This window comes from Pinus tabuliformis, chromosome X (genome assembly GCF_031772625.1).
Source record: "Pinus tabuliformis cultivar Carrire ecotype Pingquan chromosome X, CPIR1, whole genome shotgun sequence".
NCBI lineage: Eukaryota > Viridiplantae > Streptophyta > Pinopsida > Pinales > Pinaceae > Pinus > Pinus tabuliformis.
The window spans coordinates 476,468,700-476,540,788 of NC_142308.1; the positions used below are offsets into that span (position 1 = coordinate 476,468,700).

Below are 72,089 nucleotides of genomic sequence, written 5' to 3' on the forward strand. Positions count from 1 at the left end.
TTCGACAATGTGACAACATATACGATAGGAGCAACAAGAAATCAATTCCCTCTGTGTGACTATCTCATAACAGGAAGTGACAAGTGCGACAATTGAGATAGACTTTAGGATGACCGTGACGACACTTGTGCAACAGTGCTCAAGACTTTGTGTATGAGTGCGATGGGTGTTTACATAGCTAGGAAAAATCGTATACATAAAGACCAACCTTCGAAACCACTAGAAATGGTTCGCAAACATGACATATCGGTCACACATGCCAAAAGACAGCAGTTGATCCAACAAGCAAAAGTGGGTCAGAGGACTTAGGTAAAGCTCATGAAATGAGCTTAAGTGTTTGCAAAAATCAAAGGGAAGACCAAGGAAGGCTCTGAAATTGGAGTGCAAGCCAAAATTTTGGAGGGTGTTGCAGACGCTACAACACTGTCTTACATGACATCAAAATATTGCAACCCTATTTTTAAAAGTGATATTTTTAATAAAGTGTATCTTACATCTAAATATTAAATTTGAATTTTTAATTTTGTATATGAGAAAATATAGGACTAAAGGAGAAATGTCAAAGCACCTTATAAACAATTTTATTCACTAAATAAAATTTTCATTTCTTTATAAAATTGATTTATAGAAAAATAAAGAAACAAGTTTAAAAAACTCATTTGCGTGTGCATTCCTCGCAGTTTATTCAGCGTGTATTCGTCATGATTTATTTAGCATGCATTCCTCATAGTCTATGTAGTGTGCATTATTTCATTCAATGTGCATTCAGCTAGTATGCCTTGACACAAGACAACGATGGCCTAAATTGAAACAATGACGTCCTCTTCCATGCAAATAATTGACACGCGGGGTTCCCAGGAGATCTTCACAGTAAAGAAATTCAAAGAGTGTGTCGATACATGGAGTGATACAAACAATTGTCCACTAGATATGCTAGATATCCCGAGAAGAGGAGAGGTTTATAAATTTATATTTGGACAATTCGTTTTCCAAAATGATGAGATAGATGATGCCATAGAAAATTATGATGATAAAGAAATGGAATTAAAAATATTTGGGAAGAGTATAAACCTAGACCCTGATCTAGTTGCAAGAGCAACAGAAATTCCACGCAAAGGGAGAGCAATATTTAACTCCAAGAAAGCCCATATTCTAGGAAAGATTGAAATGGCTAATAAAATATGTGAGAAAAAATTATATGTTTGAATGAATGGATTAAAAATGCAAGATTTTCCCCAAGGACCATGCAAATATTTGATTCAAGTTGTCCTCAGGACAATTATGAATCATCACAAGCTTGATATTTCCAGTGATTGCACGATGATAGTTACTCATTGGGTTCACAGCATGGCCATAAATATCCCTCATCTGTTGGCTAAAATATTAAATTATGCCCTACAAGAAAGTAAAATTAAGAAGGTTAGGTTCAGTTTCCCAGGAACACTGCAGAAAATTATTGATTTGTATTGAGGAGGTGTTGAAACAAGGGTTCTTAAAACTTACGTTAGGAAATCAAAACTAAATAAATCTATTGAGGAAGAACCACTTGGGAACAAAAAAAAATTTGATTCCTAGGAGCAAGAAGATCTTAGCTCATGGGGAACTTTTGGAGATAGTTCAAGGCTAGGTGGAACGTGCTCTTTTCCTGAATATTCCCCAAGCATATTATTGCAGTTAGATGAAATTTTGTTATGTTTTGCCTATTATTTTGAAATTATTTTATGTTTTACCTCTTGACTTTTGAAATGGTTTAATGATGTTATGGTGAAAATATTAAATTGAATTTATGGATCGACTACACACAAGAAAATTTTCATGCATAGATAGCATATTTTCCTAAATTAATAAATTTTTGAAACATATGGTTATTTTGCAGATTATATGATCTATATTAGAGGAATTGTATTATGTTACATTAACGAGTTGATGGGATAGGAAAGAGGATAAATTGTTGATAAATATAGTGTGTTTGGTTGTCAAGATAAATTATTGTTGTATATACATCCTCTTAGTACATATATATGTATGTATCCATATAGATGTGGAGAATTTCTAGAACTATTTACATAGTTTTGTATACTCTCTCTTTGGAACTAAGATAATTAATTAATGGTGGTTACGTAAAGGTTGTTAATAGATAATATAAACATGAGATAACAATACAACATGCAACTGAAAAGAAATTAAGAAATTGGACTTGAGATACATGTAAAGATTTTACTTTTAGCTATATTGCAGTTCCTTGTAAATTATATAGTTGAAGGGAATAATTATTGACGAAATTGTATCCTAGTAAGACTACCGAAATATCCTTATCATCTCCTTAAGGCAATGAATTGTCGATATTAAACATGTAATATCTAGTGATCCTTATAAACTAAATAGGCAACTCTTATGCTTGTAAGTCTAATTGTAATGAGGGTATATTACATTGCATCCTCGTATCTATGCACGTATGTAACTAGTCATATAGTTCCCTAAATCATGTAATTGAGAGTACAAAACCCCGACCTTGGGTAGGATTTAGTTATTCATAACTAAAGATAAAGTGAGATCATGGAATAAGCACATATATATGAATATTACTTGGCATAAATAAGATTGTAAAAGAGCACAGAGTTTTGAAAGATGAAGGGGTATAATGATGGAGGAACACATTCTTCACCAATAAAGAAATCGACAACAGGTGGAGTAATCATAAAAAAAAATAGCATCGTATGCATGATCCTTTCAATTAAGTTCAATAGATATATCAAGTTCTATAGTACCATAGAGAGTTATATAAGAATTCTAATATGGAGAATTGAAATGGAAGGCACTTATATACACACACACACACACACATACACTTCAACAATAACATTTAGAAAAACCAAAAATTTGGGTAAAGCTCCATAGGAAACTTTAGAAGAATATTGTGGCAAAGAATTCACAAAAAAATCTATACAATTTGTGCAAGAAAAGATATAACAGTCAACATGTTGAACAAAGTAAAAGGGAAGATCCTTTTTAAATAATCTAAAGGAATATATACATCCATGCATGTTATACGTATGGTGTTAAAACAAAGTTAAGAGAAGATTATTATAGAACAAGTAAATAAGACTCAAAATATTGTAAGCTATATTGGAAGCTTAAAACTGAGCCTCACTTGTGGTGGCCACAAGTCCTACAAGCAAAGTATCTACAAGAAAATGATAATCATTCTATGAATGGGACAGTTAGCCAAGGATCTCTGATCTGGAAACTGGTTGCTTTGATGTCCTCATTAATAAATGACCATCTTTTTTTGATTCCATGCAGTGTGAATGCAATCAACCTTTAGGAAGACTCACTTTTAGGCGCCTTCCGTTGTGCCAGGATGAGAACATTTGACCCTTGATGGAGCACTTGAGCTAGGCAGGTATAGTGACCCTTGCCCATTTTATGGATTGGGATGTTGCAAGCCTTTGGAAAGGCTAGAAGTTGGATGATGTCCTTGACATTCTAAAACCAACCGGAGAAATTATGAAAAGAAAACGTGTTAGATGTGCTCCACTCATCCAATCTGCAATTGATAAGCTGGGTTGGAAATCTTCCTTCTACTCTATTAGAGAAGGCTATAATAATCTTCTTTTCAATTCTGAGGTTCCTCTGAAATCCATTATATGCAACAATATCTAGAGGGTAGATGCAATTCCATAGGTAAACACCTTTTGTTGGCTCCTAAGGCATAAAAGAAATTTAGTCTCAGAAAATATTCGAAAGTGTGGTGTAGTTGGTCATTCAAGATGTCCACTTTGTGAGAAATTGGAGGAATCAATTCCTTGTCTTTTTCTTTCCTTTCCATACATAATGGCGGTGTGGGACACTGCCCTTAGTCCTCTATCCCTAGAACCCAATGGCCTCCAAATATCCAAAACAATAATCTCATTATGGCATAAATCCTTTATGGGCTCCCTTCAAACCAAATCCTCCCTCCAAGTTATATGAAATGCTCTCCCTAAATATCTTTGTTAAAGAGTCTATCTTTTTAGAAATAGTTCTATCTTCGAAAACATATTCATCTCTGCCAGAGCACTGATGCTAAAATTTCTCTCCTTTTATCTTGAATATAATCCTCCTACCACAGATTTTGCGACCTTGTTACTTTTCCTTTTATAATATTTGTTTTGATATGATGTTGATTGTGATGGTCTTGTCACTTTTGTTAAGCAATTGTTCATCTAGTCATCCCAATAGGTGGGTCTATTTTGGAATAAGTCTTTTATAATTTTAATTTAATCCCCAATAATAATAGGTTAATAGTAGGGATTTAACCTTAGTGGTATTCAAGGAATATTTTTAGCACTAGACATAGAGAGAGGCTTGAGATTTATTTCAAAAGTAGTAATGTTCTTTGTACTTTTCAATTATATATATATGATTTAGAGTGTGAAATGAATTATGATGCCCTGGGCATATGGTATTGAAAAGACATGATTTAAGCCAATGGTATTGTAGCAATGCTTATTTATAGGTTAAAAATATCCATGATAAATTTAGGGTGAATCCCCATGATTAAGAATCTCGTTGCATGTTTTTCTATATAAATCTACTCACATATTAATTCCTTCATAATTAATAATAATAATTTAAAAGAAGGTTGTAATTTAGTTTATTTTTATTATTTTCTTAATCATTGGAAATGTGATATAGTTATGACATAAGTGTCTTGATGCGTACCATAAATTGATGCCTATAGACTTTTATAGCTACTTAATTTATATTGTTCGGGTAGTAAATGGGGTGAATGATATTTCTAATTTAACTTGAAAACTTGACTTTGTAATTTACTATTTATAATGATTATAATATAAATGTTAAGATTTAGCGACTTTGTAATTTACTATTTATAATGATTATATATAAATGTTAAGATTTAGCGATAATCATTTATAGTAATTCCTTTATTTATCAATGATTATAAGTTATTCTTCACCTACACAATAGCACATCATAGATAGCCATTTTTAACATTTATACTTGTTGTTAGGCATTCATTTTTGTAATTTGACATAACTATGGTTTAAAAAGTGTCTAAATATGTTTTCTAATTTATTTTGAATGATTAAATTATATTTTTTTTAATAATAAAATTGTAATAATATTTTTTAAAATTTATCATTTAAATATAATAAAAACTAAAAAACTGTATAACAAAAATGTAAGAATAGATAATAAAAATATTCAAATCTCAATGACTTTTTAATAACCGTATTACATAGAGAAGTGAGATTGTTTAGAATTCCAAACTTCCATCTTTTTCTAAAACTATTCCAAGTTTTACAAGTCTCCATGTTCATATTCCATTTAAAGCATTCCAATTTCACCTATTTTCGAGTAACCACATTAAATTGAGAAAAAAAAATGCCAATTCTTAATGTACTTACATGATGTTGTGTTTGGGAAAATATTGACGAATATTAAGCACATTGGAGGAAGTTAATTGTTGACTTAATGATTTTATGACTTTCCATTCTTGCACGGAGCTTTGCACATCTTGAGAAATATTGCACTGTGGTTTACAGATGTGCCAGGTTGTTCATCTTGTTGTTTGATTATTCATTTTCCGATCATTTACATGAATAATAAACTAATAAAAAATAGAGTAAAAACTGAATCTTCACATGTATAGCCTTATAATTTAAATGTATTTGCATGATCTTGATATCAAATAAATATTAATATTAAGCTAATTAAATTGCTATATAAATATTAATATGTGGCTATGAGAAATTCTTTTGAAAACCATAAAAACGACTGAAAAGAATATAGCATGATGCCCCTCCGTCATTATTTTAATATACAATGTAATTTAGTAGTATACTTCAACAACCAAAAATAAAAATAAAGGAGACAAAAAATGTTGTATTCTTCAAATAAAAACCAACTAGAAAAAATATGTTGTATGCTTGAACTAAAACGACAACTCAAAATCAAAATCAAAATAAGGTTATAATTTAGTTAATCTTTATGAAGTGTGACATATATTATGAGGTAAGGGTCTTGGTGCCTACCATTAATTGATGCTTATATACTTTTATGAGCCATTTAATTTATGTTGTTGGGGAAGTAAATTGGATGAATGATATTTCTAATTTTAACTTGAAAACTTGAATTTCTAACCTACCATTTATAATAATTGTAATGTAAATATTAAAATTTAGTTATAATCATTTGTGGCAACAGCTTTATTTTTTAAAGACTATAAGTTATTCTCGACCTACACACAGCAGCACACCATCACAGTGATTTTTAACATTTATTCTTATTATTAGGAATTTAATTTTGCAACTTGACATAAGCTATAGTTTACGCGTGATTTGATTTGTTTTTGAATTTATTTTAAATACTTTTGTCTAAGATTAAATTATATACGTTTTTATAATAATTAAATTGTAACATTATATTTTGAAATTTATAACTTAAATATAATAGAAAGAAAAGAAATTTCTATAATAAAAATTGTAAACATCCATAAAATATATTACAATTTCAATTATTTTTTAATAACTATATTATATAGAAAATTAAAATTGTTTAGAATTCCAAAGTTGCAAAAGATTTTAAAACTATTCCAACTTTAACAAGTTTTCATATTAGCATTCCATTAAAATCATTCCAATTTTAGCAATTTTCACATAACCACATTAAAATGAGAATTACGTACATGATGTTGTATTTGGAAAAATATTGGCAAATATTAAAGAGCCAATCATTGACTTCATGATCTTCCATCCTTTTAACAGAGCTTTCCAGGTTCCTAGAAAGATTGATGCTAGGCTATTCCATCTGGCTATTAGTTAATTCATTTTCCTATCATAATAATAATAAATAAACTAATAAAAAGTAGGCAATCAATCAACCACTCAAAATATGTTGTATGCTTAAACAAAATTTGTAACCTACCAAAAGATTTTAAAACTATTCCAACGTTAACAAGTTTCCATATTGGCATTCCATTAAAACCATCCCAATTTTAATAATTTTCACATAACCACTCTCAGTGGACATTAACAATCATCATCATCATTAAAATGAGAAAATCGAAATATGTTGCAAGCTTAAACAAAATTTGTAACCTACCAAAAGATTTTAAAACTATTCCAACTTTAACAAGTTTTCATATTAGCATTCCATTAAAACCATTCCAATTTTAACAATTTTCGCATAACCACATTAAACTGAGAAAATCAAAATGTCATTTGTTAGTGTACATACATGATGTTGTATTTGGAAAAATATTGGCACGGCAAATCATTGAGTTGATGATCTTCCATCCTTGTACGGTGCTTTCCAGGTTCCAAGAAAGATTGATGCCACGCTGTTCCATCTAGATGTTAGTTAATTCATTTTCCCATCATAATAATAAAAAATAAACTAATAAAAGGTAGGCAATAAAAAATTGAAAGTCCACTTGTACAGCGTTATAATTTAAATGTGGTTGCTTGAACGCAACGTCAAAGAGGTTAAGTAAAGTATCACACTCCAATGTTAGATAAGTATAAGTATTAATATTGTGACTGCAATTTTTTTTGAAAAGCACCTTGGTCAAGAATGTAATATACAAAATCAGCCGCACAAAATATGTTGTTAAATAAATAACAAAAATAAAAAATCCGCGGCACAGAATATGTTGTTAAATAAATAACCAAAAACAAAAAATCAACCACACAAAATATGTTGTTAAAGCAAGCACGTGGACAAAATTGTAATGTACGAACAAAATATGTTGTTAAAGCAAGCACGTGGACAAAATTGTAATGTACGATGTAATTTAATTGTACACTTCACTAACCAAAAATAAGAATCAATCCACCCGTCAAAATATGCTGTATGATAAAAATCAAAACCCGATAAAAACAATGCCACAAAAATGCTCGCAGCCATGGACTGTATCTTAATGTTCTACATACAGGTCAAACTGATTCAAAGTGTTTGCATTTTCCATGGTTTTAAAAGGCACAAACTTTCTTTGAAACGGGGTAGCAAATTGCAATGTGGATAGCTTAAAAAGAAAAATGGGTGCGCATTGTTCGGACAGATCGAGGTCGCCTCCGACCGAGCTCGTAAGTGGCTTATCGCCGTACGAAATGTTGGGCAGAGATTTCTGAACGTGCAGGTACATAAAGAAATAAAGGAACAAAGATCTTCGTTCGTGTAAGTAACTTTATAATTCAAATGATGAGGTTAAATATCAAACTTGAACTGCTGGTAAGTCTCACCTAATTGTGTAGAAATCGTTTTCAAAACCATTGACAATGGTGTGACGACATCTGCCTCTGCTATACAGGAATACACCATGTAATTTACGTTATATATATATATATATGGTTTAACAAATAAAATTGCACCATGTAATGTAATTTATGCTTTAACAAATAAAATTGTTGACTGACTGTAAAAAAGAAAGAAAGAGCTGAAAAGATCCATCCAATAGAAACAAACAATGCAAGAATATCCGTGGTCACTCATCTTTATTGTCAAAAATTTAATGTGCAGGTCACCATTCTTCAAACTCAAAACCACCATCCATCTTCGTTCTATCGATCGCAATAACCAAACAGAGAAGATGGGTCAGAAAAAGTACCACTTATAATCGAAATGCATATAACCGGAGAGCTAAAGATTGAACGGCATTGCATGATAGTGCGTGCTCATGCAATCGAAATACATAATGGGAGACGTCATCGACGCATATATAGTGCCTAGTAACACTGACAAACAGAAACAGAACAGGAGGTACTGCAATTAGCAGGTAGACGGGGGAGGATTTAATTAGCCAGTGAAAGCTGGCACCCGTATGATGGGAACAGAACGAAGAGGATGAGCCATTTCGCAGGACAGCTTATACACTATACACCAAGGGCATTTTTGAGACATTTTTTTAAGATAAGAAATTTTTTGTCTCAAAAATTCATTTTTTATTTTAGTTATTTTAGGTTAAAAATTAATATCAATTGAATTAATATCAATTGATTTGTCTTAAATACAAAAATAGGTTGAGACAAAAATATTTTAAGACAAAACTTTATATTTAACAAAAAAATAGTTTAAGACAAATATTTTAAGACAAAAGTAGTTTGAGACAAAAATATTTTAATACAAAATTTTATATTTAAGACAAAAATATTTTGAGAAAAAACTTTATATTTAAGACAAAAGTAGTTTGAGACAAAAATTTAAAGACAAAACTTTATATTTAAGACAAAAATAGTTTAAGACAAAATTATTTTAAGACAAAAAAAGTTTAAGACAACTTTATATTTAAGACAAAAGCATTTTGAGACAAAAATATTTTAAGACGAAACTTTATATTTAATACAATGACCACTTTAGATCAAACCTATGTTTAATACGATATTTCACTTCCAATGAAAATGGAGGGCAGCGTTGAATTTCAGGGTGATCTGCGCGCGCGTTTTGAATTGGAGCTCCCGCACCCCTGCTTCCTCGGCCCCTGTGGCCCTCTGCAGGCCCCCTGCCTGGCAGCCCCTGCTACTGTGCTCTCAATGATTCCCAGCATCTTCGCAATCGGGCTCTGCCTCCCTCCTCTGGCCAGTGCTGCTGCTGGCACAGTGTCCGCGTCTAGGTTTTGCGATTGCAGAGGAGCGTAGCCGCCGCCATGAGTGCGCCTGGGGGTGGGGAACCTTCTCCCACCCCACCAATCTCTTCAGAAGAAGCATTCAGAAGATTTCTCTCACAGAAAGGGAAGAAACATTTGATTCTAGAAGTCCCGAAATTCATCCAAAAACTGGAGGAAATTCCTGAGATCGCTCTGCCAGAAGACCAACCGATAAAAATCGCCCTAGCCCTGGTTGACAGAAGGTTGGTAGGACAATTTATGGGATGCTGGCCCTCTACAAAAAAAAACAAATGACTGGATCCAACGCAACTGGAGGCCCAAGTTGGAAAACAATGTGATCTGCTATGTTGTCAGAAGAGGGTATTTCATTTTCTAGTTCACCTCCAAAGAAGATCGAGATTTGGTTTTCAGAAACGGTCTGTATTTAATGGGAAATCAGGGTCTGTATCTTAATAAGTGGATCCCCGACTTCGATCCCTCAATCGATACCCCTAAAGAGGTCCCAGTCTGGGTCTGGCTTCCCAATCTTCCGATCCATTGCTGGAGCTATCACACCTTGCAGAAGATTGGAAATGGTCTACGCCGTTTCATTGACAAAGCAAATAACAAGGGCCAATATACTTGCGCAAGAATCTGTGTGGAAGTCGATCTGGAAGCTGGACTGCCCGAAGCGGTAAAACTTATAGTCAAAGAATGGAATCACTATCAAAAATTGGATTACGAGAAACTACCTTTCAAATGCAGAACCTGTCACGAACATGGACACTTCAACGAAATTGCCCAAAATCTCCAACTCGGGACAAAGTGGATGAAGAAGGATGGAAAGAAATAAAAAAGGGCAAGGCAGTCCCAAAACCAACTGAGAATAAAAATTTAGGGCCATTGGTGAAGCCCCAGCCTAAACCAAAAGCCAAAGAAGTTCCAAAAGAGGGTTCTTCCTCTGGGGTAAAGATAGATGCCATTGGAACCCAAGAGGAACCAGAAGACCCATCGAAGAAAGTGAAAGAAGCAGAGGAAAAGTCAACTCTTCCTCCATCAGAGGATGAACAAGGGGAAAAAGAAAAAAAACGAGGAGCACATCAGTCTGGGCTCTAATTCTGAGGGAGATTCAGAAGATGGAGTCTCAGATTCAGATAGCTCGCAAGTCACTCCTATCAAGTCGGCCAGGGGTCGAAAGTCCAAGAAGAAACAGAGAGAGGAACAAACTTATCTGGATGTTCTCCAAGGCTCTCAGAAAACTCTCAAAGGAATGATGAATACCAGATCTAGGTGCAAGCATGGTTAGGCTCCAAAAGGAGCCACAACCTTCCAAGCCAGTAAATAATGAAATACATCTCCTAGAATTGCAGAGGGTTAGGCAGCAGGTTGAAAGAAGAAGCTCTGAAAGACATTGTAAGGATGTACTCGCCTGAAATCCTTCTCATCCAGGAGAAAAAATTGGAGGACCTTCTACTCCTCCAAGCAAGCAAAGCATTCTGGCATAAAGGCCAAGGGATAGCAGTCAGTGCTAGAGGCGCCTCTGGAGGGATTGCCTCCTTTTGGGACAGCTCCAAATATGATCTGATTCACGGAGAATGTTGCCCCCATTGGCTACTCACTAAGCTCCTCCATAAAGAATCTGGCCACCAAGTAAGTATGTTCAATCTTTATGCTCCGGTCTTACCATCTGAGAAAAAATTTGTTGGGACTCGCTCCAGTCCTATCTTTTCTTGCACAAACCAGAAAATATTATTATTGCAGGTGATCTGAATGTTACGCTAGCTGTAGAAGAGAAAAAGGGGGGCTCGTTGGTCAGGGACCCAGCTAGAGAATGGGTTGAAGACCTCATTTTAGATTGGGAATTGGACGATATCAAGCCCACATTTGGGAAATTCACTTGGTCAAACAAAAGGATAGGCCCTGGCCACATTGCTGCTCGTCTGGACAGATTTCTAGTCCAATCCTCCTTCTTGACTTGTGGTCTAATGGCCACCTCTAAAATTCTGCCGAACTACACCTCTGACCATAAACCCATTCTGCTTGAGCTCTCCTTGGATGGAAATCTTGGCCCCATTCCCTTTAGATTCAGTTCTCTATGGATTCATCAAGAAGGATTCCAGGAGGTGGTCTCTGAGGCCTAGAACCGGCAAGTTCATGAAGGATCCCCTTTCTTTGTGTGGGAAGAAAAAAAGAGGAGACTTAAAAGGGAGCTCAAGGAGTGGGCTAAAAGGTTGAAAACACCCATCGCCAAAAGAAAGGAGATGCATGACAGTTTAGCAGGCCATCAATTAACAATGGAGAATTCCGATGTAACTCAAATCCTTCTTCAAAAAGAAGTAGAGCTGCAAAAAGATCTCCATAGAGCAAGTAGGGATGAAGAAGAGTTCTGGAGACAGAAGTCCAGAAATATTTGGTTACAGGCTGGAGACAAAAATACAAGCTACTTCCATAAGCAAGCTGAAGCACGCAAGCACTTCAAAACAGTAAATGAAATTCACTATCAAAACTCTGTGGTTAAAGATTCTGAATGCATAAAGCGAGCAGCCCACTCCTTTTTCAAAGATCTTTACTCTACCTCGAAAGACCCTCCTATCGATTCTCAAGCCTATCCGATTGATCTTATTCCTCACTGTGTTCAAGATTCTGACAATATTATGCTGACTGCTCCAATCAGTATGAATGAGATTAAAGAAGCTTTGGATTACATGGATCCGGATAAAGCCTCGGGCCCTGATGGGTTCACTGCAAGGTTCTACCTGACTTGCTGGCCTACAATTAAAAAAGACCTTCTGAGAATGATCTGTAAATCTCAGACCTGCACCAAGATTGGAGGCAGTACCAACTCGGCCTTCCTTGCCTTGATTCCGAAAGACAAAGGCACCACCGATTTCAGCAGATTCAAGCCCATCTCTTTGTGTAATACAAGTTATAAGTTGATTACAAAAATAATAGCCAACCGTATTAAGAAAATTATGCCGGTCATCATCCCTGAAAACCAAGGAGGATTCATAAAAGGGAGAAAGATTCTTGACAATATTGTGCTAGTGCAAGAAGCAATTCATTCAAGCTGCCATCGAAAAGAGAAAGGCATGGTGATTAACGCAGATTTGACAAATGCCTTTGACAGGTTGAGACATGATTCCCTGTTTTCTGTGATGGAGAAATTTGGCTTCTCAAAAGTTCTCATAGCTTGGGTGAAAGCCTACATTGCCTCCCCTTGGATAGCGCCTCTGGTTAATGGTCGTTCAACAGAATTTTTCCAGGCCTCAAGGGGGCTAAGACAAGGTTTCCCTTTGTCCCCGCTTCTTTACACCATTCAAGCTTCGGTGCTTAGCTTCCAGCTAGATTACTGTCAATAGATCCAAACTCTGCCAGGCCTGAGAATGGCTCACAATGTTAAAGACATAAATCATGCCCAGTTTGCTGATGATACATTATTGCTTGGAGGAGTTAGCATAAATTCTGCTAGAACCTTCAAGAAGGAGCTAGACATTTATAGGGAGGTTTCGGGCAGCATGATTAACTATCTAAAAAGCACGATCTATGGCTGGAATTGCTCGATCAAAGATTTGACAGACATAACAAGGCTATTAGAAATGAAAAGAACCCTGACCTGGGAGTCATTTAAGTATCTTGGGATCCCAATCTTCAAATCAAATCCTAAGGTAGCTCACTGGATGCCCCTGCTAAACAAGCTAAAACTCAGAATACAAGCTTGGGGAGCCTCATGGTTGAATAATGCTGGGAAGGTAATCCTTATGAAATCTGTTCTCATAAGTCTCCCAGTTTATCAGAACTCCATTCTACTAGCCCCTAAAACCTTTATTAGTAAAGTGGATGGTCTCCTGAGAAGATTTCTGTGGGAGGGAGGGAAAAATAATGAAAGAAGGCTCCATTTAGTTAATTGGGACACTATTAAGAAGCCATTCTTGGAAGGAGGTCTCCAAATGCGGGATCTGGCAGCCCAAAATCTTGCTCTGGGCTCCAAGCTCCTTTGGAACATTATTTCTGGGAATCCTAGTTGGAGCAAGAGAGTTCTGTGGAAAAAATATTTTCATGGGCAGCATTTGAGGTGCTTGGACCAGCCTCCTAGAATTTCCAAAGGATCACCAGTTTTCAAACTCTATCTCACAGCTTTGAAACTTTTTAGTCATAAGCTTTATTGGATCCCAGGTAATGGGAAAAAAATAAAAATTTGGGAACATTCGATTCTTGGATATCATCCCTTGAATCAGATGGCAGAATTGGACAATATCAAAGCTTGGCTTCAGGCCAACAATCTGGAAACCCTTTGGGACATCTCCAATTGGAAAAATGATGCAGAAAGTCTATGGGATGGTTGGAATTTGGGGGAGGTCCCTCATTGGCTAGATGGTGAAGCCAATTTATTGTTGGATTTGCTCCAAGGAAAATCTCCCTTAAAGGCCTCTTCTAAGGACAAAAGAGGGTGGGGTTCTCTTTCAGGCTCTTACTCAGTAGCAGAAGGTTACAAAAGTATGATGGTTGTCCCTAGCGTCCCCCCAGAGCCAACTCAATGGAAATTTATTTGGTCTTTTCCTGCTCTCCCCAAAATTGACTTCTTTTGCTGGACTCTGGTGCATAAAAGTATCCTCACTAGAGATAACCTGAGGAAGCATGGAATGGAAGGTCCCTCCAGGTGCCCTCTTTGTACACCAGATGAAGAAACGGCTAACCACCTGTTCTTATTGTGCCCCTTTGCTCAAGAAGTTTGGAAGGGTGTCCTGATGTTAGGGCCTAACAAAATATAGCTTCCAGGAAATATTCAGGACCTGCTAAGAAACTGGGCCAAGTTATCCCCGTTCTATCTCTCCAAAAAAAGCCTTCTCAAGACTGGCTGGATGTGGATCCCCAAATTCACATGTTGGAAACTGTGGTTGGAGAGGAACAACAGAATATTTAGGGAGGAGAGTTGTAACCCGGTCAGAATTATCACTAAGATCAAAGCTCTGTTGGGGGAGGCCTTAGAAACCAAACCCACCATAAGAAATGGCATGATTCTGGATAGTGAGGAAGATCAATGGTTAAAAGAGCTTGTTCCAAATCATCAGAATAGATCCATTCCTCCTGCTAAAGCCCCTTCTCATTGGGAAATTCATCTGGAAGAACAAGAATTCATCAAATGGAGATCTGCTTTGGATGATCACTGCCTATTCTTTGATGGGGCCTCTAAAGGTAACCCAGGAAAGGCAGGTGGTGGGGGAGTTATCTTAAGCCCAGGTGGCTCAACTGAGCTGTGCTTTGCTTGGGGTCTAGGGCATGAAACAAACAACAGAGCAAAGGCTCTTGCTCTGTGGCAGGGTCTAAATCTGGCTATCAAGAGGAATCTCCTCTCCATCTCAGTCTTTGGAGACTCCAGACTAATTATACAGGCTATGAACTCTCAAAAGATCCCTTCTCAGGTGGAGTTAGCCCCTATCCTCAAAAAAATTAGAATACTGTTGCCCAAGTTCCACAAAATCGCCTTCTATCATGTTCTGAGGAAGTTAAACTCATAGGTGGACTTGGCAGCCAACCTAGGCTCTCTCAGGAGCAGGAGATCTCTGTTAGTAAATGATGTTGAATCGGACTATAGCATTCCTTAATTTTGGAGTTGTCTGGGCCTCTGTTCCTTTGAGCATTTCACTGATTCAGATTCTCCAGACTTCAGGATTGAACCATTTTGAGCTGGCTACTGTTAGGAAATGCGGACTCATCCACAAGGGAAAATTCAGAATGCAACCGTGGCATTTTCGATCTCTGTTCGTCGTTGGAACTCACTGTTGCGTCTGGGTAGGTGTTGGGGAGTTCACGAGGGCCTCTTCAAGGCCAATTTACCACTCTTGGCATTCTTGAACACTATATAACACTCCGCCAGACATTTCAAAAAGAAAACGCAGTGATTCTTGGGATGATCCGGCACTCCGACGCGTTGGATCTCCTCTCTGCAAGCTAGGAAGCAGAGCTATGTCACGGAAAGCAAAAGCAGCGGAATTTCAAGGCACCATTCTGAAACCAAATCAAGTTCTTTTTCAAGCCTCTATCTGCATTCACAGTGTAACTCATTCAGCGGACTATTCAAAAGCAAAATCTTCTTTCCCCGCCGACTGTAACAAGGAAATACAGGGTTTCAGTGTTAAAGTCCTTGGCAGCTGATTTGCCGAATTTTAAATAAAAACTAACCGTTTATGTCAAAAAAAAGAAAATGGAGAGCGGAGCGCTTAGGGTTTGACGCTGCTCTGCAACTGGCAGACCTTCACAGACTGCGTCATTCTGCCATTAACCTTCAGCCATAAGGCAGCTACAGCACAATAAGGAACAACTATCGCGCAATGGAATCCCCTCAGGGGGAGGACATGATGCCTCCCCTCGCTGATATGGAAAACGGCCTGCGACAGACTGAAAATGTCAGGATGGACCATCCAGAAGATACAACAATAGAGAATGAAAATACGCCAACGAATAACAACACAAATGAAGAACCACGAGTGACGTCAAACACCTGCAAGCCGGTAGCAGTTGACAGACCCAAAATCGAGCTCCCAAGTCAGTGCATCAACACTCAGATCCAATTTATGAGGGATCATGCTTTGATAGGAAAGTTCATAGGCCTTTGGCCAATAGAGAAAGCTTTGCATGGCTGGATCGTAGCCAAATGGAAGCCAAAAGGGCATATAACACTGCAGTTAGGGCCTAAGGGATTTTTTACTGCCATTTTCAATTGTCTGGAGGACCGAAACAGGGTATTGGATGGAGGACCATAGTTCTTCAACGTAGTAGGGCTGTACCTAAGAGGATGGATCAAATGCTTTAACCTGGACAAAGAAGATCTAAGCTGGGCCCCAATGTGGTTGCACCTTTATTCTCTCCCCCTGGAGTATTGGGACGAAGACTCTTTGCGAGACATTGAGAATGGTTTAGGCGAATTCATCAAAGTGGCAGAGGAGACAAAGTTGAAGCGATACACCTCCTATGCGCGGATCTGTGTATACATGCACCTTAGCAAAGCTCTCCCGGACGCAATAAGCCTCCACCATGATGATTATGAATGGTTACAAACAATAGATTATGAGCATGTACCATTCTGCTATCGAAAATGCCACGCCATGGGCCATTTATTTTGAGAATGTCCCTCCAATATGAAATCCACGACCACCCCTTCAATGGAAAAATCTGACCCAGATGGGTTCACAAAAGTTCCCAATCGCAAAAAGACCCATAAAAAGCGCTCTACATCAGTCAAAAAACTTGTCACCAACACCTCCTTGCCTTCAACAAGCAACAGCTTTGAAATCCTGCTCCAGCTGAAGGTTCATATTTTAGATAATCAGAAACAACCTGAAGCCATTTCTAAGACTTCCACCCATTCTGCTCCATCAAGCTCAAAGAAAGCCCTCACTTCTAAGCAACCTGCGGATACCAAAATACCCTCTCCCAGTAACATGCAGAAAAGGACTACTCAAGGTATGGAGGTAGATAGCACTCAGATGCAGCGCACAATTGTAGATGATTCAGAGGCAGAGCAAGCAATAGTACATCACATGGAAGAGGAACTGGAGAGCTTCGACATCGGAGATCTAGATATACTAGGACTTGAATAGGCTTGTAAGAAAAAGGAATATGACAAAATTCCTGAGCGACAGCTATAGAACTTAGAAGTAATTCTCTCAAGAGCACAGAAGCAAAGATCATTAGGCATCCAAACTAGTAGTTAGTGGGATGGAAGAAATATATTCAAAGACAACAAGAAACGAGGACGAAAAACCGATCTTCAGAGAACCATCCGCATAGGGGAGATGCTGGTGGAATCTGGAAGATACTCCAAGCTCACCAAATACTATAATCCCCTTCCCAATCGTGAATCATGAAGATCATCTCATGGAACATCAGAGGGCTCAACATCCCGGGGAAGGGATGATTAATAAAGAACATGCTACAACAGGAAAAGCCTCAAATTCTCTTCTTGCAGGAGACCAAGTGTAATTCCACAACGTTGGATCAGATCCTTGCCAAAGCATGGCTAGGAAGCAAAGAAGTGGCGGTGGAAGCCATGGGAGCCTCAGGAGGGCTAGCCATCGTTTGGGATGATAGAGCTATAACACTTACCAACATACATGCCAGTAAGCACTTTATTCAGGCCAAGTTTCATTTAACAGGGACAAATGTTCATGGACACTTAACTAATGTCTACTTCCCCCAGGAGGCAACAAACAAAGTAGACACACTGAACACCCTAACTCAGATCAACTTAGAAAGATCCCACCCACTTTGGATCACAGGAGGGGACTTCAACATGATTACAAGATTGGAGGAAAAAAGAGGAGGACGGATCAAGCTGGACTGTGAAAGCACGCACTTCAAAAACTACATTCATAACAACAAGCTTATAGATATGGAATTCAACAATGGAGTTTATACTTGGAACAACAAGTGTGCAGATGCCCACCAAATTGCATCTCGGTTAGACAAATTCCTGATCTCTGATAATGTAATACATCTTGGCGGGGATCTCTTGGCCTCTATATTGCCACTCTCTGGCTCGGACCATTGGCCTATTAGGCTTCACTGGCAAAGACTGGGAGACAATGTTCGCAGGCCCTTTCGCTTTGAAGCCTTTTGGCTGAATCACCCCAATTTTCATAACCTGATAACAGAGACATGGAGAAATTTCACACCACCAGAAGGTGCAAAAATGTACAAGCTCCAATGTCGACCTTTTGATCGCGCGCGAGATTTTGAACCGGAGCTCCCGCGCCCCTACAACCTCGCCTCCTGCGGCCCTCCACAGGCCTCCCACCTGGTAGCCCCTGCTGCTGGGCCTCCAGTCTTCCTCCTCGGCACCCCTGCAGTTGGGCTCTGCCCTCCTCCTCTAGCCAGTGCTATGACTAGCTCCCTTCTGGCCTTTCCATGGCTGGGATTGACCCCTCCCAGATGCAAGACAATGAAGACTAGGCTGAGATCTTCGCCTCTCTCATTTATGAAAATGCTACCATCCGAAACAAACCCACAGCTTCAAAGTTCGTCAAGAAACTAGCTGACATCCTAGAAATCTCCCTTCCCCCTAGTCTCCCAAGGAAGGCAGTGATCTCTCTAGCAGAGAGAGGTCTGGTTGGACAATTTACTGGCCTGTGGCCCTCTCCCAGAGCTATACAGAAATGGGTGGAGCACAACAGGAACACGAACATCCAAGGAAAAATCGCAATAAGATTCTGTGGAAGGGGTTACTACACATTCCTCTTTGAAACCAAAGAAGACCGGAATCTCATCTTCATAAATGTTCCCTACTTCATGGATTCGAGAGGTCTCTATTTGAACAGATAGTCCCCTGACTTCGACCCATAAATGGATATACCTAATGCAGTCCCAGTTTGGGTTCGCTTGCCCCATCTCCCTCTTCATTGTTGGGGAGATGAATCAGTCAAAGCCATTGGGAATGCTGTCGGAAAATACATCGACAGATGCGAACCAAAGGACAACATGCACGCATGTGCAAGGATCTGTGTTGAAGTCGACTTAGGAAAGGGCCTTCCGGAAGCAATCAAGATCAAAGTGGACCAATGGACCCATATTCAACAGCTGGACTACGAACAAATCCCGTTCAAATGTAAGGTATGCCATGAATATGGTCATTTTGCTAATAGGTGTAGTAAACTAAAAGAAAATGAAATGAATGAAAATGCTGAAGCCAGTGAAGACACATGGGAACAAGTCAAAAAAAAGAAAGCAAACCCCAAACAGTCTGGCCCAAAACCAAAGCCTCCCCCAGAAATCCAAGCTGCATCCTTGTCCCCCCCTCCCATCTTGACTCAGCCATTACCCTCTACATCAAACCCCTTCGAATCTTTGGAGGAAGAAGACCCCTCATCCCCCCACTCTCCTCCTGATCCCCAGGAGCCCCCTCTCCCTGAAAGCCAACGCCAAGACACTATCGAATCCTCATTGCCTCTTACTATTTCCTCTTAGCCTCTTCTTGATCCTCCCCTCAACAGAATCACCAGAAGCTCATCTAAAGATCACGGGGGTTCTAGTGAACCCTCCAAGAAACCTGGCCCAGGCAGGAAATCTGCTAAGCAGCACAGGGATGAGAACACGCAAAAGGACATAGCAATGGGAACACAGACACCCATAGAAACTTATATCCTGAGGCAGCATGACAAAAATGCAATCAACAAGAACTAAGGGGGGCGAGCACCTCCCTGCATACCGCATATCCAATGATGAAAATATTATCTCAGAACATCAGGGGACTTGGGCACCCCTCTAAGATAGCAGCCCTATGGGATCTTATCATTTCTAAGAAGCGAGGAATTATTATGTTACAAGAAACAAAACAAAACCACAAGGAAATGAATAAAGTCATTGAGTAGCAGAGACAGTATAGAGGAAGCATTAGTGAGGCAAGAGGAGCCTCAGGAGGAATAGCAACAATTTGGAATCAAGGCATATAGAACTATATTTCGGAAACAATAAATCAACACTGGATCAAAACAACTCTGGAAAATAAAGCAGATCAGCAAGCCATTATCATCTAAAACATCTATGTGCCGAATGACTGTAGAGATCAGGATAGTTGTTGGCATGATCTAAAAGATAGTCTGGATGCAGAAGAGAACACTAACATTATTCTAGGAGGTGACTTTAATTTAATCCTCCATGCCAATGAGAAAGGGGAGGCAGTTTTATGCCTGATCCATATAGAATACAGTTGGAAAATATCATGCAGGAGCATGATCTTATGGATGTCCCTCCAAGAAACCATAGATACACCTAGAACAACCGCAGGATGGGTGCTAGTAACATCATGGAGCTGTTGGACAGAATTCTCATCAATATTACACTTCTCTCTACTTTCTCTGTCGGATATGCTAACATTCTAACGTGCTCTACCTCCGACCACTTCCCAATATCTCTAACGCTGAAAAATCATAGGCCACTTGGGCCCATTCCATTTAGATACAGTTCTCTCTGGAATGATATATCAGCAGTTGCAAGAATTTTTTATAGCTCTTGGATCCAACACGTGGAAGGCTCTCCTGGTTTCATTTGGGAAACAAAACTACAGAAAACAAAACAAGCCATCAAAGAATGGGCTAAAACAAAGTATCAAGAACCAGAGAAGGTAAAAAAAGAAATTAAGAACAATCTAGAGAGTATCCAAAGAGAAATAGAGGATAATGGCCTTTCCCAAGAGAACAAATAGCAGGAAAATGAACTCTACTTACAGCTATACCAAGTTAACAGAGAAGAGGAAACAAAATGGAGGCTCAAGTCGAGACAATTATGGTTACAAGGGGGTGACAAGAACTCAGTTTTTTTCACAAGCAAACGATAGCCAGAAAGATAAGGAATAATGTTAGCTCCATCCTAGATGCAAAAGGTGATAGACAAAGCACTCAGGAAGTCATTCGAAGAGCTGCTACAGATCACTATCGGGACCTGCTAACTGAAACAAAGGAAGCAGAGGATTATACAGATTTATTGCAGCATCTCCCAACAGGGATAAGCAGGGAAATGAATGACATTTTAAGCAAGGAGATAGTTGAGGAGGAAATCAGGAGATCAATATGGACTCTTCAACTTGATAAAGCCCCGAGACCGGATGCCTTTCCCATCTGCTTTTATTGAGCATTCTAGGGAATTATTAAAAAGGACTTGACAAAAATGCTTAATTGGATCCAACAAAAAGGAAAAATAGGAGGATATACCAATGCTACTCATCTAGCACTCATCCCCAAATAAACAGGCCATCTTCCTTTGCTCATTTCAGGCCCATATCACTCTGTAACTCCTCCTATAAAATCTTGACAAAAATCATTGCTACCCACCTAAAGCCTTTGCTCCCTTCTCTCATTTCCAAAAATCAAGGGGGATTCTTAGCCAACAGACAAATAACTGATTCCATTTTACTTGTGCAAGAAGCCATCCATTCGAGTCAAACCAGAAATGAGAAAGGGTTTATCCTCAAGCTTGATCTGGCCAATGCATTTGACAGAGTGAGACACTCCTTCCTCTTGGCAGCTTTGAAGAAGATGGGATTTGATGACCACTTTCTCAACCTCATTCGAGCCTGCATTTCAGGGCCATGGATCTCCCCTCTTGTAAATGGCAGACCTGGAGAAGTTTTCCAATCCTCCAGAGGCCTCCGACAAGGTTGCCCCCTCTCACCTTATCTCTTCATTCTAATGGCTGAATCCTTCAGCAGAGCATTGGACTTCAGCCGGAGGGTTGGCTTAATCACAGGAATAAAATTTGGGGATGGGGTCAAGAACATAAATCATTCACAATTTTCCGATGACACCCTGCTGATTGGAGGGGCCTCCACCACAATAGCCAAGCGCTTCAAATCTCTCCTTGACAAATACATGAGCTACTCTGGCGGAATGGTAAATAATTTGAAAAGCTGCATATATGGCTGGAACACAATAGTACAGGTGCTTCACAATATCGCCATCATCTTTGGAGTCACATGCAAGTATGATTGGACTCACTTCTCTTACTTGGGCATGCCTGTAAGTGCTGGACCTTTGAGAGCAGAAGTCTGGGACACAGTAGTCGACAAAATGAAAAGAAAAGTGCAACAATGGGGATCTATTTGGCTCAACCCAGCTGGTCGCCTCACTCTTCTTAAGTCAGGTATATCTTCTCTCCCCCTATATCATTTTTCTCTACTTCAAGCTCCAGCCTCCTTCCACAACAAAATGGAGATCGTCCTTCGCGAATTCCTATGGCAGGGGGGGGAATGATAAAAAGAAATTCAACTTGATTAATTGGAAGCAGGTGATCCAGCCCCAAGACCGAGGAGGTATTGGAATTAGATCTCCTAAATTTCTCAATTTAGCCTTTGGAGGCAAAATTGTCTGGAGACTCATTACTGGACTCCCAGCATGGTGGAAAAAAGTTCTGGAAATTAAATACCTCAATTTTCCTAGACAACAGCTTCTTGATCGAGATATTCCCAATAGAGAATCCTCCAAAATTTGGCGATTATGCAAGAGAGAAATTCCACTAATTGCTCAAAATACTTCAAAAATCCCCAAGGGAGGTGCAAGCATCAATATTGGAGTAGACAAAATCATGGGTCAGCAGCCAATAAATAGACATGGGGGAGTCCACCCTATCCTTTCCTTTTTTGAAAGAACAGGCATTCATTACCTGGACCAGATCTCCCAATGGGATCCTCACACCCTTCTTTGGTCAGGTTGGGCCTTCCCAGCCATACCCAATAGTCTTAATGCAAGTCTTCTGTCCTTCAATCCCTTTTGCACAGTATAGCCCCTATCAAAAAGAACGATCTTGATGTGTTTCGTTGGGACCCATCCGGATCCTCTTACACCATCCAAGCTGCTCACCATTATATTTGCAACATCAGCTACCCCATGCCAAGTTGGCACCACTGGAAGGTGGTTTGGAAATCTGAGGCAATTCCAAAAATCAAGTTTTTTCTCTGGACCCTCCTCAAAGGGGAAACCCTCACGGCCGAAAATTTGCAAAAGAGGGGAATTAATGGCCCCTTTCGTTGTCCTAACTGCTTAGCTGCTAAAGAATCAATGCATCATCTCTTTATTGAATGCCCCTTTGCCATCAACTGCTGGAGGAACTTGTCTCATAACAATCAAATCCCATGGAACACCCAAAACACCATAGGAGAAATTATTTACAAATGGAAAAAAGACTACCCCTAGCAGCACACGAAAAATAACACAGTGAAGAGAGTCTGGGACATTCTTCCCCACAATATGCTATGTAATATTTGGCTGGCACGAAATCGGAAGGTTTTTAAGGATAAGGACTTGACTGTTAGAAGCCTTTGCACCAAGGCAAGGAGTCTTGCCCTTGAGATCATCTCAGTTAAGAATCTGAGAAGTATAAATGTCAGTGAACTCAGCATAGAAGAACGCATTTTCATTGGACACCTGTTAGACAAAAACATTAGCAATCAGAAGGGCAACGCTGCTAGAAAGAGAAACAACAATGTTTCCCCTAACTAGAAGATTAGGCTAAAAGAGGAAGAATTTGCAGGTTGGCTTAAAAACAACAATAGGCATTATCTCTATTTTGATGGGGCCTCAAAGTCGAATCCTAGGGTAGCAGGGGCGAGAGGAGTTATTTTTAATGCTAATGGGGATAACATACTCTCATACGAGTGGGGTCTTGGCCACACTTCCAATAACAGAGCAGAAGCCCTGGCCCTTTACCAAGGTCTTATCCAACTTGGGAAGCTTGGTATACACACAGTCACGATATTGGGAGACTCGGTGATAGTCGTCAGTGCAATGGTTCAGAGCACGGATCTGCCCAATGCTCTCCTTCAGCAGATTATCAAATGGTGCCAAATTTTAGGACACACCATGAAAGATGTGCACTACTATCATGTTTTACGATCGCACAATAAAATTGTGGATAGTCAAGCCAACAAAGCTTGTGCCAGATCACTGGGATGCCTTATCTACAATGGCGTGGAATCATTTCAGCATATACCATAATGAAGAGATCTCCTGGATTTGAACAACATCTCAGCTCATCCAATATACCTTTGGTTTCTGTTGTTCCGTTTTCCCAAAGGAACAACAGAAAAAATGGAACAGCAGAAAAGGAACAAAAGAAAATACAGCAGAAAAGGAACAAAAGAAAAAATGGAACAGCAGAAAAGGAACAATAGAAAATACAGCAGAAAAGGAACAACAAAAAAAACGAAACAACAGAAAAGGAATAGCAGAAAAGGAACAACAGAAAAAATGGAACAACAGAAAAGGAATAGTAGAAAAAATGGAACAGTAGAAAAGGAACAACAGAAAAGAAAAATGCAGCTCCAACAAGTTCATCAAGCTTTGTTATTATGTATTTTCTTCTAGCTTATACTACATGCTACCTACATTATTTATTTTTCTGAGGTTTATACCCAACCACACCCTCCATCTAACATTCAAGACTTTGGGAGTGTCTTCTAGCTAGGCCGCTGCTAGGCTATGCCAGAAGACTAACCAAGTTTCCCTACTGGTCTTCCTCGTTAAGTTTTCCCGCAATTCTACTATCCTTTTTGTTTTTCTATTTCATTATCAGTCAAGATAGCTTAATTCCTACCAGAGTCATTATCAAGATCCTTTATTTGGTTTGTCATCATACAAAATGTGAGTTTAATTTATTTCATAGAGCATTAATAACAATCATAAAAGGAGATTTAGTTTCTGCAAATTTATATAATAAATATCTACACTTAGAGTTTCCTTTCAGTTATCCTCATAGAACACTAATTTGATTTGTATCTAGTTATAAGTTATACTTTTGAGCCATAGAATACTTATCTGAAGCCTTGCGAGTCTGCACAAACATTTTCTCCACCTTCTAGAAAGAAATGTGGTTTCCTCCCTACCACGAGATTAGTCACAGATGAAATCCCCCCTCCATGCTCTTCTCACAAGCATGATGTTCTAGGACAACCTAATGTCCTTGTCAACTCCCTCTCATCTTCCTTGTCACGTTTTCTAGGACTTGCGTATCCAACAAGAAATTTGGGATATGAATTCCATCAAGGTAGAAAATCAAGGGGTTTTCAAGTCATTTTTTTAGGGTTGCCACTAGCATAGTCTCACAATATGATCCACCCAGTCCCTAAATTGGGGTCTAGTGCTATTTCAATTAATTATTAGATGATCATGGTGGGCCATAATTCCAAGTTAAATGTTATGACTCTTCATAGGATATTATTAGAGATACTTGAGGAGACACCTCTTTGGCTAAATGGTTAAGGATTTTGACTTCAATATTGAACCATCAACAATATCCTCAACATTTTTCCCATCAACCATATCCTCAACATATCGAACCAACAACCAAGAAGATAACTGAGGTGAAGCATGGGCATCCTCTATCGCCCACGTTGTTCAGGATATATATAAATCTATGAATGCCTCTACACTCCACCAATTGTGCATCAATAAAATTTTGGGTTGCCCCACTATCCACCAAGATGGATACACATTGTCCCTGCAATGTGCCTCTCATTCCCAAAATTGCAAAATTGGGATTTTCCATGTCAAAATTTTAATTCGAGACTGACCATGCATTGGAAGGCAATTAACACATTATTAAGACATTAAAAATTAATAATTGACACAATACCAAATACAATACATGCATTGAATTCTATCTCACAAGGTATTTAGACGCTAATTGAGCAAGTTCACATGAAGAGAGAAAGGAAATATCATGATACATTGTTCAATTTGTAATCAAGAGAATTATCTTGGATAAGGGAGAAGTAACATTTAGTTTCTTTCTCATATACAAAGGAAAAATTACGAAGTAATGTAAAATGCCTTTCATGAAGCAATTTTGTTGTAAAGGGTGGGGATTTTCGTTAGAGGGTTATAGGTTTTGGAGGTATTAAAATAAGTATTTGGTAAAACTAGGGGATATGTACTAAACTAGGCATGAAGTAGTATTGACTATTTAGTAATAGAAAGAAAAGGGTATTCTAAATTGTGAACACACTAATGGTTGTTTATCTCACCACTTGAAAGGATGTTATGAGTTCAATGAACCACATGAGGGAGAAGATTATATGCTAGTAGTACTTTTTTGCAACGTTCCAAATCAGATGTGAATGGAGAGGACTTTGCAAAGGTTTTTTTGCAAGGGTCAAGGGTTTCTAGGCTTTGATAGTTGATCAAAATGGTGGAATGAGGACGAGTTATCCAATGCAATGTGATCAGAGGAGGTGGATTCAGTTGTATGTTTGGATGTCATGAAGATGCTAAAGGTTGCGAGGTTCGTTCTGGCAGGTGGAAAGGACAATGGCAATTGTTCTTTGCCAAGGAAGAGTAGATTAGACTCCTCTTCTTTGGCAAGAGATATACACAACAAGGGGTAACTAACAAATTCATTTGCACATTTTGAGATCATTGTCAATGACATTTATTGTGAATGGGTTGTCATGTTGGTTAGCTAGTGTTGGGGCATAATATGATGGAGACAATCAGGAAATCTACTTTCACTACAAAAAAGGGGCAAACAAGAAGTTAATTTTTTTTGCAAGGAAATTCTGAATAGATTATCATATTAGTTTAGTGGTTGTCATTTATTAATATGATCATGGTGGGTCATACTTTCTAAGCTAATTGCTATGACTCTTCATAGGATATTTTTAGAGATACTAGAGGAGAGACCTCTTTGGCTCAAGGGTTCAAGAAGGATTTTGACTTCAATATCAAACCATCAACTATATCTTCAACACTTGTGCCATCATGGAGGAGGGGAGACATTTCTCTTCAAAATTATTCCTCTACTTTGTAGATTTTTTGAAGTTGTTTGATGTTATCTTCAGGGAGGCATTGTTCCATGGATGAAATTTGCATTTCAAAGATTTTGTTTACTTTTATTATATGTCTACTAGTTTCTCTAGGAATTTTTTCTTCTTCCTTGTTCCCATTTAAAGTGGGCAAGTCTCCGCTTTAAAATGCCCTGATATTGTTTTGCAGTTACCCAAATCCACTTCCCTGTTGTGTTTGCTGAGGAAATTTTGACTTGGCCCAAATGATTTGTTTCCACAAAATATGAGATTTCCTTGCCATTTTTAACATTTACTATTGATTTGTTTTCCATTTTGGGATGAGGCCACTCACTAAATATCCTCAATGAAAATAACGCATGAACCTTGATGAAGCCCTAAAAGAACAATCCCTCGTTCATCCGTAAAAATCGTCAAATTTCGCTTTGAACAAAACAAAATATGCTCAATACTAAACTACCCACATAAATGGTATTGAGATTTAATAAAATTTACTCCAAGTCTAAGTTTTCGATTCCTTCTCGAGTCGGAAAAACCACTGGCGGTATCGAGTTGGTAAAAGAAAGTAGGATCTGTTATCCAAAATCCTAGCTTAGTGCGCTGAATCCCTAATGTGACTGATGCTTTTATTGATTGAGCTGATGTATCGATCCTTTGTCTCATGGCTAGCTGTGACAACTCGATTTATTGATTTAGTTGATCTAATCTCAGGGTTAACTGTGGCAGCCAAATTTGAATCCATGATCCATTTGCCGTTTATAGAAAAACCACGAGTTCACTAAAACCATCAAGAGAACATGGACAATTCTTCATGCTCTTCCACTCCAACATAATTATATTATCAACATTATAAAACATATAAAATATGTATCAATTTGTACCAGGCAAATCTACTTGAAAGGATCACAACCTATAAGCTCGACCATGAAGTCTTACTCCAATAACGTCAAGATAATTAAACAAGTGACCTTTTAATAGAAAAGATTTTTTAACAATGGGAACTCAACTAACTAGGTTGACCCTTAAGACTATGTATTTTTACCATTCACTTTGAAATTTGAGAAAAATAATTTTAAATTTATAAAATTACTAGCATTATAAATGAAATATTTATATCAAACTTTTTTTTTCTTTAAAATAAAACTTTTTATTAACTTAAAATTAAAAAATTTGTATTACCAAACTCCTCCCACAATCAGAAAAACAAACAAAAACAATATATCAGAAATAATAGTACTCAAGGTGTAAAGAAGCAATAAATGTAAAAGACACTCATACCGATGAGAACACACTTAACATAATATCAATGAATTTTATGGTTAAAGACTTACATAATTACATTAGCGTAAGTTTTAACATAGGTTATAGATAGAGCCACATTCTGTCGAGGGGGTCTTATGCCTCCCATCCTACCCTACCTTTTCAGTTTCAAGAACAAATCTCTTTCTTTCGGAGCATTCTGCGCACTCCAATAGTGAGCAGACTTCGGAGGGATCGAATCCCATTACCACACTCCAATAGCGCGCAGACTTCAGAGGGATCGAATCCCATTACCTCAGTTCAAGGTAAGAATTCTTTGAATCAAAATTATCCTCCACTTCCTTGTCGGAGCTTGATTCTATAATGTTGTTGGAAGTTGTTCAAAGAAGAAATTTTAAAGAATTTATGCTTGTATTGTGAAAGTTTATTTCTTTTCATGATCGACATGATTTTGTCCAGTTGATTGTGAATGTAATTAGGCTGATAGGCCTTCCTATGCATCAACTTCTTCGTCAACACTTTCATTCTCTTATTGACATCTGTCAAACCTCCCTGGATCATATATTCATGCACGTCTTTGTATTCAAAATGGCATCATATTACAAAATATAGAAATAACTAAAAATAGTTGCAGAAAATCTGTTGCACAGAAAGCCAGAGAAACCGGGCTTGCCAATGTCACTGTTGAATATGGTTGTGGCATCTGTGTGCGCCGAGGTCCTATAATCATGTCTTCGAGGTGGACGGGAAACAATGTATAAAGATGCATGGGGTTAGTTCTATATTTTCGGTTGTATGGAGGTTTAAACACTTGCTCATATAAATGTCAGACTCCACTGTACCAATTTAAACTTTTTTTTTCGTCAGATTTCTCTGCATTTACCTCATGGTCCATCATATTCTTTCCCGTATGCGTGAGACAAAGTCTCGGTTGGCTTAGTTGGAATTTGGTAGGAAGCCGCTGTGCTCTCATCTGGTCTACTATTTGTATGTATGAATTGGGCCGGAGCAGCAACAGATGCAATCTAAAAGGTCAATGCCATGGCTGGTTATGTGCAACCAAGTTTCGTATTGTTCCTGCTTTACCTGATCACAAATGCCTTACTAGGAGCTGTGTTGTCAGGGCCTGAGAATGAAATCGCCATTGCTCTCCCCAGCGAGGGAAATACCAGAAGATTATCGGTCTGCATTGAGAATAACAAGTATGTTTCTTGTCCGGTAAGCTGTTTCAAACCTGATCCAATGTGTGGTGTTGATGGCATTACATATTGGTGTGGGTGTGCAGATGCTCAGTGCCCCGGCGTAGAAGTGGCCGAGATCGGTTTCTGTGAAGTGGGCAATGGAGGAACTGGCCTTTTGTCTAGGCAGGCTCTTTTTCTGGTACATATAGTGTGGTTAATTTTGTTAGGGTTCATTGTCCTCATTGGAGTCCCTTGAATTAGTGACTGTTAGGGTTAGGGTTATTTGGGTTTCTATGATGTCTGGATCGCTATTCTGCTGGGCTTAAGATTCTGCGGAAGTGCTGACATCGGAAAAGAAAAACATCCGGCCATTATTGGGTTGGTAGTTGCAGTGCTCTTGTGTTCTATGTATCTTTTTCTTTATAGGGAAGTTTGGATGCTATTATGTCAATAAAAGGGTACTTTCTCATGTATTTTTTTTGCCAGCATTTTTTGTTGTTTTTGGGATGTATTTGTACCCACATCACCAGAGAGGTGAGCCATTGATTATTACATTTCAATAAAAAAAACCCTCTGAAGGGTTAAATGATTTTTTAAAATATGTTTGTTTGCATTTCAAACATTTGTTGTGGTTAATGAAGGAGGTTAATGAATGATCTCTCCTTTTTACCTGGTGACTTAGTATGATGCTACATGGGCATGTTTTGCTAGTAGAGGACATTATCTTCTTCATTGCAGCATTCCTATCTCCGCCAAGAGGGAAATTTGGGTTGTTTTTCGACAAACGTGTAGACAATCCTTGTATTATATCTGCCATTAAATCTACACACTAAACAACTATCCTCTTCATTGCACCATTCCTAACTCCGTAAAAAGGGAAATTTGGGTTGTTTTTCTACAAACATGTAGATAATCCTTGTATTTCTCTCCAATATCCGCCAATAAATTTACACACCAGAAAAGAAAATGGAAGCTATAAAATCCAAGGTGAGTTGTTCTTAGTGGGAGGTCGGCCAAACAACATAAGCAAGAGACATTCATCAATCCTTCTCTGGACAAGTATTTACATGTACAAAAAACAGAGCATCTCAAATTATATTCTTAATTAGTATTGGGTTTGGTTTCTTAGTTGATTTTAACAGGAAAGGATATCATTTGTATTAAAAAATGGCTGTGGCCAAGCCAAAAAGTAAGATAACAAAACAAAAATAATGGTATGACAATTGTCTTTCAAAAAGACTCGAAATTTAAAAATCGCCGTCTATTCTTACCTTTCTGGAGGTATAGCTGTAAAGCCAACAGGTACAATGTCTAGCATACTGAACTGGTAAAAAAACTACTTTGCAATAAATAATAAAAACCTGAACTTAAATGAAATCATGTCTGCTAAGGGCTTCTTGCTTGATCGCTGCTGGAAGATTGAATTCCAGAGCTGTATTTCTGATCTCCATGTCACGAGAAGTTTGCTGAACGGTTGCCTCATCTTTCACTACAATACAAACCAAGCCAATGGATGCCTTTGGAGGGATGACCCTAGAATGTGAAGTGTCTTCATTTAAGTGTGATCTTTTGGCTAGGCCTAGAGCCAGCTCATAGAGTGTCATACAGTTTCTTCCACCTTCTGTATTTGCTTACTTTGACATGTCAATTTCCCAGAAATATCTGCGTCACTTTTCTATCTGCACTTAGAATAATAGCCAGTCCGCTGTTGAAGTATGGAAGGGCTACTTGCATGTCTCAACTTGGTGATCATTTATTATCTGGGCTCTTCAAAGGTCTGAGGACTCGCAAAGAATATACAGACCCAAATGATTATGTCCCACCTTTCTTTTCTAGATCTCCCCAACATATATTGCACCACCTACTGGGAAGAGAACCTTCACTTAAATCAATTCAATTTTCCACAGGACAGCTTACCTGTTGAATTTTGGTAGTTCTCTTAACTCGATAATTGTTTGTTATGATTTTACACTTAGTTTGATATTTTATTTTATTTATTATGCAACATAAAACAATTATACAGAGAACTACAACAGAAAAACATGAAGAGACAACCACACAAGAAGTTACACGGGAAAACCCCACTCTAAGGGGAGAAACCCAGCAATCCTTTCCTTATGAAATCAAGTCAACAAGACATCAAGTCATATACAAACCAACCAGTAATGTAGCTAAGATAACCAACCTCCAAGTGCCAAGTCAACCCTTGAGCATACCAAGACAAAATGCTTCCAAATATGTCCACAAAAGAGGTCTACTTCAGTTCTCCAAAAGCCGAATTTTTCCTTCTGCCTTAGCCTCAAATTATGCCACCGAGCTTAGCATTATACTTCAGAATAAAAGCCTCAAACTTCACATGGTTCCACTTCTCATTATTTCGTAGAGTAATATGCCTAAGACTTCACACTTACTTCCATAGGAACGAGCCACAAAACCCCAGAAAATTATGCCTCAGGCTTTGTCTTCTACTTGACCTTCCAAGTCTCCTTGAGCAAGGGTAGATCAAAGATATGTTTTACTTCTGTTTTCGACCTCTGAGATCAGAAATATAGGTGTGTGAGATGTATCAAATGAGGAATGCGAGTGGGCTATATGTATAGTCTCCAAGCCATGCGAAAGGGTGCCACTTAAGCTGAGCCGACATGAGGGTTAGGAGGGCCGACTTGCCAACTTGGTAGGGTAAATGGCACTTAACAAAATTCAATTTTCTTCATTTGAAAGGGGCACGAAGAACATGCCCTTCTATATTTTTCTTTTGACCAATACAAAGCATGAAGAACATGCTTGTCAATAATAATTTTAATTATTCAAAAGTACATCAATAAAATAATATTATGAATACTGACCATAGCTACATTCTTCAACATTACCCAATCCAACTTTGAACTGCAAAATCTGAAAACACAGAGCCAAATGATGCTTAAGAGCAACCATGTCCCGCCACAGATGGAGGAACCAAATACCAGAGAAACCCAAAACCATGCCACAAAGAACACATGGATACAAGGTCAGTTGATCATTGACTAGTGATCGACTTCTCCAGAGATTGAGAATCCCACCGTCAGCCTTCCAATCCATCACTCGGAGTTGATAAACTTCACCATGCATCAGAGTTAATGACAGGTTACCAAATACCAGGAGGACTTTAGTGCCCATTCTTTCACCATAATGATGCTCCTCGACTTCTCTTGAATATGCATGTTTCCTTCATTCTTATGATATATTGTGTACTTTGAATGTTAAAGGAAGATGTGAAATAGTTGGAGCCCGCCCATTTATGCATAACTTTCCATTGTCTATCAAAGTTACTTCATTTTCCTGAAGGTCTAAACTTGGTAGAATTCTATTTTTTTGAAGCTCCTTGCTGGCACTTGAGCACTACGAATGAGTCTACCCAGACACATATCTCGAGGGCTTGATTGGTTTTGCATATGCTGAACTATAACCGTAGAGTCCCCAAGTACTGTAAGTCAATTTATTTCTCTTGGCTTGGGAATTTTCAACCCTTGAAACAATGGCACGCCTCTGCTTGATGTTTGGTGGATTCTCCTAAACCCCTTTCTTAAACTTAGTTCTTGATTTCCTCTGGGATCAAGGAGGATCCCTATTACACCTACCACCTCAGAGTTTGGTTTCTTAGATTTAGTTTTAGTTTTTTTTATATATATATATATATATATTTTTTTTTTTAAGTTTAGCCTTTATTCCTTTAGCTTCTATATTTTTTTTCTAAGGAAAACTTCTCATGATTCCCCCTCTTCCCTAGAATATCAAAATGGAGGGCAGCTCAACTGCCAACCACCACAGCAATTTATTCCTCTAGCATAAGCAATGCTCTAGTGTCATAGTATTATTGTCAATAACTTTTTGAGAAGAAATATGTGCCGTAACTTTCTGTATCTTTTCCTTCAAATTCAATCTCTTCAAACAGGCTTGGAATTTGAGGATCAGCTCCCTATATGGAATCGATTTCAATCCTGGCGGGCCCTTCAATCCCATGGGTAGATTCTGCAATGGCAGGACCGTCGTGGATTTCATTGGTAATATTTTTACAACCCTAGCTGAGCCATGCATATTAATCTCAAATACCTGCATTCATGCCTCATTCATGTTTTTTCTTTTTTCTGCAGGAGAGTATTTCAATTTGCCTCTGATACCAGCATACCTGGACCCCAATGCAACGGGAAACAGAATCCTCAATGGAGTTAACTATGCATCTGCTGCTGCCGGCATACTTCCTGGAATTGGTTTGGATTTTGTAAGTACTATCTCTCTGCAATATAATAATTTGATGCTCTGTCAGGCTGGGGCTTAGTGGTTGGAGGGACACTGGTATGTAATTAGCATCAAATTGGTTTAAGTAGAACAGTTTTCTTTATGTTTTGATTTGACTGGAAAAGATGGCTGGTGGTGTTGAGCTGAACTCGATTACAATTATAGAATATTTTGGAATTTGATGAAAATATGTTATATTTTAGAAATATTTTTTTTATAATTTTAAAATATTTTGAAATGTGTAAATTAAAATATATGTTTTTAATGAAATTTAACAGAAAAATTTTGAAATTTGTTAAAGATTTAATTTGTAAAAAATTGTTAACGATTTAAATGATTAAATTTTTCATTACATCAAAATTTGCAACACTAATAAACTTTTAAACCAATAACATTATTAGATTTCTGATTTCTGTGACATTCATTGGTAAAAGAAGAATTTTGTTTATCCACAATGGTTTTCATAATTTGTGTGACTTATCCCAAAATGGATCCACTTTGGAATTCGAAATGTGGACAAACTATGAAAATTGTTGTGGATAATCCAAATTCTTCTACTACCAATAACATTATCTATTTTGAGTTAGCTATTAATCTCATATATCAAGTGACCTGTAATTCATATATATGAGCATAGATCACAGAAGCCTCAATTCAACAATTTTTTTTTTTCTATCGTTGATATCTACATAAATTAGTTAATATTGATTTTCAAATAGTTTATTTAAATCTCTTTTTGAAAAGTATAAAATTTAAACATCTTGCTCACACATATTTTTTTTACTTCTAATTACTTTAGATCATATTCATTTATTTATTTATTATAGCTTACCTTATTTTTTTATTTAGCTCATAAAATTTTATTTTAATTTTAAAGAGACGTGTCCAATAATAAACAAATTTACACATTCCTTGTACTAGGCTTTAGAATGAGACTTTAGATTCAATGAACTTCTAAACTCAATAATCATTTCATTCCCAAAAATACTATAATGCAACCCCAAAAGATGATGTGATGATGAGCCCAACACCCAATCTACTGACACATAGCCAGCCCAAAAAAGCAGAAGCTAATGGAGAGCTGCTATTTACGTCCAACGTTATCTCTACCTGCTCTTTATATACTATTGTTTTAAACTATAAAACATGCTATAACTACTTAATTCTTCTAGCTCTGTAAACTATTCAAGTAAGTCTAGGCTAAGCGTTAGTTAAAGGTTCACTTTCCCGTGCCTATTTTTTTCGCCCTTCCGAGTATTCTTCCATCATATATTTGATGGCAAATCTGAAACTGCAATTCCACAAACTAAAAGTTGCAATTTCGTGCAATAAAGGTTTTGGATTCTTAGAGGTTTTGTGGCTCTGCTCATCAAAATTGTGAATCCAACAATCTATCATTCAGAATTTGCAAATCTATGATGGGCATGAAAGCAGGGCGTTTTAGTTGCCCGGTAGAAGGGGCATTCAAATATGTTTTATTATGTGTTATTTTTATTTAAAATTTTGATGAGTAAATTTAAACAATGGACTTTATTCTGTTAAATTTCAAAACATCTTTAAAATTTCAAATTATTTTATTATGTGATTCTTCTTTACTTGAACATCTCTCTGTATTATATGTACCTCATCATCAACTTTGCTCTTCTTGATTCATATATTCCATATCCTTATAGAACTTAAGCTGAATTCATAGGTTGTGTGCTTTTTGATTCATATATTCCCAAGCTGAATTCATAGGTTGTGTTTTTTTATTGTTTCTTACCAAAGCTTCCCTCTTGTATCAAGTCTGGAATTGTTGTTGCTGATAATGGACAAGGAAAATTTACCTATTCAATTGCTTATTTTCTAGTGCATTTTTGTCTTGATTAACTTATAATAAGATGGTTGTGGGAGATTGGAAATTTTTTAGGAAATTGAATTCTCCAAAATAATTTCTATGTTCAGCCCTATAAAATTTGAACTTATAACCTAATAAGAACTACACCCATGCAAGCCAATGAGAACTACACCCATGCAAGCCAATGAGAACTACACCCCATGCAAGCCAACTGATCTATCCTTGTAAATTATGTTTAAAATATCCTTTTAAATGACAACTTTTCTAATAATAAAGTATCTGCCAATATTGATTTCAATCCATGCCTTCCAATTAATATATTACCTATTTTTGGTTTTTCTTTCGTAATATGAGTGAAACTTGATTTTCAATTTTAGAATATTTTGGAAAGCTGACTAATATGAACAACTTCAAACGCAGTTAGGCCTTTTACTCACATTCCATTTCCCTAATAAACAATTAACATAAGAGAATTGCCCCCTTATGCTTCAAATACATGATAATAACCAAATAGTTTACAATGTTCACGGCCCTAGTTGTTGGATGTGAGTGTGATATTTAAATTTTGAACATGCATAGATGAACATTGATTTTTTTGGAATGGCGCAGATTGGTCGCAGGGACTTTGCAGGACAGTTAACATGGTTTGAAAGCACCACACTCCAACTGGGAGTGCTCATAGGAGAAGCTAATGCAACAAATCTCATCAAGAACGCCATTTACGTAGTCATCATTGGATCCAATGATTATATAAACAATTACCTATTACTTACTCCTCCCAACCTCATCAATACTTCGTCATCGGCTTTCCAACATCTGTTTCTATTTTGTGACTGAAAATTGGCTGTTTAAGACTCAAGTGCACAAGACGGGGGATTACAAACATCTAGCCAACTCAAAGCAATGAAATCCATAGCAAAGTCACAGACTACGGTGCTAATAGCTCGAAGTGAGGTCTGCCTTATTGATTAAGTTTATTAGTTTTCTGATACTTTTCTTGTTTTATGTACTGGCTCAAATCCAAATATATATCAGCCAAAGGTACCCACATCCACGCCCAATTACTAAGAGGTTTTATAGTTGTAAGATTGATTTCTGTTTATCTATTATGTAGTTTGGATAAAAATGATTAATAATTTTGATGGGGGTATTTCAGGACATTCAAGAGGTTCTCCCTAGCATTGATGATGGAGACCTCGGAAACCAATTGGCAGTTGCGGAATATGTTGGAGACATATACAAGTCCTATCAGAAGATTGAGGTATGTTTCTCTATCAATGATTGGAGATTTGTGTGAATGTGAAGGTAAATTTTTAATTTTCATTTAGTAATCATTGGTAGTCCCGTATGTCCAGAACATGAGCCGTGTACCTCTAGATTATATGAAAAGGCAGGATGAAATCAATGAGACAATGAGGGAAACCCTGATTGATTGGTTGATACAGGTACAAATTAGTTCCTATCCTAACTTCGTTTGCTGCCAATGTTGGATCTAGAAGAACTTTATGTGGGCAATTTCTTAGGCTTTACCTCGAAATATTAAATTTTACAGGTGCATCACAAATGTGAACTAATGCCAGAAACATTGTATCTCACTATAAACATTATGGATAGATACCTTTCTATTTATATTTCTAGGAAGTGGGAATTACAATTAGTGGGTATCGCTGCGATGTTTATAGCTTGCAAATTTCAAGATACCTGCACTCCTTAGGTAGGATGACTTACTGACATCCATAAGCATGACTGTAAGGAAACCTTTTGCATATATCTAATTGATAGAATACCTGGTTGGCTGTTGAATATTGACATAAGAAGAATCAATTCATATTTGGTTACAGGTCAATGAATTGATCTGCATCTCAGGATACCAATACACATCCAAAATGATAGTAGCCATGGTAATTATCTCTAGCTGATATCTTTCTGTTTCATTTAATTACAATAGATTTTAAAGATTCAGTGTGAGTGATACATTGATAATGATACTTGGCAGGAGCATACAATATTAAATCAATTGGAATTCAATCTTACCGTTCCCACTCCATATGTATTCCTTGTCAGGTTTCTCAAGGCAGCTGGTCCTGACAGAGTGGTAAAGTGATGAACTCCATTGTTTCTTTTGTATTGTCAGAATAATCTTCTGATGTATTGATCAAATTGACTTTCAAAATGCTTCTGGAAAATTGAGATTTTGGTTTAAATGTCTTTTCTTCATTATATTTCCTAATAATCCTCTCCTTTACTGTTAAAAATTAAAATGTATTATCGCATGGTTCAGATAGAAAATCTAACATTTTACTTGGTTGAGCTGTGTTTGCTTCATTACAAAATGATCAAATACAATCCATCAATCCTTGCTGCTGTTGCTGTCTACACTGCTCAATGCACTTTGAAGAAGGATCCATGTTGGAGTAAAACACTTGCTCTTCACACAGGCTACTCAAAAGAAGATCTTAAGTAAGTCTTATAGTTCTCAAGGCACCATGCTTTTAATGAGTTTAACCTTCCAAAAGATACTTACTCCTAAATATCTTAGGAATTTCCAGGAATTACGCAATCTGTAGATTATATATCCAAAACCTAGTGAACCTGCTACAACACTAATTTACTGGCAACCTGTCTGAAATTGTATCTAATTCTACATATGGGAAAGATTGACAAATGTGCACATCAAACTGTCTTGGGTGTGTGCACATTTAGTTAAACCTATATGTTGTTAAGGAATAACATTTGATTTACTTGTTCCAGGGAATGTGCAACCACTTAAGTGCAGGAAGAAATGAGCTGAGATATGTTCATGAGAAGTATTCAGATCCATGTCATGGCTATGTTTCTTTTTTATGCCTTGCCAACTTACCCAATGATGACAGTTGCACCACCAGCAATGACGCTGTCATTTGTATTAGTGATAACATCGACTCAAGTGCACAAGGAGGGGGATTAGAAAGACCTAGCCAACTAAAAGCCAGGAAACACATTGCACTATCATTGACTGCAATGCTAACATCTCAAAGTGAGGTATGTGTCACTCTCTTATACTTTTCTTGTTCTTGTTCAACAAATACACACAAATCAAGGAGTATCCATGTCCACTCCAAATTACTAGCAAGTTTTATAACCTTAAGATAGCTTTGTGTTTAGTCATGTTGGAAGTTGGATGAAAATGATTAGTTATCTTGATAGCCTCAAGTTAGTGTTGTTTTTATTTATGATGTAAGTCGGCTGAAAATGATTAATAATCTTGATGAATGTATTTCAGGATGCATTCAGGGATTCCCGTCAGGTGCTTCCTATCATTGATGATGGAAACATTGAAAACCAATTGGCAATTGTTGAATACATTGAAGATATATACAAATTCTACAGGACAATTGAGTTATGTTTCTCTGTCAATGATTGCAGTTTATTGTCAGGGTGAATGTAAAGTTTTATTTTCCTTAACTAAAATTTGGCATTCATGTATGCCCAGGACGTGAGTTGCGTACCTCCAAATTATATGAGAAACCAGGGTAAAATCAACGCAAAGATGAGGGCAGTCGTGATTGATTGGTTGGTGGAGGTACAACTTTGTTCCCATGCTAGTTCCAACTTCCATTTGCTGTCAAACTTAGATCTAAAAGACATTTATATGGTCTATCTCTTAGGCCTGACATCAAAATCTTAAAATTTTCATGTGCATCTGGAATTGGAATTAATGCCAGAGACGTTGTATCTCACTGTGAACATCATTGACAGATACCTTTCTATTTAGAGTATTGCAAGGAAGAATTTGCCATTACTTGCTATCGTTGCAATGTTTATAGCTAGCAAATATGAAGAAGTCTATCCTGCACAGGTAGGATGACTTGCTGACATCTGTAAGAAAGGATGTGTATATATCTAATTAAAAGAACACTTTGTTGGCTGTATAAAAGTACATGCACCAGCAATATCTACTCCTACAAAAGATTACGCTTTATGTTGGAATCAACACAAAAATTATATTATAATAGGTAACACAATATTGATAAGAGTTGGCTTATACTTGGCTACAGGTCAATGACTTCATCCGCATCTTCCCAAATGAATGCACGTCAGAACAGATAGTGGCCATGGTAATTAGCTCTAATTGATAATTCTTTGTCATTGATTGCAACATAGTCTCCAAACGTTCAGATTGACTGATCAATTGATAATAACTCTTTGCAAGAGTCTACGATATTAAAGCAATTGAACTTCAAGCTTACAGTTCCCACTCCATATGTATTCCTCCTGATACAAAGTGGTAAAGTTTTGAATGACACCACTTTTTATATTGTTGAAAGCAGCCTGTGTGGCATTGATCAAATCTACTTTCAAAAATGCCTCATAAAATCTAGCATTCATGTTTTAAATTACTTTTCTTCATTGTATTCCTAATAATACCCTGTTGTACTGACAAGTCGTACTATCTATTATTCAGATGGAAAATCTGGCATTCTTCTTGGTTGAACTGTGTTTGCTTCAGTACATAATGAGCAAGTATAGTCCATCAATGCTTGCTGCTGCTGCTGTCTACACTGCTCGATGCACTTTGAGGAAGGATCCATGTTGGAAAAAAACACTTACCCTTCATACAGGCTACTCTGAAGCAGACTTGAAGTAAGCCTTAAAATTTTTAAAGCATCATGCTTTTAGTGATTTTACCCTTCTAAAGAAATCCTACTCCTGGACATTTTAGATTTCTTCATCAATTACAGGCAGGCATTGTTGATCAGCTACGACCAGAACATTGTGTCTTGATCAACTATATGTTGGAACTCAGCTACTAACACCCTGTCTGAATTGAATCTTTATCTAATACTAACGTGCATACTAAGCATCTGGAGGTGTATGCACATTTTGTTAACTCTGTACATTGAGGTAATAACATTTATGTGCATTGTTCCAGGGAATGTGCGTATTTCATGATTGATTTTCACCTAAATGCAGGAGGAAATAAGTCGAGAGCTGTTCATAAGAAGTATTCAGATCCATTTTTTGGCTATGTTGCTTTTTTAAGCCCTGCCAAGTTATCTGCTGAAGACAATTGCAGTTCCAACAACTGATGAATATGTGCACCAGATTTACTTTTGGAGTCTAATTGAAGGTGGCCTATATGTTCTAAAATGAAGCTCTCTTACATATATTTTTTCCTGTTCAACCTGCAAACTAAATCTGTGGCCAAAAATTTATGTTACGCTCGTGATTCCTCTGTGCAGATATCAAGGGGCTAGCGCGGATTCTATGCCGATGAGTAATGGAAAAAAGACACACGTGAAACTATGCAAGAAGGAAGAAAACCTCGAGAATGGAAGGATTTTAAATGGGATCCATCCCAGTACCCTTTTGGAAGGAAAGATAGTAAGGACGAAAGGAGGGTCATTGACAAACAGCAACGAGAACCGCCAGAAAGCTCTCGAATACGTAAACTCCATTTTGGAACCATTCCATGAGAAGAGTGAAGATAGAAAGACTAGCCAAGAAAACCAGCCCTCAAGGCATTGCGTTGCAGAATGAGGAGATCTTCTCCTACAATGGGGCCAAAACAAGAGGCCTCGTGGGTATAGAGCAGAATACAGAAGCGTGGTTGAAGAATCTTCTATTCAGGCTAAGAAAATTATTTGGATCGATAGACATAATGGAATGCATGACCAGCGGACATTCAAAATGATTTATTTATTTATTTTTAAATAATTTTTTATATTGTCTCTAGAGAGACAATAGTTTGAATTATGGACATTTATTTTTTTTTAAATAATTTTTTATATTGTCTCTAAAGAGACAATAGTTTGAATTATGGACATTTATTTTTTTTAAATAATTTTTTATATTGTCTCTAGAGAGACAATAGTTTGAATTATGGACATTTATTTTTTTTAAAATAATTTTTTATATTGTCTCTAGAGAGACAATAGTTTGAATTATGGAATTGTCTCTAAAAAGACAAAAATGTAATTGTCTCTAAAGAGACAAATGAAGTTGTCTCTAGAGAGACAAATGAAATTGTCTCTAGAGAGACAAATCAAATTGTCTTTATAGAGACAATAATAATATGTGTTCTATATTGTCTTTATAGAGACAAATTTTTGAGACATTATATTTTGAGACACCCACTTAGAGACAATATTTAAGACAATATTTGAGTTTCTTTTTGTCTTAAGTTAAGACAATTGACTCAAATATTGTCTTAAATATTGTCTTAAAACCCCCCTACATGTAGTAGTGTTAAGAACCTCAAACAAATCAACTGGACGTTCGGCATGAGGAAGCCATTGAAAATGATGGAGCAACTTAGCCACCCAGAGGTTAACAGTGGCAAGGCCCAGAGCCTTCCCCGGGCACACACGACGACCAGCACCAAAAGGCGCAAGCCTCAGATCATTACCCCTTACATCCACGTCTTCCCCGCCTTCCGACACCACAAACCTCTCCGGACGGAACTCATGAGGTGATTCCCAAATGCTGGGGTCGTGAGTAATCGACCACATATTCACCATGGCAGTCGTGCCCGCCGGAACACACATTCCATCGCCCATGTTCACATCTTCAGTGGAGAGACGTGCCCATGATAGGAGCGGTCCAGGCGGATGCATTCGCAGCGCCTCCTTTACCACAGCCTGCACGTAGGGCAGGTTAGGGATATCTGAATCCTTCATGCTGTGCTCTCGCCCCACTACTGCGTCCAACTCTGCCTGAGCTTTCTTCTGGGCATCTAGATTCAGCACCAGTTCTGCCATTGTCCACTCTGTCAGCAGAGCCGTCATGTCTGTGCCGCGAAAAATCATCTCTTGCATGCATGCGTACATAAGGAAATTAGAAGCAAATGCAAGCAAACTCACCCCATTCATAAATTCCTTCCGGTGTGAAAAAACTAAACTAAAATACAGAGACAGAACAGATCAGATCAGATAAGAGTGTGAAAAAACTAAAATACAGAGATAGATAGATCAGAGTGTGAAAAAACTAAACCAAAATACAGAGAGATAGATCAGATCATAGTGTGAAAATTTAACTAAAATACAGAGATACATAGATTAGAGTGTGAAAATACGGATTGTACAGACCTAGAGAACATCGATCATATCCTCCTCATCTAGCTTATCTTCTCCATGCAACAACAACAGAACATCAACAAAATCGGATTGATTACCCGTTTCGCTGTTCCGCTCTGCATGTCGGTGCTCTTCGATGATATTTCTAACGAAAGCTCTCACACGCGACACCAGGCGGGCGCAACGAGCATGGATTCGAAGAGGGTCTAGCAGTCACAGCCATGGTAGATGATCCGCCCAGTTGAACGCTGCCAACAGCTGGAAACCCTCATCCACCATCTCCCGCAGCTCCTTCACTTCTTCACAAGTAGAAGTACATGACATATCGAAATAACGGCGGGCGTGGAGCCTAAGCTAAATGCCATAAGCTTCGTGGCACCATGAAGACGAGCCAGATATTTGAGCTTGCGGTGAGTGAGACCGATGCTCATGTCCATTACGTGGATGGTGGAGGTTTAATAGAGAGTTATGCTTCGCTTTTTTTTCTCCTAATTAATAAATTTAATAAAAACAATTTTATTATGTGCTCGCTTCTTCCCATAAATTGCCTATTTCTTTACCACTTTTCTCGCTCTTGATTTTGATTTTGCTGCATCAAGAACTTAGTTGGTCTAACCGCTCCACCTTTTGTTGCATCGAAAAAAAGAAAGTCAATTCAAATTTGTCCCATTGAAATTGAAGTCAAATTTGTTACATCTAAATTCAATTTGAATTGGCTGCACCAAATACTTTGTACTTTGTAAACATTGAATTCAAACCTTTTATGTTGCCACACTAAATGCCTCCATATTAAAGCTAAAATTCTAGTATCAATTTGGTCTCATATTTGAAATTTTTGTACACTTTTCACATAATATTTAAATATGTTTCTGATTACATATTTTGATATCAAATATAATTCTTTCAATAAATTATAATTCATATTTATATAAAGACATAAACTATGGTTTACCATAGCAAATGATATATTCAAAAGCCTTACCAGATATAAAATTAATTATTCAAATTATATATAATGATTAAACTCTAAATCAAAATAAAAATTATATTAATATAGTTTTATACTCCTATAATCCCACTTTTTAATATAGTTTTAAAATTAAAAAACATATGTTACTATATTACTGTATTACTAATATTTAAATATAAAATAAAGTAGGTCATGGAACAAGAAGGGGGTAGATATTGTATGGTTCCTAGTAAGTTAAAGTTACAGAGTATTCATGGAGCTTAGGATGCATGACAAACAACCACAATGAACTTTATGCCCTCGCCTAGGGGATTCAGATAGCCAAAGAAAATTAGGTAGCTTCTCCCTCTCCTTATTTAGCATATGTTGAAGGGCTCATATCCCAAGGAGAAAACATTATATACTATTGTGAAAAGAATTAGGAAAGCAGTGAAAGGGTTCTCTTCAATAGCATATCTCCATGTTCTCTGTGATCTCATTAAAAATGTGGGGTTATGTGCTAATGAAGGGTGTAAATTAAGATTGGGAGATTTAAAAATCAATGGCCTAATGAGGCCCTCTCCTATTCCTTAGAGCTAAATGGATTGGCATTGAACAATTATGAAGGATTACATTATCAATTATTTATAGTAGGACATGTAAATTATCTCTTTTGGTTTTTTGATTGGACACTTTTGTAAGTGATATACCTACAAAACCTCATTTTTGTTATCCAGTTTGGAGTCCCTCTATAAAAATTTGTAGCTTTGTTCAATAAGAGACCTCATATAGCTGCATACTACCTCTGATGTTTTTGGTAGGCATATTTGCATATAAATACAAAATCATCATTTTGGTTTTTATATATGTGTGTTTTTGTAACCATATAATAAAAATAAAAATAAAAAAGTTGATAATAATTTCATTTATTTTTTATATTGGTTCAAAATAATTTTATATAGAAATAATTAATATCAATTTAATTTTATATTAGAAAGAATTATATAACTTTAATATAATTTCAAAATAAATAAATAAATATATATATATATATATATAGATAAAGCTTCAAATTCCAATATATAAATTTCTCAAATGAAATTTTAAATTACTCTTTTTAAATATAAGTACAATAAAACCATAAAATATTATATTGCCAAAAATATAACTTAAGTTGTAATTTAAATATATCAATTTTTTAAATTAAAATATATTTTTTATATAATTCAAAATTTAAAGAAAAAAATCATCAACAAAAGTTTAAATATTTCCAATTATATATTTTCCTAGCTTTTTTTATTCTCGAGACCATTCTCTTCCATTGTAACAACCATTATCAACCTCGCTATGTCTCTTTTATACGTCATCCTTATTGTCCCATTCTACTTGTAATTTTGCATGAGAACTATTGTTTTGGGATATTTTTCTCGTAAAAATGACAATTGTGTTGTTACAGGGTTTGTGGTATGTTGAGATGTTGTTGGAGGACTGCACCTTCTAGATTTTCCTCGCCAAGGATAGGACAAGGACTCATTGAGAATTGTTGTTACACATGAAGACCTATTTTAGACGTGTTGAACTCCTTCAATTAGTTATGAACAACAGTTTGGAAAGCATCCAATCAAAATATAGTTCAACTGTTAAAGGAGATGTTTTTGGACAACGCAACTAAAACAATTAGCCGATTTTATATTGTTATTATTGTAATTTGGAAAAGATGTTACAACTTTGTCCTAACCTTGGAAATTTTTATCAAATTGTTAATGTGTATTCTCAAATTAGATCACATGAGAATTGAGGGATTATCGTGATGTTATCATTGCAATGTGAAATTATAAAGAGGTGTACTCTCTGCCCGCACGAGATAGCCATATAGAAACAGATAAACTTTGATAGAGCGGGAGAGCACCAACATTGTAATCCTGTATTTTTCATTAATGAAATCTCAATCATTGGTGTCGCCATACCTTTCTGCTGACTAGCTTGTGTGTTGTGTAGTGTTATTTTTATTATTAGCCTTGTTCATGCTTTAATTATTGCAGAATGTTAACCAATATATCTTGTAATAACATAGATCCTGGACCGGTCCGTTTGTTAGTGTGAAATTTATTTAATTCTCATCATAGTTTGATGGTTTGTTCATTTAATGTGAATGTGTTTCAACATTTTCTAAGAGAATGGTTTCTAGGAGAGCTCTTCTTTTCTGTATAAGAGTGAGGGTCTGACAAAGTGGTATTATTCCACATTGTTTGTTTATTTCTTGAGAGTGTGAACAAGGTTTGAGAGTGTAAGAGCTAGAGGGTTGAGTTGCTGAGAGTGTGATTACAAAGATTGAGTTTGAAATTCATTAGCATTAGCCATCATTTTCCCTTGCATATATTTTGTGTAAAATCCTTGCAATAGCAAAACCTACCCAGATTGACAATTAATTTGAAGAGTTGGAACTATTTCTCCGAATTAAAAGGACAATTGTCCCCCCAAGAGCAAGTTGAAGAAAAACCTATACACAACTTTCACAGAATGCAAGTTGAAGCAAAACATGGAATGTTGTATGAAATCTAAAGCAAAATTATTTAAGGGTCAGCATAAACATATAACACTTAAAAAGTGTGTAAACTAATTAAATAAACAGTATACAATTTGAATCAATCATAATGACCAATAGATTTAGTATGGGCATGCATTTTAGTGAAGGAAAGAAATTTTTCCATGTTCCATAAAAATTCACATCAAACCTTAATTTCAAGGCCAAATTGAATGGTCCAACTTTGAGAGTACTCTTTTACTCAAAATTAACATGAATTTTTCATGTAGAATTTTTTGTTGTGCAAGAATATGTCAAATTGGATCAATTTCGTAGGGTTAAATTCAAGATTTGTGTGCCTCAAGTAGATGCACACAAGGACATGTAGTTAATTGATTGTGAGATAAGGAACATTCCAACCTAAATATAAAACCATTTTATGCAACATAGCACAGTCATTTTCATAAAGGAAATGTTATACACTGAAATCCAAGTCCGTCGAAATAGCAATTGATCATATATGCCAATGATGACAATCGAAACAATTATGCACTCCCATGTTAAACCAATTACGCTCTTGATAAGGAAATTTGAAATGGGGCATAAATGGACAATTCCTAGCCTTAGGATATAGCCTTGCATCATGTGTGACAAATATCCTACATAACTATGTTTGCACTTATATACAACTTTCACATAAGCCAAGTCGAAGCAAAACTTAGAATGTTGTAACAATTAAAGTGCTTAAAATAATTAAATAAATAATATACAATTTGAATAAATGAAGCATGGACATGCAATTTAGTGGCGCAAGACAATTTTGGCATGCTTCACAGAATTGCACGCCCAACCTTCATTTCAAGGCCAAATTGGATGATTCAACTTGGAGAGTATTTGTTTACTCATAGCTAACATTAATACAATAATACTTTTTATTTTTCACATATATATATTTATGTTGTTCAAGAATACTCCAAATTGCATGCATTTCAAAGGGTAAAAGGCAGGGCTTCTATTCCTCAAATAAATGCACACAAAGAATGTTTGGGAACAAGGTGATGGACTAAGAAAAATAAACCTTGTATTTTAGTAGTTTAAACTTGTATTTTCTTGGTTGAAATGCTATAAGTAAGGTTGTGTGATCTTGTTTTAGGAGTAATTAGGTTTAAATGTTTCCAAGGGATAGATAAAGAGATAGAACCTATGGTTTGTAGGGTCTATTTTAGGGTTTTTCTATATTTTACATATTTTTTAGGTTTTTAAGTTTAAGGTTAGGTCAAGTGGCCTAGTTAGGGTCTGAAGATAAATAGTTAAGGAGAATGGATACAAATAGGACTAGTTTTTATTTCTTGTTTGGTAATGAAGTCTAAGTAAAGATATAACAATGCAAAAGTGTGTAAAATCATTAAATAAATAATCTGCAATTTGAATCAATTAGATTGGCCAATAAATGAAGAATGGGCATGCATTTTAGATGTGAGGCAAGGCAATGTTGGCTTGTTTCACAAAAATGCATGTCCAACCTTCATTTCAAAGCCAAATTGAATGATTCAACTTGGAGAGTATTTTTTTCCTCATACATAACATTAATACAATAAAACATTTTTAGTTTTTCATATATATGTTTGTGTTGTTCAAAAATACTCCAAATTGCATGGATTTCAAAGGGTAAAAGGCAAGGTTTTTGTGCCTCAAATAAATGCACACCAAGAATGTTTGGGAATAAGGTGATGGACTAAGAAAAATCAAACTTGAATTTTAATAGTTGAAACTTGTAATTTTGTGGTTAAAACCCCATAAAGTTGGATGACCTTATAATTTAAGTAGTAATTAGGTTTAAATGTTGCCAACGGATAGATAAAGAGATAGCACCTAGGGTTTGTAGGGCCTATTTTAAGGTTTTTCAATATTATACATATTTTTTAGGGGTTGAAGTTTAAGATTAGGTGAAGTGGCCTAGTTAGGATTTGAAGATAGCTAGGTAATGAGAATGGAGACAAGTGGGACTAGTTCTTATTTCTTGTTTGGAAATGAAGTCTAAGAAAAGACATAACAATGCAAAAGTGTGTAAAATAATTAAATAAAAAATCCACAATTTGAATCAATCAGATTAGCCAATAAATGAAGGCTGAATGAGCATTTTAGTGAAGCAAGGAAATTTTGGCATGTTTCACAAAAATGCACGCCCAACCTTCATTTCAAGGCCAAATTGAATGATTAAGCTTGGAGAGTTTTTTTTTGCTCATAGGTAAAATTAATAGAATTAAATATTTTTAACTTTTCACATATATGTTTGTGTTGTTAAAAAATACTCCAAATCGCATGGATTTCAAAGGGTAAAACGAAAGGTTTTTGTTCCTCAAGTAAATGCACGCCATAAATGTTTGGGAACAAGGTAATGGGCTAAGAAAAATCAAACTTCAATTTTAATAGTTGAAACTTGTAGATTCTTGGTTAAAACCCTATAAGTAAGGTTGGATGACCTTATAATTTAAGTATTAATTACGTTTAAATGTTTCCAAGGGATAGATAAAATGATAACACCTAGGGTTTGTAGGGTCTATTTTAGGGTTTTGCTATATTGTACATATTTTTTAAGGTTTTAAGATTAGGTCAAGTGACCCAGTTAGGACATCTACTATAAAAAGGTTTGGGTGCCATTTCAATGCAAAAAATACATTTACTATCATTTATGAATAACCGGTTGCATGATGGAAATTTGTCAATTCTACCCATGAGAAAGAAGTTGTGGCCATCTGTTGATGATACTGGACCCGCGAACATTCAGGGGATCTCCTCTGTATGGAGTCCCATCCGGTATGAAGACCCGATTGCCAAATACTTACAGATCTTCCTCGGCTCTACCTGTCAGCACGAGAGAGTGATGCAATGGTATCTTAGAAAAGTAAGCTGAGTGTTCATGGTGAGTTTGCAACGCAACTTTGTCTAGGTTCTCTTACTGCAAAAAGCGGGGAGAACAGTGAGCCTCTAAGTGAGAGGTAATAGTACCACCCAAGAAGAGACACACATGAACTGAAAATTCCTATCCAACATCCAATGGAATAGTCCACGACGGACGCGATAGTCATTAAAACCAATGAACAAGAGAAGATCCATCTATCATCCAGCGGAATAGTCCACAACGGATGTGATGGTCGTTATAACCGATAAGAAAGGAAATGTTTGTCTAATATCCCATTGGAATAGTCCATAAGGATCAAACAGCAGTGACAACCATTACAACACATTCCCAACAAGATAAGCACTAAAATAACCAAAATAGTTCAACTATCTTAGTACATGTGAAAGAAAACATGAAATACAAACGTTCACAGAATAGTCTTGCAAACATCCATAAGTCATCCATGAAAACGTGTTGGCCTGAAAAGGCTTCTATAATTAAGCAAAAGTTCCAAGACACATATTTACATTATACATCACTAGCCGTAGTAGTGGGACATTGGAACCACTCCTTTCTCCTCACATAACTAACTGATCTCTCTAATGCTTTGCAGGAGGAGCCAAGATGAAAATTGTTTTTCTCATACAATGAGGGGGTATATATAACCAAGGGGTGATGCTTACCCCTTGTGACTCTTTGACTACTCTCATGGTTATTCAACTTCTTTTGACTTTTTAACTTACATGACTCTTCATAGTCATGTGTGTCCATTGGACTTCCACTTTACAATATTTTTGATTTACAATAAACATGGCCAACAATGGTGATGTGGCATATGACAACTCATGGCACTACTAAGATGGACTGGCTTAATGATGTGATAATGTCATGCCATTATTGCTGCTGAGTGATAGATGTGTTCCTGGATGTGCATTCTCTTTTCCTCCATATACCTTGATGATGTGGGGTCTTCAATGATCTTCAGTCTTCGAAGATGGTGGCAAACTTATGCTCCTTTTGCTTGCCCTTGGTAGTTTCATTAGTCCATTCGGCTACAAGTGAGTCTTTGGGCATGCTTCCTATTTCTTTTCCTTATTCATCATCTCGCCACGTTTGGACAATGTACCTGTTCTTGTGATTCACTCATGACGGGATGACATAAATCCGAAAACTCCCTAATATTAGATGATGCATTGTTATCCATGAACTGGGCTCGAGATTGATGACAAGATGAGAGAGAAGGCCTAGTAACTGCACATTATGCAGTTCTAGGTGATAGGGAGTGAGCTTGATCATTGAGATTGCGTAGAGCGTAGCTCGAGCTTGGCTAAGGAACTTCTGAGCACAGTCCTTACTGGGGAGAAAATTTGGGCAGTGGCCACTAGGAGTAAGGATTGCGCAGTTAAGGGAGATAGTGGCTGATGTAGGATGGGACCCTGAGAGGTGGATATGCGCAGTTTTTTGAGGCAAGGAGTATTGGGAAGAAGAGAGCCCTGGAGGACAAATTTGCGCAGTTCTTAAGGTCAGTGAGCTTCGGCTGAGGGAGGACACTAAGGGACACCTCTCAGAAGTTTTGGAGGCCAAGGGAGGCTGGGGTATCTACGCATTATGGAGCTCCAACAAAAATGGATAAGATCTATAGGATTGAAAGTGCGAAGTGCATAGTTCAAGTCAGACTGGGAGGAACTACTACACAATTTTGGGGGTCAAGGGAGGTTGCTAGGCTCTGGAATTGCGTAGTGCAACTACCCAGAAGGACAGTGGTTGCACACTTGATAGTTCAAGGTAACAAGGTCACAACATTTAGTGTTGAGATTGTGCAATGTGCAATTTAGTCAGGGTCTGGTGCAGCTAGGTTGCCCAGTCGAGAAGATTTTTGGAAATGTGGCTAAGCGCAAGAGGAAGATAAATTTGTGATGAAATTGAACTTGAGATAACACACTAAGCATACTTGGACAATGTGACAAAATATACGATAGGAGCAACAAGAAATCAATTCCCTCTATGTGACTGTCTCATAACAAGAAGTGACAAGTGCGACAATTGAGATAGACTTTAGGATGAGCATGATGAGACTTGTGCGACAATGCTCAAGACTTTGTGTATGAGCGTGATGGGTGTTTACATAGCTAGGAAAAATCGTATAAACAAAGACCAACCTTCGAAAACACCAGAAATGGGTTGCAAACATGACATATCGGTCACACATGCCAAACGACGGCAGTTGATCCAACAAGCAAAAGGGGGTCAGAGGACTTTAGGAAAGCTCATGAAATGAGCTTAAGTGTTTGCAACAATCAAGGGGAAGACCAAGGAAGGCTCTGAAATTGGAGTGCAAGCCAAAATTTTGGAGGGTGTTGCAGACGCTACAACACCATCTTACATGACATCAAAATATTGCAACCCTATTTTTAAAAGTGATATTTTTAATAAAGTGTATCTTACATCTAAATATTAAATTTGAATTTTTAATTTTGCATATGAGAAAATATAGGAGTAAAGGAGGAATGTCAAAGCACCTTATAAACAATTTTATTCACTAAATAATATTTTCATTTCTTTATAAAATTGATTTATAGAAAAATAAAGAAAAAAGTTAAAAAAAACTCATTTGCGTGTGCATTCCTTGCAGTTTATTCAGCGTCTATTTGTCACGATTTATTTAGCATGCATTCCTCATAGTCTATGTAGTGTGCATTATTTCATTCAATGTGCATTAAGCTAGTATGCCTTGACAATAGACAACGATGACCTTAATTGAAACGATGACATCCTCTTCCATGCAAATAATTGACACGCGGGGTTCCCAGGAGATCTTCACAGTAAAGAAATTCAAAGAGTGTGTCGATACATGGAGTGATACAAACAATTGTCCACTAGATATGCTAGATATCCCGAGAAGAGGAGAGGTTTATAAATTTATATTTGGACAATTCGTTTTCCAAAACGATGAGATAGATGATGCCATAGAAAATTATGATGATAAAGCAACATTTGGAATTAAAAATATTTGGGAAGAGTATAAACATAGACCCTGATCTAGTTGCAAGAGCAACGCAAAGGGGGAGCAATATTTAACTCCAAGAAAGCCTATATTCTAGGAAAGATTGAAATGGCTAATAAAATATGTGAGAGAAAAGTATATGTTCGAATGAATGGATTAAAAATGCAAGATTTTCCCCAAGGACCATGCAAATATTTCATTCAAGTTGTCCTCAGGACAATTATGAATCATCACAAGCTTGATATTTCCGGTGATTGCACGACGATAGTTACTCATTGGGTTCACAGCATTGCCATAATTTTCCCTCATCTGTTGGCTAAAATATTAAATTATGCCCTACAAGAAAGTAAAATTAAGAAGGTTAGGTTCAATTTCCCGGGAACACTGCAGAAAACTATCGATTTGTATTGAGGAGGTGATGAAACAAGGGTTCCTAAAACTTACGTTAGGAAATCAAAACCAAATAAATCCATTGAGGAAGAACCACTTGGGAACAAAATATTTGTTGATTCCTATGAGCAAGAAGATCTTAGCTCAGGGGGAATTGTTGGAGACAGTTCAAGGCTGGGTGGAATGTGCTCTGTTCCTGAATATTCCCCAAGCATATTATTGCCGTTAGATGAAATTTTGTTATGTTTTGCCTATTATTTTGAGATTATTGTATGTTTTACCTATTGACTTTTGAAATGGTTTAATGATGTTATGGTGCAAATATTAAATTGAATTTATGGATCGACTGCATACAAGAAAATTTTCATGCATAGATAGCATATTTTCCTAAATTAATAAATTTTTGAAACATATGGTTATTTTGCAGATTATATGATCTAGATTAGAGGAATTGTATTATGTTACATTAACGAGTTGATGGGATAGGAAATAGGATAAATTGTTAATAAATATAGTGTGTTTGGTTGTCGAGATAAATTATTGTTGTATATACATCCTCTTAGTACATATATATGTATGTATCCATATAGATGTGGAGAATTTCTAGAACTATTTACACAGTTCTGTATACTCTCTCTTTGGCACTAAGATAATTAATTAATGGTGGTTACGTAAAGGTTGTTAATAGATAATATAAACAGGAGATAACAATACAACATGCAACTGAAAAGAAATTAAGAAATTGGACTTGAGATACATGTAAAGATTTTACTTTTAGCTATATTGCAGTTCCTTGTAAATTATATAGTTGAAGGGAATAATTATTGACGAAATTGTATCCTAGTAAGACTACCGAAATATCCTTATCATCTCCTTAAGGCAATGAATTGTCGATATGAAACATGTAATATCTAGGTGATCCTTGTAAACTAAATAGGCAACTCTTATGCTCGTAAGTCTAATTGTAATGAGGGTATATTACATTGCATCCTTGTATGTATGCACGTATGTAACTAGTCATATAGTTCCCTAAATCATGTAATTGAGAGTACAAAACCTCGACCTTGGGTAGGTTTTAGTTATTCATAACTAAACAAAAAGTGAAATCATGGAATATATAGAAATAATAGCAGAAGCACATATATATGAATATTACTTGGCATAAATAAGATTGTAAAAGAGCACAGAGTTTTGAAAGACGAAGGGGTATAATGATGGAGGAACCAATTCTTCACCAATAAAGAAATCGACAACAAGTCGAGTAATCATAAAAAAAAATAGCATGGTATGCATGATCCTTTCAATTAAGTTCAATAGATATATCAAGTTCTATAGTACCATAGAGAGTTATATAAGAAGTCTAATATGGAGAATTGAAATGGAAGGCACTTATATATATAGATGTATACGTATATGTATACGTATACATATACATATACATATACATATACATCTATATATATATATATATATATATATATATATATATATATATATATATATATATATATATATACTTCAACAATAACATTTAGAAAAATTAAAAATTTGGGTACAGTTCCATAAGAAACTTTAGAAGAATATTATGGCAGAAAATTCACAAAAAAATCTATACAATTTGTGCAAGAAAGGATATAACAGTCAACATGTTGAACAAAGTAAAAGGGAAGATCCTTTTTAAATAATCTAAAGGAATGTATACATCCATGCATGTTATACGTATGGTTTTAAAACAAAGTTAAGAGAAGATTATTATAGAACAAGTAAATAAGACCCACAATATTGTAAGGTGAAATGATGGTTCGTTAAGGCCTCCATGGCCGCACAAATAAATTAAAAAACATGTAGGGTTGAAAATTCAATAACCAGGTAAACCCTAATTTGGCTTATGGCTCTTAAGGCAAAATTGTAGCAGTACACCAGGTAGAATTTGGGAGTAATGTAGAAATTTTATACCAAACTATAAGAATCATGAAGTCAAGAAGTTATCCTCTAAATTTGCAAGTTGTTTGGTGGGAAGCTACTAGTTCATACGAAATCCATTACTGTAACCAAATGAATTGCTAAATTAGCAATGGAATCTTGGATGATCATTCAAGAGGTTAACCAAAAACGAAGAGATACAAATAGGTGCACAAATGAAGTAAAATTGTATCCTTGAGAAGTAGAGTTGTGACATGTCCTCCTCATCGATTGTGAGCACAAAGGAACTAGATGTTAATTGGAGTTTGAGAAAGAAATCTAAATCGAGACAAGATATGTCTTTGTAGCACAACCAAAACATAAAAATAAACTATGGTAAAGGAAAAACTCTTTACCTCAGTAGAAGTGAGACCATGCTAGTCTTGGAACTACAAAAGTATATAACAAAATTTGTCATCATGGGAATAATTGGGTGTTTTAAATGAGAACATAAGCCTATATTGAAATGAAACTTTAAAAAATAGTAAAACGACATTTTGAGCCTTAGCCATAAATTTCGCAAAACAAAGAACATGATTATTAGTCTTAATAACCAGTGCAATAACAAATCGAGAAAAACCCCAATTAGTAACGAAATTTTCTTAGAAAAATGGAGAGAATGATTTTCAGCTTAGCAACTGCCCCTTTAGAAATTATAATGCGAGAGAAGGGCCTTGTATCCATATTCTTCCACGAGACTACAAGAATCCCACTATGAACTATTAGACTGGAAAGAAAAAGGCCCATAACCTTCCTTAGAAGGGTCGAACCCTTTCATGCATACTTAGGGTTTGATAAAGCACCATATTTCATACCTCCTTCCATAGAAAGTATCGACAATGCTACGTGAATTTAGATCAAAGAATACTTTTACCCTTTACTTTATACCAAGTTGGCCTACCAATTCAACATGGCTAAGCAAACTAGGGTACTCTGGTATCTCGAAGGAATGCAATCTAAACTAGAAGAAACATTTTCAAATTACAATACTCGAATTTACGAAAATCAAAGCCCAGATAAATAAGAGAATCGGTACCTAAAAATTGTATAATTTATTCAATATTTCCTCTATAGTTATCTTAGTAAATTGAAGGAGCAATATAAACAATCGGTCAGCGCCACTATAAAAATGTGAAGGAGAGTAATAAATTATACACATAGGAAATAGATAAATGGAAATAACAACCTAAACCAGAACCAAGTCTTACATTACCTAAAGAAATACAAAAGGTAGAACAACGTAAGACCTGGAGTAACCTTTGAGGTGCATTTATAGAAATTTCAAGTAAAAATTGACCTTAAGCCATCACAGTCATACTAGGTGGTGCAACACAATGGTCACCAGAGGAAACCACATGAAACATTAAGACAACAAATTCAAAAGGGAGGGTTAGTCATTAACAAACCCTATTTTTGTCCATCATTGTATCTCAAAATTAGATCATGGTCGTAGAAATGCATGCGATTGGCTCTCCATGTGAAATTCACATGGTAAGCCCTAACATGAACTTTGTTTATTAGCCATGTGTATTAATAACCAAGAAAATAATAAAACCATCCCACACCCATAATCATTACGAATGATACCAAGGTGTAGAGTAGTTTCGAAGGAGATAATATTGTATAAGTGGATATCTAGCCTAAGCACCATGGTACTTGTTAAATTATATAACATATGAAAATTGGGTCAAGATTAGTATATGTGAAGAATCAATGGATACCAATACTCATGGATAAGACCCTTCAACTAGAAATTGGCTATATTCCTAAAAGGAAACAAATTCTTAGTCAATTGAAGTAAAAGACACAAGGAGTTAAAATGATCAATAACACATAGGCGTAATCATGTTAATGTCCTGTGAAACAAACCTGTCAGTGGTGAGTCTAAATACTCCAAATAATGATCAAGTGGAATCCACGTTTAACCCAATAATAATTCTTACAGAAAGTGACAAATCATTTGATTATGATGTATGTACAACAACGGGAATGTTAAAGAAATAACAGTGTATATTGGGAAGTGAAGAAATTTGTGATAAATATGTACGCACAATAATAATAATGTTAAGGAAAAGAAAAATAAAATTAGGTGAAATTGAGGTATGTTACATGTGGTATCATATTTGTAGGTTCAAATGTGAGGCATAAGAGTCAAACCATAGTTGCAGGTATTTTGCAAAAAATATCTAAAGGTATTTTGTAGAAAAAGTTAAATTAGTTTTGTCAAATGATCTATAGAACTTAAAGGCCTATGGTCCAACCCACAATTAACAAAGTTACTATGCAAAGAAAATAATACATTATTGATAAAATATCTACTAGATCTCCTGATAAAGGAGAGTAGATCTAAGTGTAGATAGGAGATAAATTGTCACCTACTACAATGCAATTGTTGGAAGAAGTAAAAGACTAAGGAACATAAGTATATCTTGAATAAAATAAATTGCTTGAAGATTGTGGTAAACAAGAGCAGGGGATGAGAGGTACACTACTCCATTTAAAAAATTATCCATAAGGATTTTAGCAAGTAATTAACTACGCATAATTGGGTGAGAGAAGTATACAAGGTGTTGGCTCATAATAACTTTGCCAAAAAGAGCAAAGTCTCTTGTGTTAATTTAATAACTGTACTAGGAAAATAGGGAAATCAAGTATTGATACATACACTTATTCGTGTCTAAAGAATATATATATATATATATATATATATATATATATATATATATATATATATAATGAATATATTGAAACACAACTAAGAGTAGTAATGGAGAGACACCCTTCGAACCAATTTATGCACAAGAATCATAATGTACATTAAACTTGAGGTTACTTAAATGTGAATTTCATTTCAAAATAATAATATTAATATCAATAATTCATAGAAAATGCATAACTCTTGAAAAATAATAAAATCATGCTCTAGAAGATCTCAAATAAAAATAAGAATAAAAAAGTCACTATGCAAGATTTTGATAAGAATTCCCAATCCAAACTTACTTGGACAATGTATAGCATTATGGATATTTTATCACACATGCAAACTTAAACACAATGAGCTCCTTGGAAAAATGCACATTGTTTCAACAATTATCAAAGATAATTATATTCTTATATAATAAATGGGTTAAATTGAAAATGATGTGTTAACATTCTCATTAAAGTAATTATATATATATATATATATAAATGTTTCCTTTTATTTTTCCTTTTTTGGGATGTTTTATTTATTTTATATTTAGTTTTAAATTACTAAAAAATGATGGATTTTTTTTTGTTACAAAAGTGATGGAGGGTATGATCATAGCTAATGGCTTCAGCTTGTGTGCCTGAGAATTCTATCATATCCCATCGTCAATATTTTCGCATAGGTAATCTCTGCTCTCAACATTCTCTTTTTAAGTTCTAGTTGCTCTAGTTACTTGTCAAGTTCTGGGTTTTGCAGGATCCTTGAGTTAGCTAGCCCATAAAACCCCCTTTGGGAAGGAGATCACAACATTTAATTCCCTAGTTTCCAATGGCCCAAAATTTCAAAATTTTAGTCCCTCCCGCTTGATGAAAAAGCTAGATGACATCCCAAAAGTGGAGATCAATGCCCCTCAAGCCCAAATATGAGCACTCCAACTTGCATATTGTGGCCTGATTAGTCAGTTCCGGGGACTATGGCCTTCACCCCACACTATTTGGACCTAGATTGAGAAGAATTGGAAGACCCTCATCTCAAGTGAAGTTGTTTCCTCCTTCCACAATAAGGGCTTGTTTACTTTTTATTTTGAGAACAAATTCGATCGAGATCTAATATTCAGAAGTGGACCATATTTTATGGGAGCCTAAGTTTTCTACCTTGATCATTGAAACCCTAATTTTAATCTGGAATGTGATATCCCTATCACAATATCTTTCTGGTTAAACTCCCCTACTTTCCTCCCCACTGCTGGAATGACGCTATGTTCAAACTGATTGGAAATTCATTAGGAAATTATGTTGACTATGTAGAACCCAGAGATGGACTCTTTCCCTATGCAAGAAGATGTGTGGAGGTAGATCAAGATGAAGGAAGTTCAGTGGCAATCAATTTTTGTATGGATAACTAGACTCATGCGTAGGAAGTGGACTATGATCAACTGCCTTTTAAATAAAAAGTATGGCATGAATATGAGTACATTTCCAAACAATTCCCAAAAATGCAAGTATATCAGGAACAACAAGAAGAAAAAAATGATCAATGGAAGCAATCCAAAAGGAAAAAATGATGAAATAAACAACAACCCAAATATGCATTGGCTCCTAAAAAAACTCCTCTCAAGGATGGATAGGGCCCACAGTCTTCAGGCTCCGAATCTGAATCCCATAATGTTCAATTTACGGATGATACTATTCTACTAGGGGCAACCTCTCTGTTGATTGCAAAAATATTTAAAATGGTATTGGATAGATTCCTCTCTACTTCTAGGGGTTTAACAAATGTTTTCAAAAGTCATATCTTCACATGGAATACATCTACACATAAGCATAGGAAAATTGCAAACCTTTTAGGATATAAAGTCATTGGAGGTTGGCAAGAGTTCAAATATATAGACATCCCAATATACCTCAAAAAATGTCCCCCAAATAATGGGAGCACATTCTAGACAAGATTAAAAATAAATTGGAGAGACAGGGAGCTTGTTGGCTCAATGTTGCAAGGAGAATGTTCATATTTAAAGAGGTCCTTTGAGTCATCCCCATATATCAATTATTTTCCGTTCTAGTTCCCAAATATGTTCTGCACCAAATGGGAGTTTACCTCAAATAAATTATGTAGGAAGGGGGCAAATCAGACACCAAAAATTTTGATTTAGTAAATTGGCTCTCTATCTGAGCTCTGAAGATGCATGATGGATTAGGTTTTTTGGATACCTCTTTGGTTAATATTGCGATGGGGGGAAAGCTATATTGGAAGCTTAAAACTGAGCCTGACTTGTGGTGGCCACAAGTCCTACAGGCAAAGTATCTACAAGCAAATGATAATCATCTTACGAATGGGACAGTAAGCCAAGGATCTCTAATCTAGAAACTGGTTGCTTTGATGTCCTCATTAATAAATGACCATCTTTTTTTGATTCCATGCAGTGTGAATAAAATCAACCTTTAGGAAGACTCACTTTTAGGCGCCTTCCGTTGTGCCAGGATGAGAACATTTGACCCTTGATGGAGCACTTGAGCTAGGCAAGTATAGTGACCCTTGCCCATTTTATGGATTGGGATGTTGCAAGCCTTTGGAAAGGCTAGAAGTTGGATGATGTCCTTGACATTCTAAAACCAACTGAAGAAATTATGAAAAGAAAACGTGTTAGATGTGCTCCGCTCATCCAATCTGCAATTGATAAGCTGGGTTGGAAATCTTCCTTCTACTCTATTAGAGAAGGCTATAATAATCTTCTTTTAATTTCTGAGGTTCCTCTGAAATCCATTATATACAACAATATCACGAGGGTAGATGCAATTCCATAGGTAGACACCTTTTGTTGGCTCCTAAGGCATAAAAGAAATTTAGCTTCAGAAAATATTCGAAAGTGTGGCATAGTTGGTCATTCAAGATGTCCACTTTGTGAGAAATTGGAGGAATCAATTCCTTGTCTTTTTCTTTCTTTTCCATACATAATGGCGGTGTGGGACACTACCCTTATTCCTCTTCCCCTAGAACTCAATGGCCTCCAAATATCCAACAACAAAAAAAATCTCATTATGGCATAAATCCTTTATGGGCTCCCTTCAAACCAAATCCTCCCTTGAAGTTATATGGAATGCTCTCCCTAAATATCTTTGTTAGAGAGTCTATCTTTTTAGAAATAGTTCTATCTTCAAAAGCATATTTATCTCTGCCAGAGCACTGATGCTAAAATTCTCTCCTTTTATCTTGAATATAATCCTCCTACCACAGATTTTGCGACCTTGCTACTTTTCCTTGTATAATATTTGTTTTAATATGATGTTGGTGGTGATGGTCTTGTCACTTTTGTTAAGCAATTGTTCATCTAGTCATCCCAATAGGTGGGTCTATTTTGGAATAAGTCTTTTATAATTTTAGTTTAATCCCCATTAATTAATAGGTTAATAGTAGGGATTTAACCTTAGTGGTATTCAAGGAATATTTTCAGCACTAGACATAGAGAGAGGCTTGAGATTTATTTCAAAAGTAGTAATGTTCTTTGTACTTTTCAATTATATATATATGATTTAGAGTGTGAAATGAATTATGATGCCGTGGGCATATGGTATTGAAAAGACATGATTTTGGCCAATGGTATTGTAGCAATGCTTATTTATAGGTTAAAAATATCCATGATAAATTTGGGGTGAATCTCCATGATTAAGAATCTCGTTGCATGTTTTTCTATAAATCTACTCACATATTAATTCCTTCATAATTAATAATAATAATTTAAAATAAGGTTGTAATTTAGTTGATTTTCATTATTTTCTTAATCATTGCAAATGTGATATAGTTATGAGGTAAGTGTCTTGATGCGTATCATAAATTGATGCCTATAGACTTTTATAGCTACTTAATTTATATTGTTTTGGTAGTAAATGGGGTGAATGATATTTCTAATTTAACTTGAAAACTTGACTTTGTAATTTACTATTTATAATGATTATAATATAAATGTTAAGATTTAGCGACTTCGTAATTTACTATTTATAATGATTATAATATAAATGTTAAGATTTAGCGATAATCATTTATAGTAATGCCTTTATTTATCAATGATTATAAGTTATTCTTCACCTACACAATAGCACATCATAGATAGCCATTTTTAACATTTATACTTGTTATTAGGAATTTATTTTTGTAATTTGACATAACTATGGTTTAAAAAGTGTCTAAATATGTTTTCTAATTTATTTTGAATGATTAAATTATATTTTTTTAATAATAAAATTGTAATAACATTTTTTAAAATGTATCATTTAAATATTATAAAAACTAAAAAACCGTATAACAAAAATGTAAGAATAGATAATAAAAATATTCCAATCTCAATCAATTTTCAATAACCATATTACATAGAGAAGTGAGATTGTTTAGAATTCCAAACTTCCATCTTTTTCTAAAACTGTTCCAAGTTTTACAAGTCTCCATGTTCATATTCCATTTAAAGCATTCCAATTTCAGCTATTTTCGAGTAACCACATTAAATTGAGAAAAAAAATGCCAATTCTTAATGTACTTACATGATGTTGTGTTTGGGAAAATATTGACGAATATGATTTTCCATTCTTGCATGGAGCTTTGCACATCCCGAGAAATATTGCACTGTGGTTTACAGATGTGCCAGGTTGTTCATCTTGTTGTTTGATTATTCATTTTCTGATCATTTACATGAATAATAAACTAATAAAAAATAGAGTAAAAACTGAATCTTCACATGTATATCCTTATAATTTAAATGTATTTGCATGATCTTGATATCAAATAAATATTAATATTAAGCTAAATAAATTGCTATATAAATATTAATATGTGGCTATGAGAAATTCTTTTGAAAACCTTTCAAACAACTGAAAAGAATATAGCATGCTGCTCCTCGGTCATTATTGTAATATACAATGTAATTTAGTAGTATACTTTAACAACCAAAAATAAAAATAAAGGAGACAAAAAATGTTGTATGCTTCAAATAAAAACTAACTAGAAAAAATATGTTGTATGCTTGAACTAAAACTACAAATCAAAATCAAAATAAGGTTATAATTTAGTTAATCTTTATGAAGTGTGACATATATTATGAGGTAAGGGTCTTGGTGCCTACCATTAATTGATGCTTATATACTTTTATGAGCCATTTAATTTATGTTGTTGGGGAAGTAAATTGGATGAATGATATTTCTAATTTTAACTTGAAAACTTGAATTTGTAACCTACCATTTATAATAATTGTGATGTAAATATTAAAATTTAGTTATAATCATTTGTGGCAACAACTTTATTTCTTAAAGACTATAAGTTATTCTTGACCTGAACACAGTAACACCCATCACAGTCATTTTTAACATTTATTCTTATTATTAGGCATTTAATTTTGCAATTTGACATAAGCTATAGTTTACGCGTGATTTGATTTGTTTTTTAATTTATTTTAAATACGTTTGTCTAAGATTAAATTATATACGTTTTTATAATAATAAAATTGTAACATTATATTTTGAAATTTATAACTTAAATATAATAGAAAGAAAAGAAATTTCTATAATAAAAATTGTAAACATCCACAATATATATTACAATTTCAATTATTTTTTAATAATTATATTATATAAAAAATTAAAATTGTTTAGAATTCCAAAGTTGCAAAAGATTTTAAAACTATTCCAACTTTAACAAGTTTTCATATTAGCATTCCATTAAAATCCTTCCAATTTTAGCAATTTTCACATAACCACATTAAAATGAGAATTACGTACATGATGTTGTATTTGGAAAAATATTGGCAAATATTAAAGAGCCAATCATTGACTTCATGATCTTCCATCCTTTTAACAAAGCTTTCTAGGTTCCTAGAAAGATTGATGCTAGGCTGTTCCATCTCGCGGTTAGTTAATTCATTTTCCTATCATAATAATAATAAATAAACTAATAAAAAGTAGGCAATCAATCAAACATTCAAAATATGTTGTATGCTTAAACAAAATTTGTAACCTACAAAAAGATTTTAAAACTATTCCAACTTTAACAGGTTTCCATATTAGCATTCCATTAAAACCATCCCAATTTTAGTAATTTTCACATAACCATTCTCAGTGGACATTAAGAATACTATTCCAACTTTAACAGGTTTCCATATTAGCATTCCATTAAAACCATCCCAATTTTAGTAATTTTCACATAACCACTCTCAGTGGACATTAAGAATCATGATCATCATTAAAATGAGAAAATCAAAATATGTTGTAAGCTTAAACAAAATTTGTAACCTACCAACAAATTTTAAAACTATTCCAACTTTAACAAGTTTTCATATTAGCATTCCATTAAAAACCATTCCAATTTTAAAAAATTTCGCATAACCACATTAAACTGAGAAAATAAAAATGTCATTTATTAATGTGCGTACATGATGTTGTATTTGGAAAAATATTGGCACGGCAAATCATTGACTTCATGATCTTCCATCCTTGTTCCGAGAAAGATTGATGCCACGCTGTTCCATCTGGATGTTAGTTAATTCATTTTCCCATCATAATAATAAAAAATAAACTAATAAAAAGTAGGCAATAAAAAATTGAAAGTCCACTTCTACAGCATTATTATTTAAATGTGGTTGCTTGAATGCAACGTCAAAGAGGTTAAGTAAAGTATCACACTCCAATGTTAGATAAGTATAAGTATTAATATTGTGACTGCAAATTTTTTTTGAAAAGCACCTTGGTCAAGAATGTAATGTACAATGTTGTATACTTGAACAACCAAAAATAAAAAATCAGCCACACAAAATATGTTGTTAAATAAATAACCAAAAAGAAAAAATCAGCCGCACAAAATATGTTGTTAAATAAATAACAAAAACAAAAAATCAACGACACAAAAATATGTTGTTAAAGCAAGCACGTGGACAAAATTGTAATGTACGATGTAATTTAATTGTACACTTCACTAACCAAAAATAAGAATCAATCCACCCGTCAAAATATGCTGTATGATAAAAATCAAAACCCGATAAAAACAATGCCACAAAAATGATCGCATCCATAGACTGTTCTACATACAGGTCAATCTGATTCAAAGTGTTTGCATTTTCCATGGTTTTGAAAAGCATAAACTTTCTTTGAAACGGGGTAGCTGCAATTTTAACTTGACTAATATTTGCAAATTGATAGCTTAAAAAGAAAAATGGGTGCGCATTGTTCGGACAGATCGAGGTCGCCTCCGACCGAGCTCGTAAGTGGCTTATCGCCGTACGAAATGTTGGGCAGAGATTTCTGAACGTGCAGTTACATAAAGAGACAAGGGAGCCACTCCCGTAGCGGTATTCCCTGCAAGGGTTTTTGCAATATTCATGAAGCGTTTGTTGAATAGACAGTATTACATTCTGCCCTATTACCACTGGAAATGTGCCCTTATGACCAGTCTGAGAAGTGAGTGCAACAAAAACACAAAAAATGACATTTTACAGAGGTGCCTTTATTAAGAATCCCATTACAATGGAAAGTGTTCTTCATGACGGTACTACAATTGGTGAATTCATGATCAAGGGCAACATAGTCATGAACGGATTTGTTGCATCGCGAATGGATCCTCCAACTGCGTCTTCACAAAGCCTTGCAGAGAAGAAATGATATGACAGTCAGCGATATGACAACCAAACCTTAGTAACTTGTAATATTGCGTTGTCATAAACAACTTATACTGTCACTACTACCAACAAATTGCTGCAATTTTATTGCTTCTGCTTCTATCAAACAGTCAATAATCAATATGATATGAACTATCACAACCACAAGTCCCAACACTAAGATCAATAAACAATACTTTTTCTCTGCCACAACAACACAATACAAACCCTCTCTGCAACATGGACCTTTACTCACTGCAACAACTATAGCATATTCTAATCAGTGTTTACTGCAACATACACACTCAATATAATCACCATATGTCCAACAATACTCTGCCATATCATGATTGTCCTTATTAACCTTATTCATCAAAATTAGATTACCAACAATACTTCCTATGTAGAAATTCTAGTAATTCATGCTCATAAGTTCACTCTATTACTGAGCATATTAAGAGATCATAGAACTGTTTGCTTTAGATTTATCAAAGAAGAAACTTGAACCAAGTCTCAAACGTATGCCAGATCACCCAAAAATGTGCCACAAAAAGGTTTTCGTAGATCAATGTAGTTATGTCCAAAAGGAGTCTTAAATAAAGAAAACAAAGTGCCTTAGAAATATTGTTTCAGGTGTACCCTTAGAAAAAATGTCCTTTATAGTATGTTCCAAGAAGAAAGAACCTTCAAAATCAAATTGAATTAGACCACATAACTGGAAATTAACCCAACATGATGGCCTTGCAAACCTCCACTGACAGTCTTAGATTGGGGCTTTAGTAGTTCTTGAATAGATCTATGTTTGACTTGAAAAAATTCAATGTGTGATTCCTTACAAAAATTCAGATTAGGGCTTGAAAATAAAAAAAATTAGTCCAACTCACATTAGGGCTCAAATTTCCTTAGGGAACCATGAATAGGGTGCTTTAGGACAACTAAACAGACTCAAATAAATATGTGTCAAAAGTGACTGAAATCAATCCATGAAAATGCTCCATAATATGTATTAGATATGCCTCAGAAATAACTTAAAAAATGAAACTGCCTCATAAATGTTCAGATCTAGGCCTGAAAAGAGACTTCAAGTCCTGCACATTAGATTAGATTTAAAGCCTCGTAAGGGTTGAATTTTTTCCATAGAGTTCTACAAACTTAAGGCTCATACTGCCTCCAATTTCTCCCATAGAAATATTAATATTGCCACGAAACTAGAATGCCATAGATACTTGGATTAGGCTCAAAATCACAACAGAGACAAGCCGTAAAATTATGCAAAAATAGGCCTCAAAATAATGTCACATAGGGCTGATATTAGGTCTCAAGCATGGCCTCAGAAAGGATTAAATAGGCCTCATAACAAATACGAAATATGCCTCACAACTAGAGCGAATTTATCCTCAGACGATTCTACCTTAGAAACCAAGGGAAAAATGCTTCAGATCAACTCGTTAGAGGTCAAACAACATGCATAAATTGAGATTCAAAATTTTGACAATCTCTCCTCAAAAATGTGAGATGTAACTCAAATATACTCCATAATCATTGCGCAAAACCATACCCAGAAGAGTTGCAAAGATGTGATGTGTTCAAGTGAAAATAATGGAGAGTTCATAGGCCCTATATATAATGCTTAAGTGGACACAAAAGAGCGGGGGTGACTTTCAGAAATTTTATAAGTATTTCTATTACCTGGCATGGATGCTGTAGAGGCAGAAGCAGTAGATGGATAGTCTAATATCCGAGTACTTGTAGATTCCTATGCTCCTCGTTCGAGATGTTATTGTTAGTGGTTGTTTCTTGGTTTCTTTTTCCTTTTTGCTTCTACTTTTAGGATGTCCATAATCAGAAGAGTCATGAGAACAAGTTCTAAGGAAACAATACTACCAGTTGAGTAAGTTCGCTTATGCTAATGGATTCCATGTTATGTGAAGCAGAGAGATGTATGTCAATATGTACGTGCAGAAAGAAGTTATGTTTTGCAGGCAAGAAATTAGGCATTGCTTTTGCCAATTTATAAAAGAGTTTAAGGTGTTTGCAAGCTGGTTTTAAGTGTGAATGGAACTGAGTTTTTGGGAATATTTTACTGCAAGAAAGAGGTAATCATTTGAAAAGATTGAAAGACAGTGGGTAATGGATGTTTTTATAGACTTGTTCAACCTCGTGGAACGAGCGTTTTTGGACCCTATGTGCTAAAAGAGATGCAACCGAAAAGTCCTGTACAACCAAATAGGGAAATCCCTGCAAGATCGCAACACTTCAATGCGGGATAAATTTCTGACAGGTGCAGAAATAAATACATATACGGACCGACTTGAAATGGAACTGAAATACTTCAAGATCAGATCAGAGAGGATATAATCCAAGATCAAGAGCATTTATTGGACCAAACCAGTGTTCTGTCAGCAATCGGTGCAATTAAGTGAGCAATCGGCACAATTAAGTGATCTATCTGACATCGGAGGCAAATCGCATATAAAATGATGTATGTGACAGCAAAAGAAAATCGGAAATTAAGTGATGTATCTGACATCAGTGGAAAATCTCAAATAAAATCTTGGTGTTAGATTGCAAGTGAGGTTTTGGCAGTTGAGTGCGACAGGCTCCAACTTCTCATTTCTGTTGAAGTTGGCAATTTTTACTGTGGACAATTTTAGACATGATGCACATACAATGTCTTTTATTTTGAGGCATTCAGAAGCTAAGGTGGTCTTTGTGGATTACCAATTCTTGGAAGTTACAAACAGACACACAAAAAATGACATTTTAATTCATTAGGTTGCATTATGAAGAAGATGAGTAAAACAGGGAAAGATTCATAAATATGAAACTCAGTTCTTGCTCAATATGAATAGAGTGTAAATGTGTACAGAGATGCCTTTATCAAGAATCCCAGCATAATGGAAAGTGTTCTTAATGACAATATTACAATTGGTGAAATCATGATCAAGGGCAGCATTGTCATGAAGGGATACTTCAAAAATGCTGAAGCTATAGCCAAAGCATTTGGAAAAATAGGATGCTATTACCACTGGAAATGTGCCCTTATGACTAGTCTGAGAAGTGAGTGCAACAAACACACAAAAAATGGCATAGTACTGCATAGTAAAGTATTGTAGTGACAATAGATAAAGACAAGGGTTACAAGCTGTGAAAGTCCACAAATATTTTTGACAAAAATTATAAAGATACATACCCATAGCTCCACTCTGCACAAGCATAGGGTCCTATTCGAAGATGAGGATAAAGGCCTACTTCTTGTACTATCTTCAAAAACCTCACCAGGTCAAATTTTCCTTCAAAATTATACTGCAATTAAATTGTATGCCACAATAAATTCATCAACAATTCAGAGTTCAATTTGAAGTCATACATACATTTCAAGATTGTTAAAATATTTTAAATGCTTATTACCTAACGTTGCTCTGGGAGCTTATGTGCTAAGAGAGATGCAATCGAGAAGTCCTGTACTTCCAGTTTTTTTGCATCTAGTCTTTTCAATATGATTCCTGGTATGGCGTGCAACCAAACAGGGAAACCCTTGCAAGATCGCAACACTTCAATGAGAGATAAATTTTTGACAAGTGCAGAAATAAATACATATACTGTCCGATTTGAAATGGAACTGAAATACTTCAAGTTCAGATCGGAGAGGCCTAATCTCCACCTGCATAACAACCAAACCTTAGTAACTTGTAATATTGCGTTGTCATAAACAACTTATACTGTCACTACTACCAACAAATTGTTGCAATTTCATTGCTTCTGCTTCTATCAAACAGTCAATAATCAATATGATATGAACGATCACAACTACAAGTCCCAACACTGAGATCAATAAACAACACTTCCTCTTTGCCACAACAACACAATACAAACCCTCTCTGCGACATGCACCTCTACTCACTGCAACAACTATAGCATATTCTAATCAGTGTTTACTACAATATACACACTCAATATAATCACCATATGTCCAACAATACTCTGCCACTATCATCAACAATGTTTGCAATGCAAACATACCATATCAAGATTGTCCTTATTAGCCTTATTCATCAAAATTAGATTACCAACAATACTCCCTATGTAGAAATTCTAGTAATTCATGCTCATAAGTTCACTCTACTACTAAGCATATTAAGACATCATAGAACTGTTTGCTTTAGATTTATCAAAGAAGAAACTTGAACCAAGTCTCAAACGTATGCCAGATCACCCAAAAATGTGCCACAAAAAGGTTTTCGTAGATCAATGTAGTTATGTCCAAAAGGAGTCTTAAATAAAGAAAACAAAGTGCCTTAGAAATATTGTTTCAGGTGTACCCTTAGAAAAAATGTCCTTTATAGTATGTTCCAAGAAGAAAGAACCTAAATTGTATGCTACAATAAGTTCATCAACAATTCAGAGTTCAATTTGAAGTCATACAGACATTTCAAGATTGTTAAAATATTTTAAATGCTTATTACTTGACGTTGAGTCTTTTCAATTTGATTCCTGGTATGGCATGCAACTAAACAGGGAAACCCCTGCAAGATTGCAACACTTCAATGAGAGATAAATTTTTGACAAGGGCAAAAATAAATACATATACTGTCCGATTTGAAATGGAACTGAAATACTTCAAGTTCAGATATGGAATTGATGTACGCGACAATATCCATCATATATTTGAAGAATATTTAAATACCTGAGGCATCTGCACAGTCACTTTGTTAGGAAAGAGTTTAGACAAAAGCTTCATTGCCTGTGGAGCTTCTTTGTTTTGTTCATGTAACCTCCCAATGTTATCCTGCATCTTTCCAAAATTCAGCACATCATCCATATAAGATAATAATAAGAAGATAGAGGTTCAATTGTTTAAATTTTGGATTCAAATTTCAGAAGAATACTGTAAAACTCGAATCAAAATCAAAATTAGTCCTAAATTTAAAGACAACGAATTAGGAATTTGTATCAACATTTGAACAATACGGTGGACATACACACTGTACAATTAAACAATCCTGACTATGAATTAATTTGATTACATGGAGTTGTAGAATGTTTTCTCATGTGATATTTGCTCTTATCCTATGTAAGAATGGAATATAACTTGGCACATTTTTTGCAGAACAGAGATTTTGTATTGTGTTGAGAAAGCTCAAAGCTCAAGAGAAACTTCATGCTTAAATAGACACAGACCTTTCACAATTGCTTAGGATATCTGCACTGGCTACTTACAAATTCTCAATCAATGTGTTCTATCTACTCATAATTTCACTCATATCAATCTTGGTGACCAGTGCCCCCTCCAATTAATCCTCTCCTTAAAGATCCAAGGTTGCTCAAAGTAGGGGAGTAGGAAATAAACAGCATATGCCATTAGTCTACATTTGTGTACCCTACATAGAAAATAGGCCATAACCATAACAAACGCCAAATTTTGTATCTGCTTCATTCAGAATAAGACATGAATTTATGGAGTCAGGGTACCGATTTGAGGCAGAAGTGTCATCATGGGAGCATGGAATGCATTATAACTTTTGAGGTATCAAGTGTATCACTGCAAAAATTGCATGATTTAGAGTCTAATGTTTCTGCTCACTGAGTAGGACAGAAAGAAGGGAGTGGATCAAAGCAACAAGTGACAAAGGGACCTTCAGCATATTGTAGACCACAAAGTGGTGAGACCCTGTTTGTCCCCTAAACTTCCCCTGGGATGTCAATCAATATCCTTAACACCAGTTCTATGGGGCCAAACCAAACCTCTAACTGCAGATCATCATAGTGACAGACAAATCAATCTCAGACAGACCTTGAGTAGGGCACCTCAAACCCATCAGACTACATGCCAATTTCAAAAAGTAGCGTAAGTTCTATAGAGGCCTCTTTCCTTCGACCTTGGATGTTAGGAGAGAGGCTGCTTCACTCTTCTGCCCTCCACAAGATCATATAATCAGATCCCAGTATGGTGCTCAATAACTTCGACAGCTAGCAAGCACCCCAGGCACCCCCTTTGACCTTGGTCATGAAGATCAAGAGAGTGACAAATTGCCTCATTTTCTTGAGCAGCACTAAGATATTGAATCGAAAACTCACTCCTATATTTATGACATTACCTGTGGATTTTGTTTTAGTTAGACCTAGTGATTAGCTGAAACAGACGCTTATGAAGGCTGCACTTTTTCCTTTTCCTTTTGCTTTTGCGGTCACAGATTGTATTCACACTAGATGTATCTTTTATTTCCATTAACTTACTTACATGGTCTTATCTGATTAATATGAAAGTTTACAATATCCATGTACTGCAATATGAGCGTAGGCTTGCTTATTGAAAAGAAGTGGTCACCACTTTTGCAAATCATGCACCAAAGGATATAGCACCCATTTTTTGAAAATTGAAGATTGTAGTATTCGTTTCTGAGAGGGCGAACATTAAGGTATGGTTACATCATATTAGAGATAGTTTGAGAGATCTAGAGGTCTGAATTGTGTCAAATTGTTGGATAAATATTAATCATGGACTCGCCATTAATATATTATTTTTCTGGCCCAAAAAGGATGCTGATATTGAAATGTTATGGATAACATTTTAACATAAAGGATTGTACATATTTGATGGGCCTCTCTAAAGAGGCAATAGAGTAAAATTTGGTGCAGATTGTAACAAACAATGTTTCAACTAGGAAGATGAATCGTTCCCATATAATTTTTAAACTCCCTGTCCATTGTGTCAACGTCTTAGTGAATTTTACTGAGAGGTAAAGGTGAATGCAATTTGTTTCTGTCATCTTTGAATGATGATGATGAAGATGTTCTAGAGTATGAAAAGCTTTTGGCAAGTGGAGATCCTAATTTTGAGACTTGCTGGCCTGAACATAAATGGGATACTATTACCACTGGAAATGTGCCCTTCAGACCACTCTAAGAAGTGAGTGCAAGAGACACACAAAAAATGACATCTTAATTCATTGGGTTGCATTATGAAGAAGATGAGTAAAACAGGGAAAGATTCATAAATATGAAACTCAGTCCTTACTCAATATGAACAGAGTGTAAATGTGTATAGAGGTGCCTTTATCAAGAATCCCAGCACAATGGAAAGTGTTCTTCATGACAGTACTACAATTGGTGAATTCATGATCAAGGGTAGCATAGTCATGAACAGATACTTCAAAAATGCTGAAGCTACAGCCAAAGCATTTGAAAATGGATGGTGGGAGTTACATGGATTTTAGTGGCCTTTGAATTTGTCTTCATCTCTGCCGGTAAACTTGTCCTGACCAATAGCATTCAATGCACAATGTTGCATTGCGAATGGATCCTCCAACTGCGTCTTCACAAAGCCTTGCACAGAAGAAAGGAAATGACAGTCAGCCATATGACCTCGTCCATGAAGAAAACAAAAGAGTTTAAGTTAATTGCAATCGTGAGGGAAAGGAATTATTGTTTGGCCATCCAACTAGATTTTAATATCTGAATCAGTTACATTGTTGATGCAAATGCAGATCTGACAGTTCTCTGTTCTATGAAGCATGATTGGTCATGAAGATCAAGAGACTGAAAAATTGCCTCATTTTCT

At 35.9% G+C, this 72,089-nt stretch overlaps 3 protein-coding genes and 1 pseudogene across 3 annotated transcripts; 3 read left to right on the forward strand and 1 right to left on the reverse strand.

Annotated features, from left to right (window-relative positions):
* Positions 1-29,171: 29,171 nt before the first annotated feature.
* Positions 29,172-29,739, forward strand: LOC149140744 (uncharacterized). Its single transcript, XM_089452881.1, has one exon. It carries the CDS (start codon positions 29,172-29,174, stop codon positions 29,565-29,567), a length of 396 nt encoding a protein of 131 aa, XP_089309007.1. The 3' UTR covers positions 29,568-29,739.
* A 2,504-nt stretch (positions 29,740-32,243) lies between these two features.
* Positions 32,244-36,260, forward strand: LOC149140745 (GDSL esterase/lipase At1g71691-like). Its single transcript, XM_089451057.1, has 4 exons — positions 32,244-32,318; positions 33,243-33,351; positions 33,442-33,569; positions 36,033-36,260. The coding sequence occupies exons 1-4, from the start codon at positions 32,244-32,246 to the stop codon at positions 36,258-36,260; spliced, it is 540 nt and encodes a 179-aa protein (XP_089307183.1).
* Positions 36,261-36,435: 175 nt separating this feature from the next.
* Positions 36,436-37,871, forward strand: LOC149140746 (G2/mitotic-specific cyclin-1-like). The gene is made up of 6 exons (XM_089453241.1): positions 36,436-36,684; positions 36,779-36,868; positions 36,976-37,137; positions 37,265-37,324; positions 37,420-37,518; positions 37,705-37,871. The coding sequence occupies exons 1-3, from the start codon at positions 36,565-36,567 to the stop codon at positions 37,135-37,137; spliced, it is 372 nt and encodes a 123-aa protein (XP_089309367.1). The 5' UTR covers positions 36,436-36,564; the 3' UTR covers positions 37,265-37,324; positions 37,420-37,518; positions 37,705-37,871.
* A 2,478-nt stretch (positions 37,872-40,349) lies between these two features.
* LOC149140747 (cytochrome P450 78A4 pseudogene) lies at positions 40,350-42,190 on the reverse strand (annotated as a pseudogene).
* Positions 42,191-72,089: the final 29,899 nt, after the last annotated feature.

What these genes read in the sequence shown, in the direction of transcription:
- LOC149140744 (XM_089452881.1), top strand. Translation starts at nt 29,172, where the DNA reads ATGGCTGGTTATGTGCAACCAAGTTTCGTATTGTTCCTGCTTTACCTG.
- LOC149140745 (XM_089451057.1), top strand. Translation starts at nt 32,244, where the DNA reads ATGTCCCGCCACAGATGGAGGAACCAAATACCAGAGAAACCCAAAACC. An exon ending in AAAGAACACATGGATACAAG is followed by an intron (nt 32,319 to 33,242) that starts GTCAGTTGATCA and finishes CTCTTCAAACAG; the next exon opens with GCTTGGAATTTGAGGATCAG. An exon ending in CTGGAATTGGTTTGGATTTT is followed by an intron (nt 33,570 to 36,032) that starts GTAAGTACTATC and finishes GGAATGGCGCAG; the next exon opens with ATTGGTCGCAGGGACTTTGC.
- LOC149140746 (XM_089453241.1), top strand. Translation starts at nt 36,565, where the DNA reads ATGGGGGTATTTCAGGACATTCAAGAGGTTCTCCCTAGCATTGATGAT. An exon ending in AGTCCTATCAGAAGATTGAG is followed by an intron (nt 36,685 to 36,778) that starts GTATGTTTCTCT and finishes CCGTATGTCCAG; the next exon opens with AACATGAGCCGTGTACCTCT. An exon ending in TGATTGATTGGTTGATACAG is followed by an intron (nt 36,869 to 36,975) that starts GTACAAATTAGT and finishes TAAATTTTACAG; the next exon opens with GTGCATCACAAATGTGAACT.